The sequence below is a fragment of the Carassius auratus genome, chromosome 17 (assembly GCF_003368295.1).
Source record: "Carassius auratus strain Wakin chromosome 17, ASM336829v1, whole genome shotgun sequence".
Taxonomy (NCBI): Eukaryota; Metazoa; Chordata; class Actinopteri; order Cypriniformes; family Cyprinidae; genus Carassius; species Carassius auratus.
Genome location: NC_039259.1, coordinates 15,136,053 through 15,198,885, shown reverse-complemented (window position 1 = coordinate 15,198,885; position 62,833 = coordinate 15,136,053). Strand labels below are relative to the sequence as shown.

The 62,833-nt window shown below is 36.9% G+C and overlaps 2 protein-coding genes, 1 long non-coding RNA gene and 1 pseudogene across 5 annotated transcripts in view; 2 read left to right on the top strand and 2 right to left on the bottom strand.

Annotated features, from left to right (window-relative positions):
* The window catches only part of LOC113117382 (uncharacterized), a 2,125-nt gene extending 1,567 nt beyond the window's left edge, over positions 1–558 (bottom strand). Inside the window, exons 1-2 of the long non-coding RNA XR_003294153.1 lie at positions 533–558; positions 155–240 (exon numbers count right to left, since the gene is read on the bottom strand). This is a non-coding gene — a long non-coding RNA (uncharacterized LOC113117382). The remainder of the gene's footprint in view (positions 1–154; positions 241–532) is intronic.
* Positions 559–2,729: 2,171 nt separating this feature from the next.
* LOC113117862 (grainyhead-like protein 1 homolog) lies at positions 2,730–11,912 on the bottom strand (annotated as a pseudogene).
* Positions 11,913–41,960: 30,048 nt separating this feature from the next.
* Positions 41,961–51,972, top strand: LOC113117372 (14-3-3 protein zeta-like). The gene is made up of 6 exons (XM_026285998.1): positions 41,961–42,118; positions 43,326–43,716; positions 48,720–48,843; positions 49,869–50,032; positions 50,126–50,221; positions 50,598–51,972. Exons 2-6 carry the CDS (start codon positions 43,423–43,425, stop codon positions 50,655–50,657), a joined length of 738 nt encoding a protein of 245 aa, XP_026141783.1. The 5' UTR covers positions 41,961–42,118; positions 43,326–43,422; the 3' UTR covers positions 50,658–51,972.
* Positions 51,973–54,496: 2,524 nt separating this feature from the next.
* The window catches only part of LOC113117348 (GC-rich sequence DNA-binding factor 2-like), an 11,444-nt gene continuing 3,107 nt past the window's right edge, over positions 54,497–62,833 (top strand). For 2 of the 3 annotated variants that reach the window (XM_026285965.1, XM_026285964.1), the window contains exons 1-11: positions 54,497–54,825; positions 54,898–54,999; positions 55,076–55,210; positions 56,763–56,999; positions 57,093–57,190; positions 57,298–57,431; positions 60,949–61,132; positions 61,220–61,343; positions 61,508–61,568; positions 61,766–61,848; positions 62,004–62,203. In XM_026285965.1, coding sequence (XP_026141750.1) covers positions 54,555–54,825; positions 54,898–54,999; positions 55,076–55,210; positions 56,763–56,999; positions 57,093–57,190; positions 57,298–57,431; positions 60,949–61,132; positions 61,220–61,343; positions 61,508–61,568; positions 61,766–61,848; positions 62,004–62,203 — 1,629 coding nt within the window. In that variant the 5' untranslated portion in view covers positions 54,497–54,554. The remainder of the gene's footprint in view (positions 54,826–54,897; positions 55,000–55,075; positions 55,211–56,762; positions 57,000–57,092; positions 57,191–57,297; positions 57,432–60,948; positions 61,133–61,219; positions 61,344–61,507; positions 61,569–61,765; positions 61,849–62,003; positions 62,204–62,833) is intronic. The other variant, XM_026285966.1, reaches the window with a different exon arrangement.

The window sequence follows — 62,833 nt, the reverse complement described above, 5'->3', positions numbered from 1 at the left end:
GTGTGTGGTTACTCACAAGCAACCAAATGGCATTGCACCATAACAGTGCCGATACTTATAGTGCCAATAATACTGAAATAAACACAAAACTACCCTGTCTCTTCCACAGAGGGACAAAACACATGACATATACCCAGTTCTAGTTAAAACACACCTCTTTTGGGCTCATCCGTCCTTGCCAGCTTATTGGGAGGTGATCCAAACTCCTCCTCGGAATAAGGTAATCTCTTCATAGCTGAGCTGAACAGTGAAAAAAGGAAAGAGAGGAGATGATGAGAAAGATGCAGCAGACGAGTGTATTTCTGAGAAAACCTCCATCCCTATAGGAAAAGAAGGAGCTAACAAGTACATCATTACCCATGACACAAACAGCACCTGGCACATTTCCTGGAAACGTTGTACAGGGAGCAACACTTCAGGGCAGAGCTAAAGGCCGTTTCGCTCTAATAATGCACATTTTAAACCCTCCCCTGTCTTGAACAAACATTGCTGACATAAAAGAGCACAAAGTAAGCAAAAGACAGAAACTCACCCCTCCTCTGAGTCCTCCGGAGAAAGGCTGTAATGAGAAAAGCCACAAAAGAAGCTTCATTAAAAAACATTCATTAACAAAATTCCTTTAATATTTCAGAAAAAGGAGGCACTGTAAATCCAGGGGTCATTTGTCAGGCCAAGAGCCCCATGCACTGTAAAAGTGTTGCACTGAAAATTTGGTTTCAGTTCATTTGTGACATTTTTCAAAGCAAGTCAACATAAAATGTTTATTCAAAACATTACATTTTAATTTTACTTTATGCATTTTATTGTTGGAAGGGAATTAAACATTCAGCTGAACTGCTTCAAAAATCTGTTTCAGATGAAACAACTATTTCCAGATCCCCTGCCGGATGACCGCAGACCCCCTGTTGAAGCCCCTGGGTTAAGCCATTAACACATGCTAACATGATTAACCTACTTGTGATGATTAATTATCTGCTTGTAAACTGAGACCAACTTTATTTTTCCTCTCTAGGTCCTGCATACCTCAGTGTAAACTCCTCACAAAATCTGATCATTCAGAACAACAGCAAGAACATTTGAATCAACACAGATGCATTGTATAAAAGCACATCTTTCCCACTCTAAACACTCTTCGTTTGTGTGGCACTAGAAAGTATGGCAAAGTTCACTTTTCTTGTTCTTTTTGGGTGATTTTAGTGAAAAGTAAATAGCCAGAGGGTTTATTTTTGGATCTAGATATACTCTGGGTTTCAATGTCACATAACTACTGATGATCAAAGGTCATGTTGGACAGGACACTGTCTAGCATTTGCTTTCCTGTGTGTCATGTGATTTTAGCCGTATAGATGGCCAGGTTTTTTGAGTCAAAGGTGGACAGTGAAGTTAAATGAAGAGCTCTACCAAGAAACTGAACTGATCTAAAAATAACTTCCAGGTCTAAGACATGCGAGTCAGTGATGGTACTATGATGTTTATGACCGGAAATGGTACGCTGAACAAAGTTTGGCGGGGTAAATTATGCATGTTTTGATTTATTAAGAACACCGCACGTGGGCTTAAGATGTGATCCCTTGCCAAGAACCCTCTGATAACAGCCAATCGTACGCCATAATGGCAGATTTCATAATCGTTGAGAAATGACTGTATTTCCTTTCCAACTGACTGCATCAGTCTGGTCACCATGACCCAAACACAATCTGCTGTTTCCGTGAAATGTTTCAGCAGTCTGCACTCACACAAGCAATAAAGAGCACTGAAATGATGATGTCAATATGCTTTTACCTACAGACACTTATATGTTAATGATCATATGGAACATTTCTGCTCGGAGGCTTTCAACGTAGCATGCACTTGTAGGGGGTGTACTTGTACTTTTTCAAGAGACTACAAATCATAATCTTAAACAGAATTTTTTTTAACACTCCCAATAGCATTAGATATGTTTAATGGGTTTTAATACAATATACTTCATTACATATTCTTATACTTAATACTTAATTAAATAAGGTAAACTTCATTGAGCTTTGACTAATTCAGACAAAAATTATTTAAAAAATATGCAAGGGAATAATAAAAGTTGAATGCAGATATACAATATATTTTTATTTCATAAAATGTATAACTTATACATTAATTTGTTCATAAATTATAAATTAAATAAATTTAAAATGGGAAAAGGTGATAAACTGGTCAAATAAAAGTCATGTTGCTCTATCTTTTTTTTTTTTTTCCATTAACCCAATCTTGCACCAGCATTTTCTGAGAAAATTTCTCTCAGACTGAACCATCTCCGGCTAAGTTTAACAGATAAGATTCTGGATTGCTAATGCAAAAGCTGCAAGTTTATTGCCATGCAGAAGTAACGCCAAAAACTGGAAAGTTTCCAAGGGTCAAAATCTATCTAAACTATATGATTGTGCAAAAATACATTATCGTGTATTCTCGTATCTTATCACCAGTGCTCACATGCAGTGTGTCATACACACACTGCATAATCTACATGTCTAGCAGCTGTATACTTGTGGAGAACGGTGCGTTTGAGTTTCATAAGTCATAAGACAATGATGGAAATGTTAAAAAGCAGCAAATATCAATCTTTTTAGATATGTTTATGGGACGGGTATTTTAAGCTGATATTCATTTAATTGGGCCCCAACTGTTTCAAAGAGGTCATTTGAAATGTACAAACTTTTACTGTATATCTGATATTTTTATATTAAAAAAAATATTTAAAGTTTTGCAGACAGTGTACTCACATGACGCTGGAAGGTGGAGAAATGGATGTCGGGGATGAAAAGAACAGGCTGCGTCTCGAAGTCCGTCATTGTCTTGAAGATGGTGATGTCACTGCGCTTGTGCAGAAGGGGGACCTTGACATCTTGCCCAACTGGGAAAATGGGGCATGGATAGAGTGAAAAACACCTCTTTCTGGAGCTCTAGTCACATGTTTTTACTACGAAGTACCATCATGTTAGTTAAATCTACATGTCAAAGTAAAAACCTGAAGCTGTGCTTACAGTTTCCCAAAGGAGGGTTGACATCAGGGCATTTGCCCTTCCTACGGGACTGTTTCCTCTCCTCATCACGGATCTTGCGCTCTGCACCCTTGTCACAGAAGACCTTAATCTGGCAGTAAGCGCGGGTGGATAGGCTTATTGCTGCGGTTGTTGTAGCTGTAGGTGTCAATCTGTATGTTGAGCGGTAGGCCCCTTCACTCCCTTCTGAGAGGAGAAGTCTGTGCTCAGACAGTTCACTGAGATGAAGATCTAACAAGGGAAGAGAAGGAACACTGAAATGCCACAAACTGATCCTCGGAAATAAAGAGTAATGTTATGCTTAACTTAAATTTCTTCAATTGTGTGAAGTAAAAAAGAAAAAAAATAACTAAGTTCACACTGAATATAAATTCTTACAAGTCCAAAAAAAAATTATTTTTTCTTTCAGATTTTTTTCAAAAAATAAAAATAGCAAAGTGTTAAAGTGCAGTGAACAGAAAAAAACAAGCAAGAGTAAACCTTAAAGAGCTTTTTTAGTCTTAAACTTCATTCACTGTGTGGGCAGCTTTGCTTGTTTTGAACTAATGAATACTGTTATTCTTTAAATGCATGAGGTGGAACTGGGAACACCAGACTGTGTTGCCATTATCTGTTGTTGTTTGTCGCCCCCTTTTGAAAACAGAATAGAATCACAACACATATTGATTTTAGACTTTGGGTTAATATCCAGCATTATGGAATTACTGCTCCATCATGGTCTATAAAACAACCTTACTATATTATATAATGTAATAATTTAATAAAAAAGGTGAAATTAAAAAAATATCAGTTTTTACTGTTTCGTTTAAATGAATGTTTCTGTAAACACTCCATATAAAGTGTGCAACATGTTTATAGGTAATTTACACTTTAAAAATAAAATAAATTAAACTGTTATAGCTGGTAGTGATCATTTTTTTTCAGGATTCTTTGATGGATATAAAGTAAACAATGTGAAAGTCTTTACTGTAGATTTTGATAAATTTAATGCATCCTCACTGAACAAAAGCATTATTTTCTTTCAAAACATCTTACTGACCCTAAACTTCTGAACGGTTGTGAATATGTACAACTCTTAAACCGCATCTGTTTATTCCTACCAAAGCAAAATATACTTTAACTTTATTCAACGACAATACAGCATCTTATGTAATAATAGATTATTAACAAAAGGCCTGAGACAAAATAAGAATTAGAAACAAATGGTCTTTCAACTAATCATCAAATATTTGCTCAAGCATTCACTCAACGCTTGTCATTTCTCCAAAAGTCCGCTAGGGAGCGCCACAAATCCATTCCAACCGTCCTCAGGGTCTTGCCTTTTCTATTTCCACTTTCTGTCTTTCCAAAGCACACAGAATCCAAACCACTCCCACATGTAACACTGCAAACAGTCAGTACACGGGAGACTGTGCACACGGATGAGTATCCTACAGCACCGGGCTTATCTTATGATCTGCATCCTGGTTATAGGACAACACTGCTCACTGCAAAAATACCCCATTTCAATTTTTAAACTTTGGATTATTTACTTTAATGTGACTAATTAGAACTATAATTACATGAATACATAACAAGGACTATTTCTCAGATAGATCTGCTTCAACTTAGAAAAATCAAAACTAATCAGACTGAGGCAAGAGGATTTGTCTACCAAAATTTGTTTGTCACTTTGCGACGGGTTTTACCCGACTAGTCTCGACACACTCGCCAAACAGGATTCCATTAGCTGTCGGTGCTCACTTGCTCCCCCATCAGAGTTTCCTCATTCTTAATGCCACTGATGGGCGCGTCTCCCCCGTAAACCCATCAGTTCAGCACAAAATAGGGCTGTCAGGCCCAACGATCTGAGAACTAATCATTTCAGCACTGACATACACCTAAAAATTAAGTCAAGGTATTGGCCAATGTTAGAAACCCCTAATGCCCAGCTCAAGTAACTAAACTAATCTTGGAAAGTCCCTTCTTCACATTTTCTTAAGATATTTCTTAATATGTTCCGGCATATACAGCACACTTTGTTTTTGTTGCATTTTTTAATGTACTCTAGAAAGTGTTATGCATATGGTCTATTTTGAGTGTAAATCTTCATGTTAGTCATACTTTTCCTAAAGGTCATGTCTTTTTTAAGATCCTTTATCCGCATACCAAAAATACATACCTAGAAATGTAACACATGGAAACAAATAAAAAAAAAAGATGTTTGCTATTTTTATTTTTTTTACACTCTAAAGCTTTTCAACAGAAAGCCACTTATTTTTTAACAGATGTCCAGAGGCAAATCAAATAAAAGTGCAATAATGTTGTTTAATAATTACAGGCTTTCATTAGAAATGCCCTAAAATGTCTTTACCTTTGCTTCCTCGCTGATGTCCCATGTGAATGAAATGGCGTTATATGAAATCTCCTCAATATTGCTGATGGTGTTGAAACTTTCTTTGTAGTCCGCTGTGGGAGAAAAGAGAGGCTTGATTAATTAGTATAGATGGACAAAGTGGAGTAATGATAAATGGGGAATGGAATATTTTGTTAGTATCATAATTTGAAACCAATAACACAGGCAGAAGTGTCTATCATAGACTATAACTAAGTGTTAATGAGCTTTTTAGTCAAAATCAAGACAGTTAAACATAACTAGTTGATCAAGGCTTGTTACTTATGTTGTACTTTACTAATATAATATCATGACATTAAAGAGATAGTTCACCCCAAAATAAAAATGTCTGTTATCATTTACTCGGTTGATGGCAGCCACTGACTTCCACATTGTTATTATTATTTTCCATACCATGGAAATGAATGGCTTTAGTTATAAACATTCTTCAAAATATATTATTTTGTGTTCAACAGAAGAAAGAAACCCTTACAGGTTTGGAGCAACATTAAAAGGTGAGTAAATGTTGACAGAATTTTCATTTTTGGGTGAACTATCCCTTTAAATCACAAAGGGTATTTTCCCCTCAGAAGTTGACTTCCATTCATGCAAGATCATGTTGTGTACCCTTTCATGTTTTACAGTGCTCATCTTTTATTTGTTGTGTTCATTGTGGAGGTCATTGATGGCTCTCCCCTTGACCTATTATCTTGTCCCCACCTACATCCCCCCCACTTTGTCTGTATGCTATCTGTTTGCTATCTGTACTTGTTACTCCACCCTGAACTAGACTGGACCAAGAGACTCAAAGAGACATGAAAGTACGAGTGATATCTGTGAGTGTACTACTGATGGTGTACTGATATCCATAGACAAAGACTTCTCACCGATATCAATGCATCTCTGCTTGGCCGTGTGCTGTCTTGAGTGCCAGTATTTCCAGTGCTTGAGTTGGTCATCTCTGGATTTCTCTTCTCCGAACACTACCATCACAACACTCTGAAACACACCACAGGGTTTGGTACTGTTTTCTTATAATGTACCAGCACTCTCAAACAAATACTCATCTATTCAGTGGTACAGGAAGTATTTACACACTTAAATACATACGAATTTCACTGGAAAGTATCTGCAAGTATTTTTAACCAACTGGCAAAAAAGTATTTATTAGTGGATGTGGAAGACGGTCCTGTTTTGGAACCGTGGATTATATATATTTAGTGATTTAGCAGATGCTTTTATCCAAAGCGACTTACACATGAGGAAAACGGAGGCGAACAGAATCAACAAAAGAGCAATTGGTATGACAAGTCTCAGTCTCAAGTTTTTTTTTTTTTATTATTATTATAAAATAGATAAAAAGAAAACAGATAGAAAAATAATTGAGAAAGCTTGTGTTAGAGGTCTTTTTTATATAGAAAACAAGCAGTTATAAAAAAAAGAGTGCAAGTCTTAAAGGGTTTTAATAAAAAAAGAAAACAGATCAAATAGAATAAGAATAGAGAGTGCAAGAGTTAGAGGGTCAAATAAAATAAATATATATATATACTCTTCTTACCCTAACTTTACAGATGGGGCCATGCAGCAGTTTGCCATTGTCGGTTTCCCTGAGGGTGATGGGATAGAACTGTCCCTTGTTGAGGTATGTCATTGTGCCATCTCCAGATTTCTGTCTGAGAGACTTGGAGGCTTCTAATGTGTATTCAAAATTATTACTGTTGACCAAACACAAAAAAGGGGTCACCACTTAATACATATTTGCACCATCAGACCAAATACACCCATGACAATTTCCATGTTTGCTATTACACAGAGGAGGCAGCTTGTTATATTTGTTGTAGGCTGACAGTCATCTACACATGGGCCATGAGCACCTGTCAGAGCGATGCACCATGCTTTTTGCACACACTCAGCTGAAAGTATCTCTTAATTGGAATCAAGTTTTTTTTTTTTTTTCATAAGGTTATGTTTGACATACCCTGACACTGTGTCAAAAGTGGCATAGTCCTCTTGCGGGATGGGACCCATACTTAACTGGAGATCCCTTGGGAACGCGAACACCTGTAGTGCACAAAAGAGGGGGCAAGAGGGCCTGGCATTAGTGCAAACACCACATCACCACTCATTCAGTCAGCGGGAGAAAGCTGATAGAAAAAACAAACGGCTCTCCCTGTGTGTGCAAGGTTTTGTGGAACTATCATTTCTAAGGAAATCCTCCCTCCAGGTTAAAAAAAAAAAGCAGGTAGAGAGAGGGAGCAGGAATGAGAGCGGGCAAAAGAGAGAGAGAGAGAAAAGGCCCTGGCTATTATGTGAGAGGAAAATACAGCACTTTATTGTGTAAGAGAGACAATGGTATAATGACATGCTAGCTGCTATTTTGGCATGTTCAAATAAAAATAGGGAGGGGGCTCAATACAACAATGTCTTTAGAGTCACCAGGTAAATGAAGTATTGTCTGAGGGTGGGAGACAGGAGATATGTGCATGTGTGTGTGAGAGAGAGAACTCACATCTGAGCTCTCTGGGAAGGTCGAGTCTGGGGTGCGTGGCTGTGTGTTCGGACTGAACTGGTTGTGGGGGAGCTGAGGGTCGAATACCACCGTGTGACTGTCTGTTTCTGAGCAGTGTGGATTGGGGACTGTGACGGAGAATCCATGTGATGGACCCTCAGTCTTCACTGGGTAGTTTGGCCCAGGCGCAATGGATACTGTCACTGTAGTATCGGGTGAGGGGAAAAGTCCTCTCTTGTCCTGGGTGTGCTGGTTCCCTGGAAGAACGAGATTTACTCCTTTCAGAACCTGGTTTCGGTTCTCCGGCGATGGCTCTTGGAGAGTGGTCATCAAGATTCTGTTGGAAAATGTAGATCAATATGTAAAAAACAAAATATACAGTATAAAATGTTTCAAAAATATTTTCCATGACTTACAAACAACTGATAAATGTAAGAGGTACACATTTAACTGCAACAAACACTGTTCTTCTTCACACACACACACACACACAAATGCATGGCTGTTAAAAACCTATCATGTATAAAAAATATATCTAAGATAAACCAAGTCATATTACCCACTGACAAAAATGAATAAATATAAACAATACGTCATATTTTAAAAAAATTAAGCTGCTAAATGTTAAAAGGTAAACACCTTTTACAGATATTTGTTTACAAATTACTTACTCTATATGTAGAAATTTGTAACCTTAAATGAAACGCATAGTAATAAATGTTTGGTGATTAAAAATGAATTATAGCCTAGCCTCCCTTCGCTTTCTGTTGTGTTTCGCTTCTGTTTGACGCGCACGCGCATCCCTACGCAAGTTACGCATTTTTTTTTATGAAAAATATATCTGTGCAGGTGAACTTTTAGTAATTTTTTACATCGCTGTCAATGACGTAGTTTCAGCGTGCTCAGCGAACTGACCTAACAAATGAATCAAATAAATCGTTGCTGACAGTTTTCTTTAATGATTTCTGTTGGATAGTAAGCTAATTGTAGCCCTAGCAAAGAATAACATAAAGTTGGGTCTCATCTTCTCAGCATGGGAAAAGCGGCATTCACTATTGCATCTTTGATGAGAGCTTCACCTTTTGTTGGGATCCACATCAGAGCCCAGGACGTCAGCCTTCTGCTGGGATATTGTTCTCTTTTCCCGCGGCACCTGGGGAAAGTAAACAAACTCTATGTAAGTCTGACCACATCCAATAGCATCAGCTTTACCCATTATATCTGTCAATGAACATATTTAACATACTAGGTGACATTTTATGAAGCAACAGGAAGTCAGATATCATTAAAATAATACGTATTTTGCACGCATTATCATAGGTATTAAATAAGGTTGTGTTGTTGTTGTGTATAGTTCCTCCTTTCATCCCCTTTAAAATAATAATTCTATGAAGTTTCCATGCGTCTATTTTAAGATATAACTTATTACATGTTCACTGGCTGTGTGTGTGTGTGTGTGTGTGTGTGTTCCCTATTCACTGCTGTGTGTACTTGAATGGGTTAAATGCAGAGCACCAATTCCGAGTAGGGTCCTTGACAAATGTCACGACCAGTTTTTATACAGTCTATGGTCACAATTTTTTACTTTCACATATTTAATATTTAATTTTAATAATTACATTTTTATTGTGTTTGGTGTATTATTGCTATAACAGGATTTTGGGTTTGTGAAAAGTTAATTTCAAATTATGATGATGATTATTATTAATGTTAATCTCTACTAGTCATACCTTGTAGTATTCGTACAGAAAACCCAGAGCTGCGGCACTGTCCTCATCTCCATTGATGCTCATCATTGCCTTAGTGGCGGCTGTGAGGGGGTTCTCCAGGAATGACTTCCAGGCCTCATCCTCACTTGTGTAAGGCCGCCGCTGGTTGTAAGCCGGGTCATTCTGTAGCACGAGCACTGCCCGCTTACTGTGAGGAACAGTTCAGAAAGAGCCGTCAGTACTAGAGCAACAGCTAAATGAATCATCAGGCAGTGGTAGGCGGGCTGTGTGATTTGTAAACGCAAAGAGTCAAAAGGAACAATATGATGGCTGTTGAGCATTAACAATCTGAAGATATTTTGGCATTATTGCTAGTGTCAAAGTTGAAAAAAGTTGTGAAAGGCCTTCTTTATCTCAGGATCTTTGACAAAACCGGCCCAAACAACAAATCTCTGCACAGACCGCAGCTTCCCGTTTGACAGCATGTTTCACTGGCTCTTCCAGTAAGACGGCCAGTAAAGTGTCAGAAGGAGATCTAGTGACTTTTCACAGACTGTGACAAAGTTCATTAAGAAAACCGGTTATGGCCTCATTCTTGAGTACCATCATCTATTATTTAGAAAAAGGTGGCTTACAGAGATTGAATATACTCTGATTCAGTGCTCATTAAATGTATTTATGTGTAAATATCTGACAATGAAATACGGACAAGGTAGAGTTTATTTTTCAACTTTTAAACCTGTTAACTGGAGTGGCCAGGTTAAGTCAGGTAGGGAAAAAAATCTTGTGTCTACGATCAAATTTTAAAGTGTAAACTTCGAACATGCCTTTTCGAATTAATGTGTGACAGTCTTCATCCTGATGATGGTTAGTCTCTTCAGTCTCTTGTCACACAACACTCTAGCCTTTAATAATGGAATGAATCCATAAAGAGTTGCTATGACAAAACTTTGCATCCAAGTTGGTTAACGCAAACGGATTAGGAGTAATTTGATAACTAATTGTGCCATTCTTTCTCCCTATTTGATTTTAGCTTTGCAACCTGATAGAGCCGTTATCCTGGGACAATAAAACTTTGTGGACACGCAATCCCACTTCTAAAACAAAAGAGGCGACCAAGCGCAAAATTACTAATGATGTGTTTGTGGCCTCATCCGCCGAACTCCAAACACTAACAGAGGAGAGTTTTGGTTTTCTCTTCAGGATTCACAGACGCAAGATCTCATGTTGCTTACGCTATGGTGATGGCCATCAACAAAGTTCTGTTTGCATGGGGCAAAGCTCACCAACGGGGGAAATATTTTGGGTGTATACTTTGGTTCTTGATGTTCTTAAGTACAGGCGAACCAATTCGGAGAAGAACACAAAACCCAAACTTTTCCAAAAAGGTTGCAGCAGATTCAGTTTAGATAAGCATGCTTGAAACAATCTACAAAAGGCTTAAACACTGCTCTTGAGAAGGAATTGCCAACGCCTAGAAAGCAGGTGTGCTGTTTCAGTCAACTCTTCTTTCAAAACATTAACAATATTTAACTTGATAAATCATACTAATCCATAAAATATTCATACACTGCCATTAAAAATGGTTTTACTATCTAAAAACCTTCAGCCAGTACGTTTCACCAAATATTACCTTTCCAGAAACACAGATGTTGTTTCCAGCTGTACCTACAAGAAGCCTTTACTTATTGAGCCTTTAAGCTCCAATGTGATTTCACTCCAAACAAGGAAGATGTGCACACAAAAAATACAAACGAACCAACTAAATAACACGCAAGTCTGACAAATAGAGTGCGTCGCTCGTAACTCCCGCGGCAGGTGCAGATACACCTGTGACCGACGCAGGTCTGAACATGACAGGTGAACTGAAGAGCCCAGACAGCACTAGTGTGTAGCGGAATCGGCTCTCGGCTGTCAGTCCGACTTCTCGTGGTAAGACACATTTCCGGAATTACTGAGACGAGTCAGACTCAAGGAGCTAATCTGTGCCAGGTCCAGCAAATTAACCAAGATTAAGCAGTAAATAGTGCTCTATTTAACAATCACTGGATCCTTTTCTGTTGATCATCTCTTGGTAGACTATGGACCTACAGTGGTGAACTTACTTGTCATGCTCCTGTGACATCTCTTATGGTCGAACTGGACTTTCTAGTTGGTACTGTAAATCCGATCCTTCTTCTTGTATGGAGCAACGTTTTCAGGATGGGATGAGGGCTGCGTTAGAATTGCTTGTATGAGAACGGGTTTTGTTGGCTTTTCTCGCTTTTTTGGATATACTGCGAAATTGGGGCCGGTTTTACCTGTGACAGGGCACTGGATTGGATTACACCAGAGAGGAGGAGCTTAATATTCAACAATGCTCATTGCTTATGGTCTGTGCATGTTTAACTTAACAAAAACCCAGTGAAATGAATGGTGCAGTGTTTTTTACTTATTTATCTATTTTAGCACTACATGATAGCAAAATCTTAGTATGTTTTTGTTTCTGAATGACCTTTAAACTGTTCAGAGCTACATCTTGCTGTAATGTACACAGTATTTAAATTTTTGCAAACACAATTCAGATTTACCATAAAGGATACTTCTTTATATTTAATACAATTGAATATTATTTTTGTAAGTCCTTTAAATCGTCTGACAGTATATCTAAGGCTTCTATATAATGACATTAACATTAAAAATGAAATTCAGTGTGACATAAATTAAAATTGAAACTGTTGATTGTCTTACTGAATGCTTAAGAAGGCCTGAAGTGATACAAATTGAAAAACTGAAAAAGTAAGGGACACATTTAAACCGTGAAATGTGTTATTTTGCTGTTAATTAATTATCATGTTGTAAATTTCTCGGCAGCATTTCTATTCATGTGTATTCATTTGTCTTCAGGTTCTTGTGATTTGTATGCATAACAACATTAGGTGTTGCCAATACAACATTGAGTACCCTGCGTTCATTTAGCGTAGTAGGATAGGCCCGATTCAAACTGCTGTGAACACCCACACCAACCCAAAATGGAAGATTAGAGATCCATAACTGAAAAAATGGGGTTAATGCAAGTATACAGTATTTAATAAAACTGACCAATCACTTTATAGAAGATTATAGCATAATAATGTTGCATGCAAATTATGTAAATGTTCATGAAAAAGATTCAGATTTGAATCTAAATGTTGTCTTATAAAATTACACATGTTAAGCAAATTTGTCCAGTCTTTAGAATAATCTGTTTGTTTGTTTTTGAGCAAAACACTGATTTTAGTTTATTTACATATCATTTTAATCGTCTTCCACTCTAAAGCCCAAATGCGATGTTTGTCTTGCTTGCAGTTCCCAAATTCCAAGACAATTAATTTGTTTTAATATGCAAATCACCCAGTTTCATGAAACCCATTTCCCCCTCAGTTTCTGTGAGATTATTACTGAAAAGGGTAGTTTAATATCTATGTTTAAGCATAGAAAGTCGTTCTCACTTCTGGATAAGTGTGTTTATACAGTTAAGCAGAGATAATACCTAAAAAGATACAGAGCTGAGAAAATAAATATCACCTCTTCTTAGTAAGAGAGGGCTTTAGAGATGCTATCATTCGGTTTTCAGATTATACTCCCCACTCCATACACACACTTCTCCTGCTGAGTCCTGAGTCCTGAGTCCTGCTGCAGTGTTTATTTACCCTAATGCCCAGAATCGTGCTTGAGCAGGCACACTGTTTATATTTGCTGTCATGGCTTTGAATGCGTGCTGATGGCAGGAACATATTAGAGACCGTATGCAAGAGGAATGGTAGTTGATGGTTGATGGCAACTGGCAAAGCCTAATTTAGTTATTGCTACTTGTTTATTTTGGTTTAAAAATGTTTGAAACAAGTTTTTAGGACTTTAGCTATTTTTAATGACACATTATATATATATTTATCATTAAAAGCAACTTCTAGATTCCTAAAACCCTGTTTGAACTCAAGAACAGGACGTGATTGTACACATGAATCTAACTTAATAAGGATTTATTATCTTGCTCATAGCAAAACAACCGAACCAACACCCACTGAAAAACACCCTACAAAACTATGCATTCAAAGCAAATCCTTAAAAGCCTGAAGCAAATTTTAGTCAACCAGATAAAAAAAAATCCCACAATTATTTTTTATGTTTATATTCTTTATAATAGTACTGAACAGCTGTAATTATATTTCTTTATTAAATGTGTGTAACTTGCACTAGATGAATACTGTAGAATATGGAAGAAACCGTATTATATAGAAACCATCACCAAGGAGGTCCAGTAACAGCAGCCTGCGAGTCAGATGGCGTAGACTTTACATGCATCCCTCTAGATAGTCACAGGTGTAAATGAAGATACAGGTCAAGTAGGATCCAGAGCAGGAGTTTCATGTTTTATCCAATGTGTTACTTGCCGATTCTTTGTGCTCATTTGTCAAATTAACTAGCAATTTTTTGGGTAAAAAATTTTCTACACCATTTTTGCACAGGATTAAACAAAATATTTACATACAGTCATGGCCAAAAATATCTGCACCCTGGGAAAATATATTCGAAGAAGGCTGTGAAAATTAATCTGCATCGTTAATCCTTTTGATCTTTTATTTTTTTTTAAATCACAAAAATCTAACCTTTCATTGGATAATAATAATTTAAAATGGGGGAAAATAGCATTATTAAATAAATGTTTTTCTCTAATACACATTGGACACATCCAGAATCACTCAGACCCTTCATATTCCCAACTCCATGTTGGTGCTTCTCCTTTTCAGTTCACCTCACTCATTTTCTGTAGGGTTCAGGTGGACTGGAATGGCTATAGCAGAAGCCTGTTTTTGTGCTCAGTGACCAATTTCTGTGTTGTTTTTGAGGTTTGTGTTTGGGTTATTGTACAGTTGGAAGATCCAAACATGGCCCATTATAAGATTGATAAGAGTTAGTGACTTTTAGATTTTTTATCTGTTGGAATTTATTTGATGGCATTTTGTTTTCATCTTTGCTACATGTAATACCTAAAGCAGCGGTTCTCAGTTCCAGTCCCCGTGCCCCCTGAAATGTGCAGGACGTGAATTTAAATTGTATTAATTCACAGAGGTATATGATGTCATGCTCGGCTTGTCCGTGTGTGAAGACATTGCGCAGCGCAAATCCTTGAATGAATGTTCCGAAGTGAGGTAAACTTTAACAGATTTCCCCTGCTCAAGGAGTATCTTGAATCAAGTATGTTAACAAAGAGACACATACAAAATGTGCAGAGCTGAGGGTCGCAAGGACTGGAATTGAGAACCGCTGACCTAAAGGAAGTGTTCTTTATAGCAATGCTGTTTTATCCACAGTGGTTACGGGGTTAACAGCTGTAATTCAGCTTTTCCATAAGCGCCACCTGCTGACAGAGAGTGAATTTACAGATAATTATATTTACATTGTCTGTGTGCAGCTTCTGTCTGGCCAAAAACTGACCGAATTTGCATGCCCTGCTGTACATTTTGACAGGTTGATAAAAAAAAAAAAAAAGTTAATGTGGATTCTACACTTTTAAACAATTCAGATAAGTTATCTAGAATTATTTATGGAGCAGATAAAATACATATAATCATTTATTAAGCAATTATCATTTTGACTTTCTTTATTTATCTCAGCATGCTATTAAACTGTTGTCAGTCAAGTTGTCATTTAAAATCCGGACATCATTGTTAATGTTATTGTTTTAGTGATTATGCAAACAAAAAGTCAATATATTTGTTGTTTGTTGATTTTTAAATATAAAACTTGTGATTTAAGTGTCTGTACATATCCAGCACATTTTAACAATACCATGATAATACTGATAACCGTGATAATTTTGGTCACTAGAATCGTGATGAAAATTTTCATACCGTTACATCCCTAGTGGAAATGTGAATTTTCACTGCTCTAGCTCTTTTCTTAAAGTCACTTTTTATGATTTGTGAAGCTCAATTATCTTTTGCTGCATATCAGAAATATATTATTTGGTTTATCTCATTGTGATGGACGATTAAGGGGATTTGTTTTCCCTCCTATTTATATTCCTGTGAAACAGGAAGTCGTGGCTGGACAATTTCATGTTCATAATCAATCTGGAGATCTCAAAATTGTGAATATGAATGGGAATATACTTCAGAGACATTTTACTGATAAGAATTTCTAAGGGTGCCAATAATTGTGTCTAACGTGTATTTGAGAAAAACATTTATTTCATAATATTTCTCCCCATTTTAAATTCTTATTATCCAATGAAAGGTTCAGTTTTTGTGAATTTTTTCAAATAAAAGATCGAAAGGATTAACAATGCAAATAAATTTTCACAGCCTCCTTTGATCATATTTACCAAGGGTTGCCAATATTTTTGGCCATGACTGTAAATATATAATACTCATATTGTATTTACAGTGTGCACTGTAACACTATTAACACTTAAATTATACTGATATACATATTCCTTAGAAGGACGGATGGCTGGATTTGCTTGAGTCTATTTGCAGTTCCCTCTGGATGTGTTGTGTGATTCCTCAATGTTTGTGTTCTCTCTCCTTGCTTCTGCTCTTGACAGTTATTTGCCAGCTCCAGTCATAAGTGCAGAGCACCAGGATGTGAGGGTTATAAGATGCAAATACAGACCACCTTTTAGGCTTGCCAGGACTCATCCTGACTGCGTGTATCTTCTAGAGTCTAGTGTTTCTCAGTGCTCAGCCAGGTACAGATAAAGTCAGACTGATCAGCATTACATTCAAGCCACATCCTATTTGCTCTCAGTAACGGCTGTTCACCTCTTCACTGCCATTTGACCAGTTACTGCCTGGAGACAAAAGCGGGATGTTAAGCAAATAAAATAGGAATACTGAATGATCTCCATGATGTGCTGAAATTGACATGCCCAAATGACTAACTGCTTTTTTGCGTTTTCCCAATAAACAGAGCAGCGGTGAAGGTTGCTGGGATAAGCTCTGGTGTTTTGGAGAAACTATTAGGAAGATGTTATCTTATGTGCTTACAGTGCAAACACAGCGAGAGGGTGAGGGTAGTGTGGGCCCGTATGCTCAATCCTCCTCTATCCCTGTCCTTTCAGGTCTAATACATCCTTGAGGTCAGCAGAAATGTTGGGTTTTCTGGGACATCAGCGGACTGGTTGATTTAGTTTAGTGGATTATTAAATTGCTTGGGAAGTTAGGCTATAGAGTATATATTGAAACTGACATTTTTTCATAGCTACTGTAGGCAGATCAATAATAAATAAGAGCATTTAGGAAAAAAATATTTAACGAAAATAGAATTTAAAACACGTGTCAAGTTTTGTATTCGAGTTTGGTTTTATTTGTTTTCAAAAAACTTTTATACTATTTTTAAAGCCTTAATTAGATAATTTATCTTTAATTGACTTTAATAAAATGTCATGTCATTATTATAATCATTAATTATGTGTACACAGTTTTAATAATTTCATTCTTTATTACAAATATTATGAATTATTACCAAGATGAATTAATATTACTATGTTTGAGGCATTTCTGAATTTATAAAAATACAATATAATATAAATAAATATATGTTAATATGTTTTAATTATTATTATTATTTTATTAATAATATTGATAAATATAAAATAAAATTAGGTTGTACCACATGACATTTTACAACCTTGTCTTATTATAAAATGGTCAAATGATCTGATATCTTAAGAAACTGATCTTCACACTGCAGTGGTCCTCTTTGTGATGTCATTTTCTGTTTTATGTTTTCTCTGCGTGTTTCTGGAGTTTTTTTTTTCTTTTACTTTGCTGCTTGCACCACATGACTTTATTATCTTTTATATATAATATATAATATATTCATTAAGTCATCATGTTTGGCATTTATTAAATTATGCTCCCAAGATATATCACAATTAATTTCAATATAGAGACTAAAGACATGTTTGTCATAGAAGTCATTGTATTAGTGATTTGTGTATTTGAATGAACTAATATTTCTTGTCATTGACCAGCTGTTACTGCTGGGCTTTCTGTCTGGTTGCATATCAAAAATGTATTTGGCCAAAATGAAGCATTTCGAAATCCAAATAATGACATCATTTCCATAGGCATTTCGTGCCAGAGCAAGCTGCCAGTTAATGTTGACTCAGGTTATATCCAAGGTTTTGCCCAGTGGGTTGGGTGAAAGAGTTCATTTGTACAACAATAGATGATGGGATGTGTTCTGTTGTGAAGATGTAGCAAGACATCTGATTGGCTTAAGCTTGCAACTGTCGAGACTAAAAACTGACCCTTTTCCCACAGCAGTTTCACTCACTTATCATTTTCTTTCTTTTTCTCAAGCGGTTGAAGCACGCAGGTTGAAACATGTTTGAAGGGCAGAGCAGTGCTTCAGCACGCATATCCAAAAAAATATGACAGGTACATTTGATAAGCAGATATTTGCAACCTCACAAAATAATTCTCAGAGGGTTTACAAAACCTGTAATCTTCATGACACTGTCCTCAGAGAAAATAATTAATAAAGTATTGTTTAAAGCAGGTCTCCCTTTTTTCACTGAGGTAATTGCGGAGTGACAAAACTAATTATTAAAGCAAACATGCAGTCAGACTTGTGGGTGTTGTGTAGCCCGTTTAAGACACTGTTTTGTATGTACATATAGTTTGCATTTATGTTAGCCCTAATAGAATGTTTTATTGGCCCCTTGTTTACATAGACATCTAGTTCATTTACATTGCAGGATGTTTTATCATCTCAGGAGATATAATGGAGTTAATGGAGATATAATGCAGTTATATAATGTTCTCAGTTATATTTCATTAAAATTTCAACTTCAGTAACTCAGTCAGTTCCTTTGTAGAAATAAAAATAGACGCAAAGTTTGAGTTGACATTGAAAACTCTTGCTTCGACTATGGAAAGTGATCACAGTAAAAATGATGGGACACTCTCAGGTTTGTTTTTACTGGTTGCTTCAACAGGAACTGGACAGGAATGTTGATAAACAAAACTTGCAGCGTTCCATTTAGTTCCAGCACTCAAATGAAGACTCGCTTTAAAAAAAAATCACTTTTAAGATTTTAAATACTTTGTCAGTATGTCACTTTCATCAGTGGCATTGACAGCACTTGCAGTGCTTACAACAAACCTTTACATCTGGCTCCGTTTAAAATGTTGCATGAATTAAATGATCAGTTAGATTTATTTAGATTTTTGAAAAAGAAGTAAACTAAAGTTTAGTGTTTTTTGAGCCACCTAAGTAGGACTTAAGTACATCTTTATGTGATTTCATTATTTTTTTTATCCTGCCAACATACACACATTTATGCATAAAAAATATAATAATAATAAATACATATAATTTCTTATTAGTCTTGTGCAATTTTACAATTCTGAATTTGCATTATACTAATGTAGCATAATAGATAACTTAAAAAAGTTACAATTATAATCATTCACTTTGCAAGTACTTTAGTATGTTAGTGAACATGTCAGCATAAGTGTACTTCTTTAAAGCACAACAAAAGATTATTAAAACAGTTAATGTTTTAAATGTGCACTGTTTAAAATATTATTTTAAATTAATATTTAACATTTAAAATGTACAATTTTCTGTATGTAATGATTTTTTATTATGCTTTTAAGATTTGAAGTACACGCATATTCCTTACAATTAAGCCAATGTATTATTCTTTAATGAATGATCATATTTGACACTTCTAGAGAGGAAAATGTTTGCAGAACTGATGCAAAGTATCCAGAAATGTCAGAATTCACCTGTTACCTGGATGTCAATTTTTTTTCTTTTCTTTTCACAAATTATAGTGATTATATCGTAACCTTTTCATTAAATGATCTAAATAGCTATACAGCATTTTACATGCACTCATCGGTTTGAATGGAAATGCACTTTGCTTAGACTCTAGAATTGTGATGGATCAGCTGCAGTTTCACAGAACGTTGCATGGCAGATTTAGTACCTCTCACCTTTGTTTTCAGGTCATAAGACAGAGAGGCGTGACACACACGCACGCACACACCCACCTGTATGGATAGTCACAGTATACTATCATGCACTCAGTACTCATTACACTGCTGCACTCGGTGCATAGTGAAAAACAGATAAATCAATGCTCCATCCAAGCCATAAAATATGACATGAACGCAAAATGAGAAGATCAGATTTCATTAGCAATGCAATGAAATGATCTCGGATCATCAAGAGGTCAAGTAGCATTGTCTTTCTTTCTTTACTACACACCACTGCTTTTGACACCGCAGAGACTTTCATAAGATGACACCTGATCCTCAGAGATGCAGGGACAGGAGCTTGATACGAGGAGAACTTTAAACGAGCAAGTTAACACATGTGTATGTCACACCCTGCGCTTTCTTCTGGAGACAACAGCGTTTGAATCTTCATTAGAGTGAAACACTGCTGCTAATGTGGCTGTAGTAAAGGGCGATTTACATTGTGGAGAACTAGATTAGGACCTGAAGAACAACCTCAAATCGCAGAGGTTGAACGTGCTTCTCTGGTTAGGCTTCTTTTACAGCTTAGGCAACTTTTCAGCTACGGAGATTTTAGATTTCTTATTCCATCTTCAACATTTTGCACTTTAACTTTCTGGCGGATATTTTCAGGCTGTGCAGGATTCAGTTCTGTAGACCAGTGGTGCCCAATCCTGGCCTTGGGGAACCCCCAACACTCTCCCTATTCAAACACACCTGATTCAACTCATTAGTGAAGACTCAAGACCTCAAATGTGTGTGTGTCAGATAAGAGAGACACCAAAAACGTGCGGTGTTGGGGCTTGGTGGTTCTCCTGGACCAGGATTAGGGACCACTGCTGTAGACCATGATGCATTCACAGTGGCAAGACCTTAATATCCCAGAATACTGTGAGCGAGAGTGCAAATTGAGAGAAATGCACGGGCATTGTGAAACAAACAGGAAGCTGGCCGTTTGGCACAGATATGCAGACAGATACAGTGTGTGTGTGGTGGGGGGGGGCATGTTTTTGTGACACATCAGGACACAACTCTGTATAATGACATGGGTATGACACAGGTATTACAAGGAGAGAGTGACTTATGAGGACATAACTCATGTTCCCATTTTTCAAAACACTTATAAATCATACAGAATTAGTTTTTTTGAAAAAGTAAAAATGCACAAAGTTTCCTGTGAGGGTTAGGTTTAGGTGTAGGGTTGGTGTAGGGCCTTAGAATATACAGGTTGTACAGTATAAGAACCATTACACCTATGGGATGTCCCCACTTTTCACAAAAACAAACGTGTGTGTGTGTGTGTGTGTGTGTGTGTGATGGAGGTGCAGTAACATTCACTCAAACACCAGGGCAGGTAGGAACAGGCAGGTTTCACTTGAGTCCAAGCCAAAGCCATTAAACTGAACTTATTATCGTCACCTCAGTCTCAGAGCCACGAAACAGCCCTGTACACACTTCTGTCACCCGTTACAATGCTCTGCCGCCCAGGTTAGTGTCACAGTGTGAAGATCTGTCATTGACCTTTTTGCCCTATAGCTAAAAAAATAACAGGCTAATAATCATAATTTAAATAATTGTAATTCTTACTAGTATTTTACATTTTTCACACAATGTGCTTTGCAACTAAATGAAAATTCAGGAAAAATACGATTGAGCATTTTTTGTTTCAAGTGATTACAAATACAGTGAAACAATAATAACTGCTTTCTATTTGAATGTATTTTAAGGTGTAATTTATTCCTGTGATGCAAGGCTGAATTTCATTACTTTTCAGAGTCACAAGAAATCATTAGTATATGCTAATTTGCAGCTCAGGAAAACTTGGTCATTTATACACTTATACTTTTTTTTTTTTTTTTGATTCTTTTATAAATAAAACATTAAAAAGAACAGCATTAATATATATTTTCACTAATATAATGCAAATTCATTTGTCTCATCTTGTCTCTGTTTATTTCTAGGTCTGACATCAACGTTCCTTTTATCCTAAAAGTGCCTCAATACACCATGTTCCTGTTCTTTTAGATAACGCGGGCTCAGTTCCACTTACATTTGATCTGATGCAGCCATATGATCTTTACTAGTCATAAAACACAAGCACATGTCTAAGGATGTCTAAGTCAAGGTGTAGATGATGGAGGAGGTGGGTTGTGTGGGATGAAAGTGTCAGTTATAGATTAGAACGATGATATCTTGACTGACATGTTACACTAAAATTACAGAGAACTACTTTGTGGAAACTTGCTGCTTTTTTTTTTTCAAACAATGGCCCTTAGTCATGATATAAATTCAAGTGTAAATCATTCTTCTTTTCACACGTAAACTGCCCTACACTACTATTTATAACTGTTTTACACAGGAATCTGTCTTGATTGTGGCAGACTGTTATACTGGAGAAGAGTGACTGGTACAGTTTGAGTCATCTTAACGTTAGACTATAAAGCACCTCATCATCTCATTTTGTCACACTTTCAGTACTTATCCAGGGCATGGTTTGGCACAACTAATAATCCTCACAAACATGAAGTTTTTGAAACCGATCTTTCGGTCTGAGCAGAAGACCAGCTGATGTGCACTGAGTGAGTGAAGTGTCAAACTGTGTTGTGACTATGGAATGGAAGAGGATTTCACAGTGTCAGATAAACTCAGGGAAAGTCGACTCTCTGAAAAACCAAGGAGTTTCAGTTGAACCTGAGCCAGATCTTGCAGACAAAGAGGAAAAGACAGCGTTCAGGCTATTACTGAAAGACATCTACTGTAATCCAGTGATTAAAACACCACTCACAGACACAGTCATTCAAAGAAAATGCTGTAAACCCATATTCATTTTAAAGGCAACTGTATATTCAGTCAGGTTAAAAGCAAATTGGTCACTTAAATTTGACAGATTTAGACTTGACAATCTGATGAATATCTGTCTGAATGTCTTTAGACTGGCAATGTGACAACAACAAAATCAAAGTTTTTGTTGCAGATTTAAGATCAGCATCATGGAATTGCAGTGTTTTAAGGGAGATTTAAGCAACTAAGGGAAATAATCTTGAACAAGGTAAGAAAATGATACAGCATTGCACATACTCTGAGCTACATGTGATATTTTGTTCTTTTTATTTATTTATTTGCATTTTAACCAATTGTGTATTATTTTTCTAGATGAAACACTAAATTGTCTTAGGATGACAGATCATATATTTTATTAATATGAAAAAGTGTTCTCTCTGTGTGTATGTTTGTGTGGCTGGTGGAATTTCAGCCGTGGACCTTAAGGGACATTTAAGAAACTAAGGGGAAAACAAATCTTGTACATATATGTATATGTATATATACAGTATATATATATATATATATATATATATATATATATATATATATATATATATATATATATATATATATATATATATATTATTATTATTATTATTTTGTTTTTTTGTTTGTTTTTTTTTGTCACTTTTTTTTCTAGATGAAAATTGTATTCTGATGACCAATGGTATATTTTTTTAATTTTTTCACAATTTTTTAACTCAAATGCAATGTATTAATGTATTTTTGAATGTTGATCACTAGATTAGAGCACATAAAAATACAAATAAATCACAGATATTTTTACTTATTTATAAAGCCACAATTTTATGACTTCTTCTATTCATTTACATATCAAGACTCTTACCATTATTATTATTATTTTAAAATATTTTTATAGAGATGACCCTGAAACCCGAATTCAGTTCTGAAGGAATGCTCGATGTGGAATATATGTTTTGATGTCCTCTTGAAAGAACCCTTTTTCAGAGTAACATCGTCAGCAGTGTCTTATCATCGCTGGATTGAATCTCAGCACCTCTGTGGATGTGAATGTACTGTTCTTAAAGAAAACCAGTCTGACCTGTCCTGTGTTAACCTTTAAACTAGTCTTACTGCCCATCCCATGCTCCTCAAGATCCAAATCAATGCACTTTAAAAGAAATCGGGATTGTTTCTTCAACTGTCAGTTTGCTGCAACAACCACACAGCATTTGTGATTAAAACAAAACTTTTTTCTATTTCAAACAGAGGCATTATGTTATAAATTAATTGAGTTTTTTTTTCGTTCAGTATATTAGACCTGCAACAAGACGGTCAAGTCTGGATCGAGTGCACAGCACTTATCACACCATATGATGGATATACAGAGTGGCATCTACATGCTTACTGGCCCAAATAACTGAACAGTACATGGATACTTATAGATAACATATAATGCATGCATACTAGGCTAAGACTTTTAGCTGATGTGTGAGCAAACAACAGCATGGGGAAGATTGATGGTGCCACAGTTGTGATTGCAGCTTTATTGGACGCAAAGATCTGGGAATACGGAAAAAAAAAAAGTATGATTTTTTTGTAATTATTATTTGAATGTACATCTATTTAAGTCAAACACTGTAAAAATGATTTTCCAAAGTAAATAAAACATGTTTCCAAGAAAATACTAGCTCTTCTACTTACACAGAGTCCTGTTTAGTTCAATGTGTTACTTGCCTTATTTTGTTCAGTAATTGTTTGTGATATTTTGCTGGAGTGAAATTTATTTGCACATTTACCCCCCTACCGCCCAAACTTACACACACACACACTTGTTTTTTTTTTTTTTTAAGTGAAGGATGAATGGCATATACAATGGCTGATAGTTTCCTTTTACAGGATTTTATAGAGACATTTTTTATGAATTTAAAGAATTAAATCGTTCAAATATTCTATGTATATTTATTCACTTTTTTCAGTCGTGCTTAAATGTTATAATCTATTAATGTTAAATTATTTTATTTATTTATTAACTTACTGTTTGCGCACGTCTGCTTTTGAAACCAAACTAAACGTGGAGGGTTTACAAGGAGGGCAGACTGTAAAAATTGATGGGCCAAGGACTGATTTTAACCAATGACCACAAGGGGGCAGCATTGACCAATTCCTGCTGTAAGACATGACGACCCTCTGAACAGAAACGGGTTGTTTGCACTTAAATATCAATACTCACATTTAGAACAATTCAAATACCGTTTTTTCATGTTTAAAATATATTATAATCAGGCTACATCATGAGAACTTATTATCAATGCCCAATCAGTGTCTAGAGTGAGTGTCTGAAGACGGGGTTCATTGATGATCACAAAGAACATGTTAATGATCAATGCAGTGTTTTGACTACACCACACTAACATGACATTAGTCTTGTCTAATGACAGTTGTTCCTCTTCACTGACAGTTTTATTCAAATGATCCCTTCATCCAGGTGTTTATGGAAATCAGCGAGTGCTGATGCTGTAGATGTGTGGTTTGATAAACTCTCACTCCCACCTCACCTTTCCTTACAAATGATTTTGCATGCTGTGAAATCACATGACATGATACTTAAAACACAAAACAAATGATGAGTAGATATATTTATGCATTCAGGCTAACATTTTTTTTTACCTGGGAATTGAACCCACAACCTTTAGCACTGCTAATGCAATGCTCTACCACTGAGCCACAGTCTTAATTTTTGTCTCTGCTGCTCTGTGTAGGTCTGTTCTCTGTATGACCTTTCATCTTTCATGAGCATCTGTTTACATGTGTTTCATTCACTCATTCAAGAAACTGACCTATGGTTCTTCTTACGAAGGACAGCTGTTGTTGTTGTGTGTGTATTCTAATGTAGACTATACTTTTCATGTGGGCAATTTCACAAAATGTTATCAAAGCAGAAGGTAACTACCGTCTACACTCTCTCTCTCGCTCTCTCTCTCTCTCTCTCTCTCTGTGTGTGTGTGTGTGTGTGTGTGTGTAGAGCATACAGGAATATACTCGACAATGAACAAGTTGTTGTCACAAATGTATTTTTGTTCCATATTATATTTTTTAGGGGAAAAAAGTCTTAACATTTCTAGGGTTGTCAGAGTAGAAAGTGGGAAATATTTTTTTTTCTTAATTAAATGTATACATTAACATTTTTAACTAAATGCTTATTTAGTGTCAAAATAGTTGATAACTCTCAAAATAAGGTTGAATATTATATAAATTGTGTGTATAATAATATGAAATATTAAATAATATGAAAGGTAAGCAATATAAAAAATAAACAATATATAGCAAGGTTATCATACAAAAACAAAAATTAAACAAATCTTATTTGATGTAAAATAAAAATTAACTGAAGTAATATATCAGCTAGTTACCAAGGAAACATTTATCATTTCTCAGTTAATTTAACTTGATGTACCAAAAAAACTAAAATAAAAAGTAGCCTAATAAAAACCGTTTTGACATAAGAAATAAAATACTAGTAAAAAAAGACATTAAGTAAAATGAAAAAGAAAAAGAAATATATTAAAATAATTTAAACATTAATAAAAAAATTGACTAATAGTTTATCAAAGATAGTTTTTACTCTTTGTTTAATAATTAAATCTAGGTTTGAAAACTGCTTGCAAAAATATTATTAAAGTTCAAAAGGCTATATTGCTGTCCTAGCTATTCACAAGTTTATGGATTGATTATTTAATAATATAAGGTCCTAGATTTATTCCATTCACCCTTTTCACGCAAACGCTTTACACACACTACATATAACAATTTTCACATTTTTCGATATTCACAAAAGACTTGTTATTAGTTTTGGCCCACGTCTGGCCCCAGCATATTGGTTACCATGGAGACAGGAGAAGAGTGTTAATGTTTGAAATGCATGTGGCTCTGATGGTTTCAGATTCACTGGATTGCATTATAGCTTCATCTCACGGAGTATGATGTCACAGATCTCACACAGAGACTGAAGCAGCAGTTTAACAGTATGTGATACAAAGCCTTTGACTGCGGACAAATTTCATTTCAAATCTATGATTCAAATCTAAGATATATCACTATTGTATATTTAATAAATGACCTGTCTTGTTGTAAATGCGTTCTATCATACAGTACAATGATGTCTCACTGATCTCAGCCTGAAAAATCTGAAGCTATTAAACTGACAGTACAGCAGCAATCAGTGCATTCCATTTTTATGGAAATCACCGCCGTATTTGCATTACCTTAAAGTGAAAATGACAAATCTGCACATTCAGCATTACAAACCTTGGCTGAACTGTATTTTTTATGGAGATTTGTATCAGACTTAATGTAACCTCTGCTATGTAAGAGAAGTATAGTCACAAATGATCCACTCTGTGTATTTATATGTGTGTGTGTGGAACAAGTGAACTCAACGGTGATTCATGGAAAGACATAAGTAATGTCTTTTTGAACCATGCTGTTTATTAAACCAAATTGCCATGACAACAGCAACCTCCAAATGAGTGCTTTATATCATCGAGCATTTATACTGCAGAGGATGAATATGCAAATACGCTATTGCTGGCTCTCTCAAACCTCATCTATCAACTCTGATGTGACATTGGTATCTTTCACAGAAACCATCTGCATGCTAAAAATAATAATTAATGTACACCACCCGCCCCCCCTCCCCACAAGCCATGATGTAGATGAGTTTGTTTCTTCGTCTGAACAGATTTGGAAGAAATTTAGCCTTATATCACTTGCTCCCCAATAAATCATTCGCAGTGAATGGGTGCCGTCAGAATCCACACGATAATCCATCTGTAAACAAGCGATGTAATGCTAAATTTCTCTAAATCTGTTCAGATGTAGCAACAAAGTGATCAACATTTTGGATGACTTGAGCGCGAGTACATTTTCAGCAAATTTTCATTTTTGGCTGAATTATTTCTTAAAGTTTAGCTGACTGAAACTTGTCCTGAGACCAAATGCAACTCCTTTTAGGAAAGTGTCAGTGTGCAAAGCATATCCTGAAGCATTTCTGCTTGTGATTATTCACAACAAAGCAGTAAACAAACATGGCCCTGCTGGTTTTGTCCTGTGAATTAAATCTCATGTCATCTCAAAAGGAAGTGTAGGTTGTCCTGGAGGATTGCTATAGTAACCACGAGGGTGCTGTTTTACGCATAACAAGACAGGCGGAGGGAGAATGCAGAGAGATGCACAGACCTTCAAAGAGCAAGATTTTAGTGAGAAAAAAAGATATTGTGCTGGAATATAGTCACTTCATCTTCTTCTCTCATTTGAAAACATGTCCTCTCATGTGGCTGAATAAACTGATATAACAACGTGATGATCAGTAAATAAAAAAGGCAGCATTGCAGGATGATTCAACATGCATCATGTGTGAGATGGAGGGGGTCTTGGTTAACACTCGCACTTGTTTAAACCCAGATGGGTCTTGAGTGGCCAGAATGTTCTAATAACTCATTCAGAATGTGTACCAAAAAATAAAAGCGTTTTTGTTCATATTGTTTATTAGATTTTATTTTTATATTTTCTGTTGAATTTATTTTTTAAATGTTATTACCTTGTTTTAGCATTTAATTTATTTTTTAAGTATATGTTTATATAATTTAACAAAAGAATACTTCACTCAAAAAAAAGATTTGTTGAAAATGTTGTGGTACTTTTATGAATGGCGCCTTTCTGAATTGGAAGAGATGCATTGTTGAATAAATTTTTTTCTTTGCACACTAAAAGTATTCTTGTAGGTTCATAACATTATGACTGAACCACTGATGTCACTTGGACTATTTTAACAATGTCCTTATATGTTTCCTAGGTCTTATGGCTTTGGAATTAAATGTAATGAAATCTTATTTTTAATGGTTTTAGTTAACAATAATAACCCTGTCTGAGAACACAGTCTGTGCTTCATCACATGAGATGTGTTTTTTTTTTTTTTTAAATATTAATAGGAAGCAAGGTTTGTCATGAAGATCAGTGATAATGATCAGCATATGCTCAAAGGCAAGAACTAAAACCTCTTTGAGGTTAAATAACCTTCATTTACCTCTGTTCTTATGTACCATGAATAATGCTGTGGGCTATTGTTCACCAAAAAACAAATACACATATAAATTCAAAGCCTGGCCTATAATGCAACTTTCTCTGCATGACCTTGGTGATCTTTTAGATACTCATCTGGAGGCAAAACAAAGTGACTCAGCAGAACTGTAATTACATTCATCTTGCAGCCTGCATTGTTTGTCCCCTGCCCATGTACTCACCGAGAGAGAGAGAGAGAGAGAGAGAGCGCTACGCTGCCAATTCAATCAATGTAGGTTGAGAGCTCAGTGCATCATGTACTACTTTCAGCATGACGTCACTTTTTTGGACAGAAGTACAATTATCAGGGTAGCACTTTATTTTACAGTCCTGTTCCCCATGTACATACTATGTACTTATTATAATAATTACAATAACTATGTAATAACTAGGTACTAACCTTGAACCTACCCCTAAACCTAACCCTAACCCATGTAGTTACCTTGTATTACCAGAACTTTCTTAGATAAATACACTGTAAGTACACTATAAGTACATGGAAGTACACGTACTGTAAAATAAAGTGCAACCATTATCAGTCTAATACAATAATGTTCAGGGATTTAGGATGTTGTTAAATAAGGACCTGTGATAAGAGCATTTAGCTGACCAATTGTTCTGATGTAGTTTCACTTCTTTCACCACATCCAAAACCTTAACATACTTATTAAACAAATCAGATGATGAGCTGCTTATGTCAATATGGAAAATCAAGTCTATCAGGGCTGAGGCAGGGCATTTGTAAAAATGTGTATTCTAAAAAGTCTTATGTTATAAATGTGTGTTGTAAATATAAATGTGTGCATTTATTTAGACACATGCACACACACACAAAACGGTGTGCTGTTTGTATATTAAATTAATTAACAATGTTACATTTATCTTATGTATTGTCTTAATTTTATGTTGTTTTTTTATTTAAGATTAGAGTTTGATCATTTTAATATATTAATAATTATTAATTAATTGAATTAGAAGTCTTCCTGGGGCACTCTAGTAGACCCTGGCTACTGATGATTGCGCTAGTCATATTAGTTGGGCTCTGAAAAGAGAATCCAGTACTGGATAAATATACATGATTAATAGCATATGTTGCTTGCTAACAACAACAAAATCACAATGCACTGCTAATTAATAATGGCTATTCTATGGCAGTTCCAGGCAGCAGTGGCTAACAGAGTCATGCTAACCAGCAAAACCCTGACCTCATATTTACAACAGCACAAATGACAGTGTTTCTAAGGCAATACAAAAGCATGCCTAAAAAACTGAAATGCAGCAGGGTAAAGAGAACAACCACGGGCTTCAGAAAAGATCATTAGGGGTGATTAAAAACTTAATAACGTTCCTATGATTTCACAGACACACCTGTTAGCTTCACTCTCACTACAGTCGGCAGCCATTTGATTTCCAATCAGTGAATGGCTTGGGTGTGCTTGAGTTCTCCTGAGTCACCAGCCAGCGGCTTCATGACACACTCCCTAAATCTACAATCAGAGCCCTACATTTTCTCACAGGAAGCAGGACATTTTACTGTAAAAACACTGTTATTCAGCAATGATTGAGCACATGACTGAAAATGAAGAGACTCTAAAACATTTCAGAACACCCTAGCAACTACATAGCAACATCTTGTCAAACTTTATCACTGTATAAACTGTAAGAAAAAAAAAACCAATGTTTACTATGTTTTTACCATTTAGAGAATTTACAGTTTTACAGTTCACTTTTGCAAACAGACTTAAAATATGTAAAAATTGAATGTAAATTGTAAAAAATGTAGTATTCATGTTCTCAGAAGAAACGGGTTGCCATGAAAGCATGAAGTATCTTTTCCTGCAGTTCCTTAGCTTTGTTGCTGACACAGCACTATAAAACTCCTCCCAGGAAGACGTTTGTACAGTATGTGTGCTTTACGTAATTCAATTGTGATCTTTGGCACGAGAGTTTGGATGAAAGTAAGTATAGAAGGTGGAAAGGCTAAGGAGGAAGAGAGAAAGGGCACTTCGTCCCACACAGCAGAGTTGAGCAGTGAAATCTACAGCAGCTAGTAGGAGGACACCCACTACTTACATAACAGCTCTCCACCTCCACACTGTACAGAGAGCAGAGATTATTGCTGCACACAAGTTATCTATGTGCTGTCCTAGCCGCTCCATGTCCGTCTATATTGTCCTCTGCTAACATTAGCTCTATTAATTGAATTGTTTAGAGACGTGATTATCTCTGATCCCAACAAAATGAGTCAGTAGGAATCTCTAACCTTTCTGAACCCCACAGATGGGTATATGCTTATGGAAGCCCATTTCCAACACTGAATAAAAAATGCCTTTTTATCTCACAAGGAGCTTAATCGACAGGCGATCTGACCCATCGTAATGCAGAATCTGCTATTGTGTCTAACAAACCAGTGGATTTAAACTTGAAAAATGTTGTGACGTCTTTCCGCAGTTGAAATAAAATACCTTCTGATGTTCATTCATGTTTATTTTGAGCTTTTACTAGTATAAAAAGATGACACGACACATTAAAGAGCCACAAAATGGTATTTATTGTTTGAATATCTTAAAATATGACAAAATGCAAAAGTTGAGTTTCTGTAACGAATGGTCAATGAGTAGGAGGAAGCAATTGCGAGTAAAGAATATTTAATAAATTAAAACAAACAATAAACACGAAGACAGGTGATACTGGGAATCTTGACGGGAATACGAAGGCACAGCTCACAGGTGATCCGGGGTGCATTGGCAGCAGGAGAGTGTGACACAGGAACTGCGGGTTGAAGAGCCGTGAAGGTGAGTGATGAGGTCTGGGGATGAGATGGAGTGGATGGGGTTCCAAGAAGACAGGACAATCCAATGACGAGAATCACAAACACAAGGAAGGCAGAACATGAGAAACACAGACATGACTAACAATGCTCTGACAAACACAAGACGCAAGGCAGGGTAATATATATGGAAGGGTAATGAGTGGCAGCTGGTGATAGTGAACCATTAGTGGAGACATCCACATGAAACAATCAGTGCTGACGCAAAACACACTCAAAACACTCAACTCCACCCACATAGTGATAAACCCGAGATCAAGGTTTACCCACCGTGACAGTACCCTCCCCTCTAGGAACGCCTCCTGGAGTTCCCAGACGGGCCTACCTGTTGATTGTAATCATCGATCAGGGAGTGATCCAGTATGTCCCTAGCAGGTACCCAACTCCTCTCCTCCGGACTGTAACCCTCCCAGTCCGCAAGTACTGGAATCCTCGTCTCCTCCGTCTCAAGTCCAGAATACGATTAACCGAATAGGAGGGCTCCCGATCTACGAGTCGTGGCGGTGGGGGAACCAGGGTGGGCGGATTAATGCTTGAATAAAACACGGGCTTGATTTTTGATACATGGCAAGCGGGATGAATCCTCCTGTACACCAGAGGTAGTTTGAGGCGGACTGTCACCGGACTAATGATATTGGTGACAGGAAACGGGCCGTTAAATTTTGGAGCTAACTTATTAGAAGCGGAACAGAGCAGATTGTTGTTAGTAGAAAGCCACACTTTTTGACCCACGACGTATACGGGAGGCTTCGACTGGTGGCGATCGGCCTTGGCCTTAGTGCGCTCCCTCACCTGGAGCAGAGTCTCATGGGCTCTGGTCCAGGTGCATTGGCAGCACTGGACAAACGCGTGAGCGGAGGTGACCGGGACTTCAGATTCCAGACTAGGAAAAACAGGTGGCTGGTAACCTATGCTACACTGAAATGGAGAGTGGCCCATGGCTGAAACTGGTAATGAGTTATGAGCGTACCCAACCATAGAGAGTTGTTGGCTCCAGGAAGAAGGATTCTTGGAGACTAAACATCGACACGTTCTCTCTAAATCTTGGTTGGCTCGCTCAGACTGACTGTTGCTCTGAGGGTGATAACCCGAAGACAGACTAACTGTCGCTCCTAACAATTTACAAAAATATTTCCAAAATTTGGATATAAATTGGGATCCCCTGTCATAAACCATGTCTGCCGGGAGGCCATGTAACCAAAAGACGTGATCAATAACAGTGACCGCTGTCTCCTTGGCTGTAAGTATTTTGGGCAAGGGAATGAAATGTGCCACCTTCGAGAATCGGTCCACTATGGTCAAAATGACCGCCATGCCATTAGAGGGCGGGAGGGTGGTAACAAAATCTAGTGCGATGTGGGACCAGGGTCTCGAAGGGAATGACAGCGGTTGAAGAAGCCCATCCGGAGGTCGGTTAGACGACTTGCCACTGGCGCAAACTGAGCAAGCCAAAACAAAGTGAAATAAACTCGGGAGTCACCGGGCGTTTGGAAGGATCAAAAAGATGTGACATAGAATCGGGTTTGATGTTTTTTGAACTCGGGCAGTACGATAGAGAAAAATCAAAACGACCGAAAAAAAGTGCCCACCGAGCCTGCCTGGAATTGACTCTTTAACAGTTCTAATGTATTCTAAGTTCTTATGATTGGTCCAAACGATGAAAGGTACCACTGACCCTTCCAACCAGTGATGCCACTCCTCTAATGCTAATTTGACGGCCAAAAATTATTGGTTACCAATGTCATAATTACATTCTGCAGGAGATAAATGATGAGAAAAAAACGTGCATGGCATCTTGTTGTCTGAGGCAGCATGATGGGAAAGAACTGCACCCACTCCCACCTCTGATGCGTCGGCCTCCACAACGAACTGGCGTGTGGGGTCAGGGGCTATTAAGATGGGAGCCGAAACGAAGCGCCGGTTGAGGTTGGAAAATACAGTTTTGGCTGTATTAGACCACCTGAACGGAGTACTGGGGGAGGTCAAGGTGGTCAGAGGTGAGACTAGTTGGCTGACATTACGAATGAAACACTGATAAAAATTGGCGAACCCCAGAAACTTAGCCAATGGACTTGGCCAATCTATCGTATTCCCTCAGACGAATTCCCTCAGACGAGACATTATATCCTAGGAAGGGAACAGACTGTACATGGAATACGCATTTCTCCGCCTTGACAAAAAGACCATTCTCAAGTAATCTCTGGAGCACTCGTCTGACGTGTTGCACATGTTCCTGGAGAGATGAAGAAAAAATCAGTATGTCAACCAGGTAAACATATATAAACTGATCTACCATGTTTCTCAACACATCATTCACGAGTGCTTGGAAAACTCCTGGTGAGTTGGAGAGCCCGAACGGCATCACCAAATATTCAAAGTGCCCTCTAGGGTAGTTAAAGGCAGTTTTCCACTCATCCCCCTTCCTGATGCGGACCAAATGATAAGTGTTATGTAAATCCAATTTTGTGAAGATGGATGCTCCCTGTAACCTCTCGAACGCTGAAGACATCAACGGAAAAGGATAGGTATTCTTTACCATGATGTTGTTCAGCTCTCGGTAATCAATAGAAGGTTGCAGGGAACCATCCTTCTTACCAACAAAAAAGAATCCCGCCTCAGCTGGAGAAGAGAAAGGGCGGATGAACCTCGATGCCAAAGAATCAGAAATGTATTTCTCCATGGCCTCCCTCTTCGGAATAGAAAGAGAGTAAAGTTTTCCCTTAGGTGGAGACTTACCTGGAACTAAATCTATGGCACAGTCATAGGGATGATGCGGAGGGAGAGAAGCAGCATGGGACTTACTCATCACTTCCTTCAGGTCCAGGTACTCCACAGGCACATTTGACAAAACCATGGTCTCCTCCTGAAAGATAGAAACAGACACAGCAGGACAAGCAGAAACCAGACAAGACTCATGACAACTTTCACTCTCAAGGTGACAGTGTTGGAACCCCAATCCACTTGTGGATTGTGCTTGACCAGCCAGGGAAGACCTAATATGATGGGTGCTACAAGGGAGTCCATAGCCGCATTTCCACTGTCGGGCCAGTGCGAGCCAGGGCTTAAAGCGGGCCGGGCGGGGCTCACAGCCCCGGGCCAGTAGCACGAGGCCAGAATAGCGGAGGGTTTCCACAGTGGAGCTTGAAGCTCCGCTGCTCGTCACTAAAACACGCCCTTACACGCCTCTCAGAACAACGTCATGCAACCTCATTATTTCACCATCAAAGAGAAGTTATCAGAAAACTAAGAAATAAGTCACTGGAACATGCGCGATCACAAAACGAACATGATAAAAGCGGCCGTTTGTTTGCATGCTTTGTTATTCAAATTCAAAAGCATGGATGTTTTAACTATAGAATACGTGATACATTGATCATAATGATTTAATTTATCAAAACTCAAAATTAATCGCACATAAATACACTTTATATTTTATTTATTTATTTTTAACGCTTATGAAAATAGCCTGCTTATTCAGTCTGTTTCTGTTTATTTGTAGTCACAGTGGCCTATACGTCACATTAAGAATGAATGATATCTTTATTTTTATAAAGGATCCCGAACAAAAACATTATTATATTTTTATAATAGGCAACATGAGCTAAACTCTCGAGACGAGGCTTGTGATAGATAAGTTAGTAAATACACGATTGTGATAGAGAATAAGAAGCTGACGTCTGATTTCTTCAAGCGGTCATATTTTCCATGTTTAGGCTAATGTTAATGCCCAGCGTGCATAGTCTTTTACATCGCTTATAAATATTTCTGATCCTGTATGGTCATTATAATCCACATAGGATCAAGTTATTTCAAACACTCGCTGCTGACTGAAAGTGAGTTTTGAGCTCAACTTATTTAAATAAAACGTTTAATGCTGGCGTTATCGCGGCTATCTTTCTGAAATGATCCACAGAGCAGACTCTCTATTTTTATAAAAGCTCCCAAACAAAAATCATTATTATATTTTGATGATATGCAACATGGAGCTAAACTCTTGAAACAAGACGACAGATAAAATGTTACTTAATAAAAAAAAAAAAAAACATTATTATATTTTTATAATAGGCAACATGAGCTAAACTCTCGAGACGAGGCTTGTGATAGATAAGTTAGTAAATACACAATTGTGATAGAGAATAAGATGCTGACGTCTGATTTCTCCAAGCGGTCATGTTTACCATGGTAATGTTAATGTTTATCGTGCATAGTCTTTTACATCGCTTATAAATATTTCTGCCTTGTTTAGTGATTGTAATCCACATCGGATCAAGTTATTTCAAACACTCGCTGCTGACTAAGAGTGAGTTTTGAGCTCAACTGATTTTAAAAAGTCTTTAATGCTGGTGTTAAAGTTGTTTTCTTTCTGAAATGATCCGCGCTGACGCTCTCCAGACGTGGAGAAACTCCGCCTTTGTTCGTAACCCCTCCTCTAGCCCCAGCTGGCCCGCTTTGGCCCAAGGATTTCGTCGGGCCGAAAAAACCTGGCCGTTGGCCCCAAGGAAGCCCCGGCGAGGCACGATCAAGCCCCGGAAGTGACAGTGGAAACGCGACTGGCCCTGGCACGCACTAGCACGCCCGGTCCTAGCTCGATAGTGGAAACACGGCTCATGAGGAGCAGGGATAGGGTTTGGGTGTGGTTGCCAGAGGTGAGCAGAGTTATGGGTTCAGTGGTGTGGGTGAAGTGCGGTAGTTCCTGGCCATTGAGTGCACTGACGTGGATCTGACAGGACAAGGGAAGGACAGGAAGGTTCAGGTGACGAGCAAGGACAGTGTCAATGAAATTACCTTCACCCGATAGTAGCCTCAAACTTACTAACCTGGCTGGCTCCTTTTACCGGACACGTGCATAGGAGATGTCCCGAGCCACCGCAGTATAAACAAAGTCCTCGGGACCTCTGCCTTTCTCTCTCCTCCCGGGATAGTCGAGCTCTATCCACCTGCATGGGTTTGTGATCGATGACGGGACCAACCATGTTCTCTCGACTCAACTTGATGGGAATACGAAGTCCTGGAAGAGGCAGAGCTCACAGGTGATCCGGGGTGCATTGGCAGCAGGAGAGTGTGACACAGGAACTGGGGGGGAAGAGCCGTGAAGGTGAGTGATGAGGTCTGGGGATAAGATGGAGTGGAAGGAGTTCCAGGAAGACAGGACAATCCAACAACGAGAATCACAAACACACGGAAGGCAGAACATGAGAAACACAGAAATGACTAACAATGCTCTGACAAACACAAGACGCTAGACAGGGCAATATATAGGGAAGGATAATGAGTGGCAGCTGGTGATAATGAACAATGAGCGAAGACGCCCACATGAAACAATCAGGGCTGATGCAGAACACACACAACTCCACCCACATAGTGCAAAACCGAGATCACGGTTTACCAACCGTGACAGTTTCATACCAGAATTAACCTGTTTTGTCTTGTCTTGTCTTGTCTGTTGGCAGGTTGTCAGTTTCCTCTTTGCACCATGAAGAACATGGAACATCATGGCCTCAGCTTTCAAATTTAGTCATTTTGTAAGAAATTCAAACAATAAATACAGTTTTGTGGCTCTTTAATGTTGTGACCGATCACTCCAAGTCTTTTCATAATTACTTAAAGCACAAAATATACATGAATGAACACTAGAACAGTTTTTATTTAAACCGCGGAAAGACGTCAATACTGGCAGATTCTGTGTTTTTCTCTCAGAAATGCACAATTTCAAACAAACTAATGCTCTGTTTGTGTTTCTTTATAGTCTGTTGCTCACGTCCTTCTCATCTCTGCATCCACCCACCACTTCAAATGGAGAGGTAAAACACATCCATGGAAACAGTACGAAAATATATTGATGATGAGACTATTGGAGATGACTGAGCTCTTGGTTGTGACTCAGTTTAGACAGGTTTGAACTATGCAATAAAATACCACTGCTGCTATTATCGCACCTTTAACATAAAGAGAAAATTTCACTAACACCATGTGCAAGACTGAAAGAGGATAAAGGTGATACATGCATATTCACATGTAGTTGTGTAGTTAAGGTCCTGTGAGCATTCTGCTTAGTAGGTGCATTATAAGGCAGGACTCATAGATGCAGACATTCTTGCACAGCAACACACAATATTGAAATGTTACTAGAAATTAAAGAATACGTTTGGAGATGTTCACCTTTGAATTGTTACAGTGTTGTATGTATTGTATGTATTTTGAGATATAAACTTTAAATTCTGAATAACTTACAGTACATATAGACACACATATTAGACATTTAAAAATATATTAGTAAATGTGCAAATTACTAGATGTCAAAAAGAAGTTGAGTTAGAACTGTTTTTGGTATTAATCTAAAGCATCAGATGTCCATAGTCTGTAAAGCAATGAGATGTGTTTCCAAGTTGCACATAATTATTCAGTGAGGGAAAAAAATGTTGGACAACTTGCTTTTCTGCGAAAAATGGGTGTTCTTTACTAGAATGGAACTAGTTAGTTGGATAGGAGGTACAGAAGAGAGATTTGTGATGTCATCCAAAAAGGAAAGTCATTTAAAAGTGGCGAAAACGGTTACATTTTGATTAAAAAGAAAAAATGATTTTGAGCATAAGCAATCTTTCTATATATATATATATATATATATATATATATATATATATATATAGAAAGTAAAGAAAAATAAGTAAATAGTCAATTTGAATGGGCTGTAACATTAACAATTGACGCAAGAAGAAGAAAAGAAAAGATCTCTTTGTTGCTGTGTTAAAGCTGTAGTGGATCCAATGCTACATGCTCACTGACGGATGATCACAATGGTGAAAGGACAGAAAATTAGAGTGCCATGGGCCAATTACATCCTCTTCACTCCTACACACTCACACACAGCCATGCAGAGTACGAAATACACCCTCATCTCATTCAATCTGATTGCCTACACAACTCCCAGAGCCCACCCACCTACGTAACTGCTACATCCCCCTGTCTCCTCATTTACAGTGGGAAAGCAATAAGGTAATCAGTTCTCCAAGTCTGAGCACTTTCAGCAGGGGCTTTGATGTATCCACTGAGACAAGGTTATTGTATTTTTCATATGGTAATTAGAACAGAATCTAATTTAAGTAAAGATTGATGATTGTGTTGAACCAGTGTAGTTAAACCGATCATGTCGGTACTGTGTGAAATGGTAGACAGGTAAACGATTTAGTTCAAAGGAAAATTTGGACAGGGTCAAGTGCAACACTGACCATGTGTTTGAGTCTTTATATGCAGTAGAGCTTGCTGTTTTTGCTTATGGGTGGGTGGATTGTTCGTTTCATGTGGAACAGCTCTTTTAACACCTACATAGTTGATACTGCATATGGATCTCTAAGACCACAAGCTTAAAAAAAACTGAATATATCTTCTGTAGAAAAAGCTTGTTGTCCATCTGCTCTCTTATTAGCCATCTGTTTCTGTATCCTATGTATCCATACACACACAAGCAGCCATTTTCAGGACTTTGTTGTATGTCGGTGAATGTCTTTGTTCCTCTCTGACAAAAACTGATGTCACATATTGATTCCCCTCCGGGCATGTGACCATGACACAGGACCTGTGACAGCACCATCACTGACAGACTGCTCAAAGCTGCTGCTTCATTCACCAACACAGCACATTTCACTTACTTTTTATAATTACAACTTTTGGTAACACATTTCAGTAAGGTTTAGGTATACACAGGTGGCCAAAAGTTTGGAATAATTAAGATTTGTATAGAATAAGTCTCTTGCGGAACACAAATCATTTAAAAGTTTGGGATATAAAAAAAAATGGAGAAATTAATTATTTTACTCAGTGCAACTCTAATAATAGAGAGAAAAGAGAATAATGTTACAAATAAATGCTGTCCCATTAATAAAAATCACAGATTCCACAAAATATGAAAGGGATAAAAATTATAACAATAAATAAATAAATCTGTCATCATGTACTCACCCCATTCTAAACCTGTATGAGTTTCTTTCTTCTGTTGAAAACATATAGGATATTTTTAAGAATGTTGGTAAATAAATAGTCGCAGGAAGTCAATGGCAACCACCATTCTTCAGAATATCCTATATGTTCAACGAAAGAAATTCATACTTGAACAACATGGGGCCAAGTAAATGATGACAGAATATTGTTTTTTGGGTGTACAATCCCTTTAATCAGCAAAAACTGTTGTCAGCATTGATAATAATAAGAACCATTGTTAATAACTGAGCACCTATAGTTTTTTCTATTACCTATTATATGTTTCTAGCAATTATTATCTAGCAATTACATATGACACTGAAGACTAGAGTAATGATGCTGAAAACTCAGCTTTGTCTTCACAGGAATAAATTACATTTTAAAATATATTCAAATAGAAAACTTTTCTTTTAAATTGTAAAATATATCTGGACATATATTATTCATTTGTTAGGTCTAGTGTTCAAAGAAAGTAAATGGACAGGAACGCATCATGGATTATTTTCTTCTACTCTCAACAGCTATATATATATATATATATATAATTATTATTTTTTTTTTTTCATGGGATGTAGGTTGTTTGAGTAGGACATGACGTGTCCTGCTGGAGTTTAACACATCACTTTACAAAGGGGATTAAACAAGCCTTCTCCTCCGTGAGCTTGAGCCTGGTCTTTGCCAATGCAGGCTGTGTGAGAGACACTGAAATCCTGCTTCTTTCCAAAATAGATGAGCTTCAGCTAAAACCAGGTAGGGTGTGAGTTGTATAAATACAGCTAAAATTCCCATTTTTTTAAATATCTGAAAAGTTACCTGTTTAATTTAAGTCTTTCATCATTTTGGACAAAATTTATACCACCTATGTTTTACTTACTACAGTCACTGTGAGTTATCATGTGTTTAAATGGATGAATATACTTTCACCTGTTCAGACAAAGCTAGGATGTCAGAATTTGTCATACATTCAGCCCCACCCAGTTACTCAATCTGATAGCTAACTCACAGGAAATTGACTGTGGAGTGTAAAACATGCTTCAACAAGTTAAAGGGCCTTTGGTCAAATGGGAACTCTCAAGGTTTAAGGCTCTAGGGATAATTAGTCTAATAGTTTTTTCTCTGCTGTATTTTATGTATTATATTTCTTTCTACAAATATTAAAAGTGTATTATACACTGTCAATCAAATGTTTGGGGTAATGCACTGAAAATTCAGCTTCCATCACAACACTTATAAAATTGTAACAATATTTCACTTTTTTTCAGTTTTTAATGTACTGTTGATCATCAGACTAAATCTTAGTGACACCAAGACTGTTTTTTATTTATTTATTTTTTTCTATAGACGGTTTCAAGGGCATCAACATAAACAAACGTTAATGCGCGTGAGCGCTTTTGTGGACCTAACTTAACTTCCGGTAGACTCCAAATAGAATCAATAACAACAATCAAGTCCCTCTAGAGTAGATATTTTTTGATAACAAACAAAATATGTTTGCTGTGTGGATCAGGCGGACTTAATGAAAATGCAAATTCATTCTTTGCCCGCAGGAGATGTTTTAAAGCATAGGCATAAAGCCCGAGAAATAGAGGTCTCCCCAGTAACAGCTGTAAACAAAGCAGAGCTGGTACGCTCACACGCGGCTTTATCACGCATATAACATGCAAGTCCTAGGCTACTTCAGAAATACAGCGATATAAAAACAACTGTGCCTCGGAAACATAAATGTAAGGAATTATATTAAACGTGCAGTACGTTACGTAATGTTACGTTACTCATGTTTATTTAACGAAGCCTTTTTGAAAATCGATCAGTTTTAAAATTGTGGCGAGTCTCCAAAAATAAATAAATGTATGGGAAACACATCCCGCAGCACAACCACCTGAGCCCAACTTCAGTTTACTAATCACCTTGGCTTTAACTGGGTTTGTAGATGGCACCGCAGCCAGACCGATATAACACAGACCGGAAGTTAACATAGGTCCAGGCGCGTGCGCCCGATGAAACCGTCTATAAAATTTGTGTCCTTAATATTTTAACATGAAGTAAACATTTTATAAAAGCAAAAATGCACTTGATGCCAGTTGTAAATTAAGTCAGTTGATGATTTGCAATGACAGCTTTGTAAAGATGTTCTTTAGGCATGGTTATATTAATAATGTGAAACATCCAGTTCTACTTTATTATTTATGAATAAGTGTATTTTTTCAGAATACTTTACATCTGAGCTGGGATTGCAGAATCTTTCCTTTTTTTTTTTTTTTTTTAAGAGCTTAACTCTGTACATTTTTGCAAAACCCAAATAAATCTCCTATGGACTTAACTAGAAAGAAACCAAAGCAATTAACTTTGAAATCTTTATAATTAGAGAGATGGTCTTTGGGTCTCAGTAGGTAGGCTAGTTCTGCTGTTGCTGCATCCACTTCCCAATCATGATGCTGATGGTGATGCTTGGGGATGAGTAGGAGGAGGGGGGTCACCATAGCAATAGTGACGTCATCCCCCGTGCTCTAATTGGAGGAAACCCCGTGGCTACAAGTCAGAGTCTACGGGGCAACCGAACGCATTCGTATCGGCCCGCCTCCGTGCCCCGCGCTAATCAGCTATTCGATGATCATCTGAAGTATAACGCGTGACAGGAGGGAAACGCAGCATTTGATTGGCTGACAGGCGGGATTAGCGACGTCCTACGGTAACACTTTCGATTGTCTTTCTTCACTACGTTTTTTTGCCTAACCATCCAAGCTCAAAGGCTATCAATCCGGTGGAGTCAACCATTGATCGAGAGGTGAGATGCAGACTCATTTATTTCAGCTTTAAAGTTTAATGTTAATTTATTGTACAAATTTATATTCGTATATACAATTTGTATTGTTTCAATGGACGGCGTAATCGGTATAACCGCGCGGTCGTTTGAGAGGCAGGAGAGGCTGCCAAACTGCGTCCATATCGATCAGGAAAAAGGCTTGATTTGCTTATTACAATGTAGTAAACATTTATTTACCTTTTTATGAAACGCTTGTATTCTCCGATTGCATATTTGTTATATATTTTGTGTTGTCTACACTTGCTTTTTAAAAAGATTAAAAAGAAAATGTATTTATATATCTTTATTTTGATCTAGATATAGCTTTTGTGGTATAAATGAAAATGTTTTAATATATGGTCATATCTGACTGCTGAGATTGTCAAATTAACGCTTTGTAATAGTGAGCCAGTAACGTTAATCTCATTGCTACGGAAATCAGGCTGGATTTCATTGATTCATATCGACTCCGTATGATCGGTGTATTGAACTGCAGTGTACCATTTTGTTTATTTAAGATGAAATTTTAAATAAAACAGAGGGTCCACTTTAAATATATGCTCATTTTAGTGAACTGGGCAGGGCTTTACGGATCACACTGACACAGATGTGACACAGAAGCTGCACACAAACACCCTTTTCGTGTCTCCAAACCTAGAGACTTAACGTTAACTTACCTAATGTTACCTCGACAGCATCTGTCAAAACGCCACACGAAGTATGTGTGGAGAATGAAAGTGTAAAACGGAACGTTTAATTTGGGATTTTGAGTAATTTCAGTCATTCGAATCTTTTGAATCATTTACCAAAAAGATTCGTTCAGTGACTCTTTCTAACCGTTACTCCAGTAGATGGCGATAAATTTGTCTTTTGATATGAACGATTCATTGAATCACACCTGGTTCTTTTCGTTTAGCAGCGGGATATCCCAGTTTATTCAGTTCATTAATGACAAGACCTCAGTCTTAGAGATCAAAAATTGTGTTTTTGTTGCTAAAATGCTCCACAACTTGTATTGAAAAGCTTGTGCAAAATTCTGCCTTTGAAATCACGAAATAGCCACATGCTTCATAAGGAAGAACCGTCAATGTATGGTAGTGAACAGAATGATTGGTTTGCATAAATGATTCGTGACCACTATTCTCTAATCAATATTATGGAGTCTTGACTGTCATTATCTTCCTCTCAGCCTCTCCAGGGATTAAGCAGCGGTTCATCCCCCCCATTAATCAGTCGAGTGTCCTATAGACCTAGAAACACTCACAGACTTAAAGAAAAGCAGTAGGATGGACGCAACAGAACTCATCCAGAAGGCGAAGCTGGCTGAGCAGGCCGAGCGGTATGATGATATGGCGTCCTGTATGAAGTCTGTGACTGAAGGTGGGTCTGAGTTGTCTAATGAGGAGAGAAACCTGCTATCTGTCGCCTATAAGAATGTGGTGGGCGCACGGAGGTCTGCCTGGAGGGTCATCTCCAGCATTGAGCAAAAGACAGAAGGAAACGACAAGAAACTGCAGATGGTGAAGGAATACCGGGAGAAAGTGGAGAATGAACTGCGGGATATCTGCAACGATGTGCTGGTGAGTTTGCACATCCATACAATTTAAAAGAATAGTGTAAAATATCTAGATAAAATAATTTTTTGTCAGCAATGGATGAACAGGTGGAAAAAAAATAACAGTCACAATTAAAGCTGCAGTAGGTAACTTTTGTAAATATATATTTTTTACATATTTGTTAAACCTGTCATTATGTCCTGACAGTAGAATATGAGACAGATAATCTGTGAAAAAAATCAAGCTCCTCTGGCTCCTCCCAGTGGTCCTATTGCCATTTGCAGAAAGTCATGCGCTCCCGGTAAAAAACAACCAATCAGAGCTGCGGTCCGTAACTTTGTTTGTGTTCAAAATGTAGAAAAATGTATATAATAAGCGAGTACACCATGAATCCATTTTTCAAACCATGTTTTTAGCTTGTCCTTAATCACTAGGGTGCACCTATAATAAGTGTTTATATTCGGACTATTGTAGATTGCTTCGGGGGTACCGCGGCGAATTAACCCAGTACCTTTGTGATTCTTCATAGACATAAACAGAGAGAAGTAGTTCCGGCTACGATGTTCTTCCGCAAGATGCAAGCAGTTCTGTTTATTAACCGCTAGAGCGTCAAAAGTTACTGACTGCAGCTTTAAGAACAGAAATGTCTGTGACAGGGCTCCACAGTTAATCCAAATAAAACCAAATCTGTGATATGGCTTTGTGTAATTTATCAATTAATTAAATAGATAAATCCCTGTTTTAGAGCGAAGCATGGCACCATGTTCATTTACACACTAGCAGCTCATGAGCTGGTGTTTTCAGCAGGAAAAGCTGCTCCGAACACAAACTCATCTCTACGTGCTCTCTGTTTGGGTCACTTATATTGTGCTTTTTGGAACACCATGTGCCATCTTCCCAAATAATGTTTGGCAAGTGCTTGTAAAACGGCTGTTGTGAACAAAAGAGAGGCTTCAAAGTCTTCTGGCAGTGTTTTGCCAAAATGACAGCTTTAAGGTTTAATAATGAAAAAGGCAATTTATAGTAATAATACTTTTCTATGAATATTTGACCAAGTTCTTTTGGCCATATTGTGCAGCCCTACACAGCAAACGTTGTCATCAGAAAAAGTGCAATCACAATTAATTATTTTCCCCAAATAGTGCAGCCCTAGTCTATAATAACTACTAATCCAAATCAGTATGCAAATGGTTGTCATTTTTGGCTTTTTGTTTACAATTGGAGTATGTACATTTCAGTGGTCTTTGCTGAATCAATGACATTTTGAATATAAGCACAGATATGATTTGACCATATTCATATATGTGTGTCATATTAGTATATGTTCACCACGTGTGTGTGTTAAACGTAACATGGAAGAGAATATGTCCTCTTTTCTGGTGGACCAGCAGCCCAGTTTTGGCTCTCGCTGGAGACGAGGGTGTCTATATTAAGGGGAGCATGCACAGTCTTGCACAAGGACAGTTACTGTCTCATTATTTTAAAATCTAGAATATGTAGTGATGTGTCCGATTTGAAGCCACGCAGTTTGTATTTAATAGCTTTATGTAAAATAAACCTACCATGATGTAATTGGTGTGATGTAAAAAGAGAAGTGTTTCCTGATAGACACTTTCCACAGAAGGAAGTGTTTGTTTATATAATCAAATCATGGCCCTGACTTGATGAGATGATCAAAGTTCAGCTGTGTGTGTGTGTGTGTGTGTGTTCAGGTGCAGTTTAGAAATGCTTTCTGAATGTCAGCTGGGTAATAGTGAGCTATGCAGTTCCTCATTCTCAATGCTTGTGCTACTGGTGGAATACTTTAGCCTTATCCACTCAGACATGTTGTTTCTTTAAATAAATGCAATAATGTTTAATGATGCCTGAAGGAGGTTTGTTCTAAAAATGGATGTGGTTTATTTTCTCACAAAGAGCTGAAATGGTAGCTCTTATTGTGGTCTGTTCATTCATAGAGAAAACCATAACTCATTACTACTATTAGACCATGTTTTATGGGTGTTGCATAGACAATTGCTATATGTATTATTATAGAACAATATTGTAAAATTCACTAATGTCGTATGTAGTGGTCAACCAGTGTGTGAGGTGATATCTAGGTGACTTATATATGCATAATACAATTTAGTGACCATGTGAGCTATAGACAAAGTTGCCAATTAGGGGTGTAATGGTATGCAAAAAACACGGTTCGGTACGTACCCCGGTTTTAAAGTCACGGTTCGGTTCATTTTCGGTACAGTAAGGGAAAGAAATGCAAACATTAAACTGCAGGTTGTTTATTACTATAAACTTTTTTTAACAATTTGTTTACCCTTTTTTAAATACTTTTTAATAAAATAAATAATAAAATATAATTTATGATAAAATAAAAAAGAATAAGAAATAAAATTCTGCTGCAAAGTTCTCCACTAAATAAAATACTCTGTCTCAAACCAATACCATATAATAAAATATAATGAAAAATATAAATAAATAACTATGCTTACAGTTCAGCATTACCAATCCCAGCTTGTAGGCCTGCTCATATTTAAAAAAAAATATATATAACTTTTCCAAAGTGTAAAGTGCAGCATCAACAGTTTCAGTTTTTAGACCTGCTCAGATTTCGTTATTGCGTTGGACCGATCGGAATTAAGAGCAAAGGTCTGTTTAAATGCAGACGGGAGCTGCGTTTGAATTACAATCGTTTTTTTCCCCTAGTTGTAGTGATGTTCACACTCGCGTGATGCCTTTTGAAAACCTTAAGTGCGCGAGCAGCGAATACTGCTGCTGCAGTGACAATGTAGTTGCGCGGACGCGCTGCTCGCGCACCGCTCACGCTTGCGGTGTGAAGGAGGGGTCAGGCACGATTCTAGTGTTTAAAGACACAGAAAATGCGAAGCAACTGACACACAGCAGAAATGCACAACTCACGCCACGGAGCCAGTGTGTCACCGGCCTTAATCAGCTGGAGGGCGGGATTTGCGCTGAACGCAGAGATTTCCGCCACTTAATATGTTCGTTTTGAAACACGAAAATTTACCTATGTTCCCCAAACAAAACATTGCATTTGGTCATTGGGTACACACGTGCACCGTACCGAAAGCCCTGTACCGAAACGGTCTGGTACGAATACACGTACCGTTACACCCCTATTGCCAATGTTAAATATATATAAAAAATATTTAATCAGTATTGGATAAAAATCTAACACTGTTATTAGTGTTTTAATCTTTAAACAACTACCAATAATTTAAAAGTAATCTTCAGCAAATCTCAAAATTACTTACCAATGTTAATTTTTCTTAATGCACATATTGCACTGTTTCTGAAATTCTTATAGAAGACAACAGTAACATTGTGATTAACTATTAAAAAAATTCTAATAATTAAAATAAAAAAGCCCTATAAACATGGCGCGATTAGAAATTCAGAATAGTTAGAATGTAGATGGACAAATTTCTGTTTCATGCCAACTTCGGCCATTTATCAATTATCTGAAAAATGCATCAGTTTCTACCTGGACTTCCAGAAAGTGCTTCATGTGGAAATAGAAAGCATTCACAATCAGTTACTGTCTTTCTTGTAAGTCAGTGGTGCTGTTAGCAGTGGTTTTGCTGTAGTCCAGTTTAAACCCATGTAAGTGCTGAACTGTGTTTGTTCAGTGATTCATGGCCGTTTTTTGTGCACGGCTTTAGCGAGAACTCCGGCTTGATTTCCCAGCTCGTCTGTGATGGCTGAGGGTGTGTCTGTGACTCATCTTACTGTTGAATCTGCTCTGGCATCAAGGTTGTTCCACACCCCCACCTGTCCAGACAGCCTGCCACATGCTGCCAGCTCTCATACTCTCAGTAGGGAGGACTACACTCACTGATCAAGGGTTTCCTCCATTTATGATTAATTTATATTTGTTGAACATCAGGGGAATGCATGAAGACATTCACCTATGTGTGTTCATGATCAACAACTAAAAATATTTGTGGTCTGACCATAATTATCTCAAAATGTATTGTACAATGTAGTGGATTTGTAAAAAAAAAAAAAAAAAAGTGTAAAGGTCTTTGGCTCCCAGAATGTACTGAAATTACTGTTTCCACACTTAATCCTCACTGAAAAGTGATATCTCTAAATTATTCCCTTTTATAGAACCGCCACTAAAATATTAAAGCTTAAACAAAGATGACTCGATTTCTTTTAAAGGGGTCATATGACGTTGCAAAAAAGAACATTATTTTGTGTATTTGGTGTAATGCAATGTGTTTATATGGTATAGCTTTTTAACACATACGATCACACCGGTGTGATCAGTCTCAGTGGCTTTCATTGTAAGCCCAAAATTATGTCATATTCTACAAAATAAAGTAAGTCATTCAGGGGGAGTAAATGTTGACACATTTTTTATTTTTGGGTGAACTATCCCTTTATTCACTGAGAGAGCAATAAAATGTTGGACTATCCTAGAGCAAACCTCTGCTGATCTGAAGCCGAGCTGATTTGTTTCCAAATGATTTCTGTTGTAATGATGTTTGTGAAGCAGAATGCTGTGAAGTGTAGGAGGATGGAGAGAAGTATTAAGCTCTTGATGGTGTATTTTTTGACCTGTTCTTACCATAGCGTGGTAAGGAGTGGGTCCTATAGTACCTTATGATGTTGCGTTGGCCTTTCTGCGGTAAACTGTGGTTAATCTGGTATTTACTCATGCCTTAAAGCTGTTTCTTTCACTGAAACAGATTACTGCTGAAGCAGTCTTAGACGGGTAGATGGTGGCAAAGATGGAGAGTTTCAGATAGGGACTAGTCTCTGAGACAGAGATTAAACTTAATCCTGGACTAAAATGAAGGAGGGACATTCCTTAAAACTACTTTGATTCGGCATGGGAACAGCACTAACAGGAGGATGAGCTGATATTTAACCTGTATTTAAGGTCATTCACCTGGTGGTTTGGTTTGCATGATTCTTGTGGCCTAAAGAAATGACATTGAAGTGTCTAAATGTGGACTTCAAGCTTTTCCACCATTTGAATTCTTTCTTTTATTCTTCTACAGGAGCTGCTGAACAAATATTTAATCCAGAATTCCACAAATCCTGAGAGCAAAGTCTTCTACCTGAAGATGAAGGGCGACTACTACAGATACCTTGCTGAAGTCGCCTCAGGAGACGACAAGAAAAGTAAGAATGCTTTACTCCTGGTTTTGTGGGTTTTACAAGCATTTCTGTTAAATGTAGGACTGGACTTTCCTTAGTATGATGTAATGGATCTAAACAAGGGGAAGTTTGTCTTGTGTCTAAGTATAGGCTGATCATTATCTGCTCAATAGAGATACTCTTTACCAGCAACAAATATTTTATGTGTTGTTTTTTTTTGTCTCATATTAGTAATTTCATGTTTATATTTTTTTTTTGGATGACCTAGTTTTAGTGTTTCTTTTTGTAGCTTTGTAGGCATCAACAGTAAGGATTTTGTTTCTGATGGCAACATATATTTTGTAAACATTTTAAAAAGTTTATATATATTTATATTATTTATTATATTAGCTAACATTTTTGTGCATGTATTTGTAATAATATAATTGTTTATTGTATTTAGTTTTTTATTTAATATTTATTTTAGTTAGTTATTTAGTTAATATTTTTAGTTTTTTTTGCTTTCTTCTTATTAGCTATTTATGTGCGAGTTAAACTAAACATGTATAATATTTGAATTACAATATTTATATTTATTGTAGCATATATATATATATATATATATATATATATATATATATATATATATATATATATATATATATATCTTTTGTTTTTATTAAAAAAAACAATTTTTTTTTACAAAAAGTAGAAATTACAAATCTAAAGAATTCATAATTGCAATTTTGCTTATGAAGATGCTAAATATTTCAAATATTACACTGGTTAATGACTATGAACCCATTTGAAATTATTCTCAAGTTTTTCTTGCATTTACGACATTGTCATTTATGTTAGAAAGCTTGATAATGTAACATTTAAATCACAATTTTCAAAAACTTTTATCAAAAAAATTGCAAGACAAATGCATGTACATCAGGGAATGCAAGATTTAGTCAAATCAGCACTGGCCTTTAACTTCATCATATTATTGAGTGCTTCGTCAACATTTTTGTAGCTGATATTATTTGCGAGCCTAAAAAAGTATATATATATTTTTGTTTTTACAGCAACCATAGAGAACTCTCAGGATGCGTATCAGAAAGCATTTGATATAAGCAAGACAGAGATGCAGCCCACACACCCCATACGTCTGGGTCTGGCCCTCAACTTTTCTGTCTTTTTCTACGAAATCCTTAACTGTCCAGAAAAGGCCTGCGCCCTTGCTAAACAGGTACTTTTCAAGTGACCATGCTGGCAGTATATCTTACATTGTTTGATATATAAACTTGACATTATTTACGAATGTGTTTTTGTACAATTTTAGGCTTTTGATGAGGCCATAGCAGAGCTTGACATGCTGCATGAAGAGTCTTACAAAGATAGTACTCTTATCATGCAGCTACTGAGAGACAACCTCACAGTAAGTAACAGCAGAGAAAAATGTTATTTTCTCACAGGTGATACGATTTTTGAGGGCAAATATGACCAGTTATGATCTGATAGTTGTGTGATGTGCAATTTAAGAGATCAGTCAAGGTGAAAAATTGCCATTCTTTTCAGTATTGTTATCATTCACAAACTATTATAAAACATTTTTGTTAATTTAAACATAGCTTAGATGAAAATCAAAGAAACTAACTGAAAAAATAATATAATATACCAACAGAAATAACATTTAGAAATACTAAATTTATAATTAAAAAAAAAAAAAATGTTTAAAATATTAATAAATATTGTAATAGTGTATAATAATACTGGATGTGTTCTGACCATGTCATATTCTCCTCTTCCACCAGTTATGGACATCCGACAATGCTCCAGATGAGGCAGAAGCAGGCGACGGAGGAGAGAACTAGACCATATGCTCCTTCAACAAAGAAAATGACCTTTTTACACATCTCCATTCCTTATCACTCCATGCCAGAATTCCTCCAGTAAAGATCAAACCCATGATTAATGAAGAGCTGTTTATGAAAAAAAATAAGAATAATCATTTAGTCCTTTCATGGTGCAGCTTTTGGACAAGAAAAGAAAGATATTTGGGGAGAACCCCTGTTCCTTAGTTTGTTTGTCTTGGCCTTCCATAATGTGCAGTTTCTGCTGTAGGAAAGTATGACTAGTGTCATTCTATACAAACATAATCTTAAAGTGATAGTTAATGCCTGGAAATTGATTCATGAATAAATTAAAAGTAAGGACATGCATTTAATCACAGGTAAGTCTGAGACTAAAAAAGTAATTGCAGGGATATTAAAAGCATTTTGATAACCATATACACCTACTGTATCTTGAACTTTAACACTCTTACCTGTTTCACCTCAGCACTACCACGGGTCGTGCACTTCCACTGGAACCAGTGGTCAGTCACGTTTTAGATAGTTCAATGTGGAAATTAAAAAAAGACACTTGTTGAAATGGCGTATGTTTCAAGCTGCCTTTCAGATTTAACTTGGAAATATTAGCATCTGCAGTGGTATGTAGTATCTGATGGTCCTCGGTTTCTAAACGGTTTAATAATATATTAACAGTTTTTCACTTGATTTTGGCCTGTTTAGTGTTCCTTTTACTTTTATTTTATGGAAATCGAAATCTGTAGAAATGTAAACCATTTGTAAGACGACTTAAGGCTTATTTGATTTGATTTTTTATAATAATGCTGTGTTAAAGTGAAACTGTTTGGTTAGCAGTACCCCACTAGCATGCAGACCAATTCTGTCCCAATCTGTGGCACAGTTTGGTGATATGGTTTTGAGGGTCACGTATAAACGACCCACTCTAGAAATTAGTTTCACATAACGCACGTTATGAATGATAGGAAACCAGGAACGAGCATCTTGATTTTGACTGCTAGTGGTGAATTTGTGTTGGTGGCAAATAACATTGCCTGTGTATGTCCAGAACACTGGAATGGGAATCAATTGCCATATTGCCAATATTAAAGATCTGTTCAGTACTTTTCATTGCATTGTGCACAGGTGTGTGGTTGTCCAGAGAGTGTCATTATAGATTCGACCACTATTATATGTTTTGTTTCTCCTTTATGTCCATTATTCTATTGTGTATGTTATTTTTATTTTCCCCCCATGAATTTTAGTCTCACAAAAGCCTTGTGAAAATGTTTTATGCCCTATGTATGTTATGTAACATGCTTAATTACATTTTATAAACCAATTGACGGTCTTGTGTTTTTTTATTATTTATGGGGGGTAACTTTGGATGCCAAAACCTATCAAAGCTCAATCCTTCAAAATTAAATTTGTTTATATTTTAGTAGTAACATATGCAATGGAAAAAGGCAGGAAGATACATATATATATATATATATACACACACACAGTAGTCAACATTTGAAGTGCACTTGGATAAAACAAGATCAAAGTTGCCCTAAGACAACAACTTTGATGAAAGGTTTTAAAAATCCTGGAAATATTAATTAAAAGTTTATTTACTCTTAACTTTTACCCAAATATTACACTAAAAATGGAATATTGAGACATTATAACTCGTATAGTATATAATAGTATTATACATGCTTCAGCACCCTCAGTTGCCAAGTACAGCTGCAGCCTGTAGATAGGGGCGGGGCGACAAGTGCAGCCCTACCTACTCTGATTGGTCCGATCGTCTTTCATTGACATACATGATAGGAAATGTGTACGTAGTTGGTGTAGGGCATGCGGAGTATGTTGTTTAAAAAGCTAAAAACGCTGTATAGTTTTACAAAGCCTTCATTATAATACACAGTTGTTTATTGTTAACTTTACTCACTATTTCTGACTTATTATATCACGAGATGTTAGCTGCTGCAAGTTTAATCTTCTTGGCCAGTCGAATTCACGAATGAATCATTGGGACATTCTAAAACGCTTAACGTGAAAGTACGTGGCTTAATGCACCCTCTGAAGTCTAAGGGTATTTTTGGGGCCTGGAGAAGTTTTGTCATGCCCCGACATTTGTGCTTGTTTCAGTTTCTTATAAATATCTAAATGGGTAAAGTCTAATCTCACTGTAATCAGCACAAACTGGGCTATAATAATATGTGAAAGGCATGCATGTACATGATTGTGTTTTTGAGAAAAAAAAATATAATGCGTGGTTAGTGAAAAACTAAAAATGTTAAAACACCTGAATAAGGCCATAAAACACATAAAGAACAATGGTTCCCGGGATTTTCGAGAACTGGAGCTTGTAGCCTAGAATATTTCTTTCTAAATGATGTGAAAATCATCTTGTTTACTCACCCACAGAAAACAATATATTGATTTAAATTTTCTATGTCACTTTTTGTTGGTAAAAGTCATATGCGAGAGGGCGTGAACTATCATGAATATCATTGTGATTTACACCTGAGAAGACAAATGCCCGCATAATGAGCTGCATAATGAGCCATTCAGTCAGCTATGCCACTAAGAGGGAGGAGTTACAAGAAAGAATGTGAGGACAAAAAATAAATGTATATATTTTTTGTTTATTATTTAGACTATTTAACTAGCACACAAAATAACATTAGAAGTAAGCAAAAGTACAGAAGACACAATTAAGGTGAAACTGCAAAAAAAAAGGAAAGTGCAAAAAAAAAAAGGTAATCAGGAATCACTTTATCATAAAGTGCCCAGAATTGCACAGTTATAGGTCTTTGTGCAACTCCAGGAAACAGTTCACATCACATGCCTGGCATTTACAAGGAATGTCCTGTCTCTTACCAGACATTTTAAGCGTTCTATAGATATATTTATCTTGTATTTGAGGCAAGTATTCGCTGAGATTCGGGTTGTTTCATTTAGGTGTCTGTGAAGAGAGGTGACAGAGACGGCAGATAACGCACACTGTTTATTTTGTTTATTCTACAAAAGTATAGCGTTTTGTTTTTATCATGAGTGTATACAAAAAAACAGTAAACACTTTACATATTCGATTGATGTATTGCTCTTATCTGTAAGATAAAAACTGGAAGTCCAATTTAAGTTATTTTCGGCGTTATCAGGAGATTAACCCGCAAAACGCGTATATGCGTTAATGGACTTCAGAGGGTTTTAATGAATTACAATCGCTTTTTAAAAAGACCAAACTCAGTAAACAAATTATTAATTAAGCATTCTATTCACAGACAAACATATATGATACGTTTAATTACGCGTTAAAATTTTCCTCCTATAACCTGCTTGTCTGTAAACAGAATGCTTTATTAAAAATGTTTGGTCTTTTAAAAACACCGTTGTAATGCATTAAGCCACTTTAAGCGTAGAATGTCCCGAACCATTCCAGCTGATTGAAAAGAATCGGCTCAATAATGGTCACAAAATGGGTATCGGAGGAGATGAATTTGGAATTGAATATAGATAGATGATACTTTAAAGTTTTAACTCAATATTTGACCGCAGTGGCTGTGAGACAACTGCATTAAAATAAGAGAACGATGCTCATGAAATTGCGTTCTTTACAGTTTACAGGTATGTCCTTCAGAATCATCACTGGCAGGTAACGTTAGAAATAAAAGTTTCTCGATTTCTTCACTTCAAAATAATGAGGAGGAGTATATTTTCCTGAAATAAACGCGAAGAAAAAGTATATGCTTTGCAATGTAGCCTAGTAAAGAAAATTATATATAATATATAAATTGTCTCTGGTAGAGACCAGACGTGGGACTTTTATTATGAAATGTTTTATTATGAAATGTTTCTGAACGACGACCTGGAAGTACAAACTACGTCAGTGAGTCGTTGATTTCACGTTCACACTGGATTAGATTTAAAATGTTTAATAAAAAGCCACGCAGAAATTTCAGGCAAAGGAAAAATGAATCCAGCGATGAAGATGAGAATGAAAAGCTCAGCGGTGGCGATGCCGGAAAGGAAATGGAGAAAGCGGATTCAAAAGCGGATTTGCCGCGAAAGAACGTTAGTCCGAAGGCTCGCGAGTGCGACTCTAGTGACGCTGAGGAGCGCTCAGTCACCGCACTCCAGTCCAAAGACACAAAACACCAGTCAAAGAAGAGTACACTCAGCTTTCTAGATGAAAAAGACTGTGAGTATTTTATTACAACCTATCAAAATCACTAAATATATTTATTTCAACGAAGAAACTTGACTCTTACAGCCACCGAGGGAAGTTTTACAGTGAAACGTTCAGTCAACAGTGAAGTTGTGTTCCAGGCTCGGAAGAAAGACGGTTCTCCTGCACCGTTAACAGGCTCTCAGGGTGTGTCTGTTGTTTTGATAACGGCATAGTTCTGCAGATTGACCGTTATGATCATTAACACTTCATTTGTGTTCAGTTAAGGAGAGTAAGGATGTCCGTGTGCAATCTGACAGTGATTCTGATTCCTCGTTTGAAGACATTCCTCCCGACAGCGATGAAGGAAGCTCTTCTACCATGTCGAGTTCATCTGGTTCTTCAAAACCACAAAGAGGTTTGACTACATCAATAACCCTCTGGGATTCCTCAATAGGGGTGACACTTGTGATATTTTATTTCAATAAAATTTATTCTTTAATATTTTCTATTTTGAGGGGAATTCATGCTACTAAAAATATTAATTTCCAATTAACACACCATTTATTTCTTTATAAAATAAAACTAATATTAGGAAACCTTTTCTAATGTGTTCAAGTAGCAAGTAGCCCAACAGTTTTGTACTTTTCCAAAGTATACATTTAAAGGGGGGGGGGGATGCTCGTTTTCACTCAATATCCTGTTAATCTTGAGTACCTATAGAGTAGTACGGCATCCTTCATAACTCCAAAAAGTCTTTAGTTTTATTATATTCATAAGAGAAAGATAGTCTGTACCGATTTTTCCCGGAAAAACAAGACCGGCTGGAGGTGTGGCGTGTGGGCGGAGCTAAAGAATCACGAGCGCCAGTAGGCTTTTGCGTTGAGAGCGTCCAAAACAAACCATGGCTAACAGTCAGATTCAGCGTATATTTATGATCCAGAATCAGATCCAGAGGCTGAAATTTAACAAGAGCAGCATCAGCAACGACGTCTCTATGTGGTATGTACTGAAGCTGTATATATTTGCTTAGCGGTTTTGGAAAATGACTAAGTTCCACTCTGTCGTCTTTTTTTTTTTTTAAGCTGTACATGTGGAAAGTGCAGTTTGATGACAACATCGCATGTTGTTTACTACTTGATGGGCTTACGCGCCGATAGCGAAGTTAACAACACAGAGATATTTGAAGCAGTTTTACTCACCGCCTGCGGTTCCAACACACGATCGTTACCCTTTTTCGTTGGGACTGCATTATCCTTAAGAAATAAACGATACGCAAATCCGGCGTCAAACTGGGCCTTGTTTGTAAAACAAGCATCTTCGAAATGCAGGGAACAAACAAAAACACTTGCACAACTCCGTTGATGCTCTGTAAAAATAAACTCCATCCACTGGTCCCTTAATGCTGTTTTTTTTTTTTGGCTAATCTGTGCAGGGTTGTCTTGACTTTTCGCAACACTCTCGCTCTGATCAGTGAATCGCTCTGATCAGTGAAATGTCTGTGCTCAGCCTCGCTATACGGGAGCGCGTGCTCTTCCGGCAGAAGTGCGTCAGAACCCATATAAGGAAATTCCGCTCCATCTAACGTCACACAGAGCCATACTCGAAAAAAACTTTCCGAAACTTGTGACAAACCGGAAGGAGTATTTTTGGAACAGAAATACTCCTTCAAACGTACAACTTAATTTTTGAAACTTAATTTTGAAACTTGTCCATGTTTAGCATGGGAATCTTTGTCCATGTTTAGCATGGGAACTCTTTAACAGGGTAAAAAACTCAGTATGCATGAAATAGCATTTCACCCCCCCTTTAATGTTAGATTATTCAGTTTAAATGACTAAAGACCACCGTAGAGTCTCAGCAGTATTTTACTGAAGTATGTAATTTGTCATTATTTACTTTCTAACACTTAGGAAAAAAGTGGAGTGTTCCTTTTAAGTCTGGTTGTTAATGTTATTGTTTGTTAAAAGCTGCAGTCATCATTCCTGATGCAAAAAAGATTCATGCTGCAAAAGAGAAAAGGAGACAAGCCAGAGCCCAGCAAGATTACATTTCACTGGATTCACCCCGCACTCCTGGAAGCCTACAGGAAGAAGATCCGAGCAATGGAGAACAAGACAGTGACAATGAGCTGGACGATCATGAGCGCAGAATCGACTTTGCACCCAAACCTAAGACTCTGAGAGAGCGAATGGCTGAGAAGATGGGTGAGAAACTTGTGGTGCTACAGTACTTGTGTATATTAAAACACTGAAGTAGATCTCGAGATAGATGACATGTTCTGTGTTTGTTTTCTGTAGGGAGTGATAGTGATGAGAGTTTTTCTGACAGCCAGGAAGAGGAAGACCAGCAGATTTGGGAAGAACAGCAAATTGGAAAAGGAGTCAAAAGACACCAAGTGAGACCCTCCATTGTGACATGAAACATGAGTTCATGTCCTTGAGCCATTTGGATTATAAATAACATGACTTTAACTTGCTTTTTTATTACACAATGCTTTCATAGCGTTTCAAGGACCTTTCCTTGTATTCTCAGAAGGAGTGGCAGGCTCCAAGACCTGCCCGACAGAAGAAAATGGACATCCCCGAAACACTTCCAACAGTCAGCATTGATGTCATCAAGAAGAGAATCATTGTAAAGTAAGCTGCAGAAATCCATTGCTTTTATATAAAGTGTAACTATAAACTACTGTTCAAAAGTTTTGGGGTTTTACCTGTATCATATTATTATTTAGTTTATATATTATTTATTATTATACCTTTAAAAAAAATTCATTTGCTGAACAAGGATACATTCAATTGATTATATTATTTGACATTATGTGTGTGTACTGTGTATATTCATATGTATATATTAATGGTATCAAAATTAACAGCGTTAAAAATATTTTATATAAGACAAAACTACAGAATGTCATATTTTATTATTCGGTGATTCAACACATAAATGACTTACCAACTAAGAAGATCAGCACTTTTAGAGTTACCAAAAATAGAAAGGCAAGATTAGAGTTTGCAAAAGCCAGCAGAGTTTTGGAACTGAGTTTTATGGAAAGATGAGACCAAGATTAACCTTCACTAAGTAATGGGAAAGCAAAAGTGTGGAGAAAAAGGGAACTGCAAATGATTCTAAGCATATTACCTCATCTGTGAAACTTGGTGGAGGTGGTGTCATGGCATTGGGCATGCATGGCTGTCTCTAGAACAGGACCTCTTAATTTTAATGACGACTTAATGTATGAAAGCATAATGAATTTGGAAGGGTACAAAATCATCTTGGCTACCAATATTCAAGAAATGTTCACCGGACTCTTCAGAAAACGCTTTATATTGCATCAAGACAATGACCCAAAGCGCCCTGCTAGTTCAGTCAATGAGTTTATCAGGGCAAATGTAAAGTCTTAGATTGGCCAAATCAGTTTCAATCAATTTAAATCCGACTGAACATGAATTTCACCAGCTGAAGGGGAGACTAAAGACAACAGAAACCCCCCAAAAGTAGCAACACTTGGAACTGGCTGCATCAAAGGCTGGGGAAAGCATTTCAGAGGAGGAGACCAAGAGTCTGAAGTCTATGGGGGTCTGGGTGACAGACTCACTGCTCTGATTGCATGTAAGGGATCTGCAACAAAATTAATAGCTTTTAATATTTTACCACTGCCTTAAATTCAACTGTACCAATACTTATTCCCACATCAAATAATGGGATGAACTCTTAAAGTGCCGGCCTTTTTATTTGGTAAAATATGTATGTGTTGAAACAGCTAATAATAAAATGTGACATTCTGTAATTTTGTCTCCTATTCATCTTTGAACCATATTTGCAAATGTCTTGACTCCACAGCAAACAGAGCAATTTTGTCTTTACTATATATATATATATATATATATTTGACGCACTTGCCCCAGACCAGACCTATGTGGATCATCTGCCATTTCATACTGTCGATTGATGACTAATGAGGCAGGGCAACTTACATTGCGTGATGGAGCCTAGAGAATATCCTTAAAATTTAAGATATGGGGCAGAATGCCCCTGTTTGAAATTTTGTCTCATATTTACTAGTGCTGTCAATCGATTAAAAAAAATTAACTAATTAATCGCACAATTTTTTAAAATTAATCGCGATTAATCGCGATTAATCGCAATTGAAAGACTGAAACTTTTTGGATATGTAAATGTAAAATGTAAATAATTAATGTAAACTCAAGACAAAGAAACTATTTAAATTCAAAATATGATTGTTTATTGGAATTTTTGTTTAACTTGTAACACAGATTTTCTCATGTAAACAACATACCTGCAATAAACCATCAATATCCTCCAAATTAACTGTTGGCTTGAAAGCCATATTTATTAAAGAAATAAAAACACAGGCATGTAAGTACCATTTGAATTTCAAAACAATCAATGCCAATAAAAAACAAAAATGATTTCCATGTTGAATTCTAAGTGGACTGCAAAAAAATTCCAAAGTATAGTCATTGCCAGTGCTTTAAGTGGGCCAGTACACACCGGTACTTCCAAATATAGCTCTTGAGCGTACCGCCACCTCTCTGTGCGCCCAGAACGTGCTTGTAGCGTACCGGTACGCTCATTTGGACATCTGTTTTAATGGAGGTTTTAATCTTTTACCTGCACTGCCGATTTTCAGAGCGCCCTTCACAATGCAAGCTTGCTAATTCATCCCACCCAGAGCAGAAACTACATTACCCATTCACCCTTAAGTTATACAAGTGAATAGCGCATGTGTCGCTTTTCCCACTGTTAAGTGTCAACAACTCAACGTGGCCGGAGAAGGTGTGTGAAACTCGTTGTGAGTTATACTAAAGCAAAATATTGAGTATTTATTGTCTGATAAACATTAAAAACTGTCTGCGGAGGTTGAGTCGTCCTGCAGCCCCCGCTGGCTGTTCATTGGCTGCAGCATCTTTTTTCTAAGTTCTAAAAAAATACCGTAGACGGCAAGGCACAAATTTAGATATTCATTTATCTAATTAATCTATAGCCTATGCACAAAGACAATATGATCTTTTTGTTCCCTTTTTGTTTTAAAGCTTGATGAAGAGAGAGAGCGCAAGTTGCTGCAGCTGAGGAGGACAGTGATGCACGCGCACAGGAGTGATTGACAGTTCGCGGCACTGTTTACAAAAAATACTCCGCTACACAATTATTTCTTTATTTTCGTTTAAGCTTATTAACGTAAGCGTTACAGAAAGGTCTGATTTACGCACTGTTACAGTCATTGTTTTTTTTTTTATTTAAACAATGACATTTGAGTTCATGATTTTAATGTTGCTGTTTCTTGTGGCAGACTAAATGAAGAGTAATGTTTCTTGTGGCAGACTGAAGAGTAATCCGGCAGAGTTTTATACTGAAACTTTCCGTCTAAAAGTCCTTCCTTGGTCTTATCCATATTTCTTTGCACGTTGAACACACATAGGCCACAACTGGAAATAAAAAAAACTGCAACCGCGTTAATTGCGTTATTTTTTTTTAACGCGTTAAATATTTCAAATTAATCGAATGCGTTAACGCGCTAATTTTGACAGCACTAATATTTACATAACATAGTTAAGAAATATCATACAAGCTGTAGGCTAAGTGCAATGTCACACGAGTGCAAATGTGATGCTCATCTTATACAACAGTTCATTAAAAAGTTAATATTGTGTTATTTTAGACACAATGTTGTCTGTTTTGCTCAATTTAGCCAACCAAAATATAAAGACACATCAAAACTGTTCATCCCCAAGCAACCCACACTGACATTTAATTTCTTAATCCACATTTTGAACGAATTGAACCATGTGAACCATTTGGCGCGTTGAACCATTGGCCATAGTCGCGTTGGCTTTGAAGTGGCGCTGCGCAGACCGATCTGTGTATGACATCGAAGTAATTTCTCCAAATTTGATGTGCAATTAATTCGATTAATTAATCACCACATCATGTAATTAATTAGATAAAAAATTGTTACTGCTTACCAGCCCTTATATATATATATATATATATATATATATATATATATATATATATATATATATATATATATATATATATATATATATATATATATATATATATATATATATAATATATCTATATATATAAATATAAATAAAATAAAATACAAATGCAATTGTTTTGCTCCAGATTAGATTCACTGAGGGAGGTGCACCGGGCGCGGGAAGCAGACCTAAGGAGGATGCAGCTGGATATGGAAATTGCCAAGAGCTCATTGGAGAGCCTTGAAAACCATGCTGTAGATGAGCAGCTGCGGTTCTACCGTACCATGAATGTCTTCTCACGAAACCTTCTGGAATGCCTGTCTGAGAAGGTTAATCTTTGCTAAATTAACCATCTGTGTAATTGAATATAACCAAATACAGTTTATAAAGTATTGGCGGTATACTTTATTTTTCAGATGGCTTTAATAAACTCTGTAGAGCTGGACATGCACAGTCTCTATATTGACCAGGCAGAGGCGCTGATGAGTCAGAGAAGAGAAGCACTACAGGAGGAGTCTTCACAGATTCAGAAGTTAACCTGTAAGATTACAACTGACTACTTCCTTCTAGTATGTAATATTTTGTAGAGGACAATTCACATCTTATGCCCACTCATGTGATTATTATTGGTCATATTTTCCATCTATCACAGGACTGAATGTACATTAATTCATATAATATTGTGTATTGTGGCTGTCTCATAGATAACACTGATTCACACAGCAATGGTGACACAACTGGAGTCTCTAACCCAACTTGGCAGAGGTGAGATGGGTTATTATGTTTGCACTTTCACCATTACTGACTGTTATTGCTGTAAATACTGCATATGCTAAGCCTGACATTTTGAAACTATAGATTACAGCCTTTGTAGGCTTTCTGAGATGCTCATAATCTGTAAATTACAGCTGTCAAAGTCATTTATCATCAGTTGTTAAATTCCCTGTGTTTTCATGTTCTAGCCTGTCTGAAGAAGACACTGGGTGTGTGCCGTGTGACTGGGAACCGACGGCTGAGCAGCAGGCAGAGCTACTAAGTAAAAGAGGTGTGAGAGGCTTCATGGAAGCACAAAAAATATTATTTTTAGACATTGTTGTCAGAGTATAGAAATACTTTTAAAGCAAAAAGACCATATCCATACTTGCATTTATAGTCCATATCAAACATGTCTCTGCATCAATAACTTGGATTCAATTTCAGATAATCTACTGAAAAAGGCACAGGAAGTGTTTGCAGATGTTCAATTGGACTTCTGGGATGTGAAGAAAATACTCTCTAGATTTGATGAGTGGCGTGTCTCCTTTCAGGAATCTTATAGTAATGCCTACATTGGCCTGTGCATCCCAAAACTCCTGGCACCCCTGATCCGACACCAGCTCATTGGCTGGAATCCTCTTCAGGTGATCTATGGTTTTTATATCTACAGTTTATTGAATCAGAATTCAATACAGGGAATTCTGAGAAGTTTCATGGCAATTTTGCTGTTCTATCAGATCTGTTTTTGGATCTGAAACTCCTTATTATAGAGTTTTAGCTTTCTCATATTTCCATCAAGATCTGTGTATCAGTATAAATTCAGGATTTGACAGTAATTGTTAAACATTTTGATTATTTAATATGCTTAGAATCAAATGTTGTAAATATTACATCTTTACAGCTTAAGTACATCACATATCACTATTCTACTGGGTATTTTTAGGCAGTGGTAGGTTGTTTTAATAAACCACATATCTTCAACTGCATTACATGTTTAAGGGTGTTCAACACTTTGTTGTGCGTCTGACAGATTATTAAAATTGCAGCACTGTGCATTGCTAACATAAAAGGCAGTGTCACAATATACCGCTATACATAATAATAATGATATTTAAGATTTTGATGAAGTCTGAGAGCTTTCTGACCCTCCATAGACTGCAGCGGGACTACTATGTTCAGTTCCCAGAAAGGTAGCAAGGACATCATTAAAACAGTCCATATGTGATATCAGTGGTTCCCTTACTGTCTATGCGGCTCAGAAAGCTCTTGGATTT

What these genes read in the sequence shown, in the direction of transcription:
- LOC113117372 (XM_026285998.1), top strand. Translation starts at nt 43,423, where the DNA reads ATGGACGCAACAGAACTCATCCAGAAGGCGAAGCTGGCTGAGCAGGCC. An exon ending in ATATCTGCAACGATGTGCTG is followed by an intron (nt 43,717 to 48,719) that starts GTGAGTTTGCAC and finishes ATTCTTCTACAG; the next exon opens with GAGCTGCTGAACAAATATTT. An exon ending in CCTGCGCCCTTGCTAAACAG is followed by an intron (nt 50,033 to 50,125) that starts GTACTTTTCAAG and finishes GTACAATTTTAG; the next exon opens with GCTTTTGATGAGGCCATAGC.